The 70,949-nt window shown below is 34.1% G+C and overlaps 3 protein-coding genes across 3 annotated transcripts; all 3 read left to right on the top strand.

Moving 5' to 3' along the window:
• The first annotated feature begins 22,491 nt into the window (after positions 1-22,491).
• Positions 22,492-24,270, top strand: LOC126703871 (uncharacterized). The gene is made up of 3 exons (XM_050402933.1): positions 22,492-23,570; positions 23,643-23,860; positions 24,071-24,270. The coding sequence occupies exons 1-3, from the start codon at positions 22,492-22,494 to the stop codon at positions 24,268-24,270; spliced, it is 1,497 nt and encodes a 498-aa protein (XP_050258890.1).
• A 17,419-nt stretch (positions 24,271-41,689) lies between these two features.
• On the top strand, positions 41,690-42,090 carry LOC126703870 (basic endochitinase-like). The gene has a single exon (XM_050402932.1). The coding sequence runs from the start codon at positions 41,698-41,700 to the stop codon at positions 42,088-42,090; it is 393 nt and encodes a 130-aa protein (XP_050258889.1). The 5' UTR covers positions 41,690-41,697.
• A 116-nt stretch (positions 42,091-42,206) lies between these two features.
• Positions 42,207-43,693, top strand: LOC126702084 (chitinase 1-like). Its single transcript, XM_050400699.1, has 2 exons — positions 42,207-42,342; positions 43,044-43,693. The coding sequence occupies exon 2, from the start codon at positions 43,126-43,128 to the stop codon at positions 43,462-43,464; it is 339 nt and encodes a 112-aa protein (XP_050256656.1). The 5' UTR covers positions 42,207-42,342; positions 43,044-43,125; the 3' UTR covers positions 43,465-43,693.
• Positions 43,694-70,949: the final 27,256 nt, after the last annotated feature.

Raw genomic sequence — 70,949 nt, 5'->3', positions numbered from 1 at the left:
TTCTCTGTCATCTTTTTGATATTTTTAACATCAACCCACAGCCCCTGGCCCGCTAGGATCTGCTCAACAACTTTAGGGGCTTTAATCAAAAATTTTAAATAGAGCATTTTTATATATAAATATTAATTAAATAATATATATATATATATATTGAATTTTTTTTATTTAATGAGAAAGTATTTATAGATAAATAAAACACAATTAATAATTAAAAATGATAATTTAACTAAAAATAAAATTTAAAGTATAGAATAATAGAATCTGGTTATTGTAATTTTTTTAAAACTGTGATCACTTTAAAGTTTAAACCTGCACAAATAAAAATTAATTTAATATATGATTCAATAAATTAGTACCATTATAATACAAATGAATTGATATGATACACGCACATTATTAATTGGTATAATAATTGATAAAGTGAGAAACCGTATAAAAAAAAAAAAAAAAAAAAAAGGTGAGAAATCGTGTTGTATAACTATGGGCTCACTGCACAGTTGAGCACTGTGCAGCCCGTGCTGCTGTGCGCCTGTGCAGCAGTGCAGATCAGCAGCCAACAGATGGGATTTCTGCTGGGATTCATATCCACCTAAATTCTCAATCATAGATTTGATCTAAAGGCTTAAATCTTTGACACCTCACCAAATGACAAAAAGACTATTTTGCCCTTAAAAATTTCACCCGCCCACTGTTTCAGTTTCAGCAGCCCGGTGCCAGTCCACACAAGGCCAAGCCTCTCTCTTTGCCATCACTGTTGCTTCGATGAACCAATTCTCTGAACCTCCATAGCTTCAAGAACCCAGTAGAGTTACTATTCTTCCAAAGCTCCAGCGAAGCTTCAAGCTCGTCCGATTTCGACGCCGATGAAGAAGACCCATCTCGCTCTTCAACAAAAAAACCTCCTCCCTCAGTCTCATGTGTAAAGCTGTCCCAAGTCCCAACTCTCATGGAGTGAAGGTCTCTCTGAAGCAACGAAGCCACTGGCCGGATCAGTGGTTCCGATGGTACTTGGCCATTGTATCGTCGGAAAATCCCCAAAATCCCCTTTGTCCTCCTCTTTCTGGTACCCCTTTTCCCTCTTTCACTTCCTATATATTTGTGTGCGTGTTTGTTATGTATAAGATTTTTTTTTTTTTTTTTTTTTTTTGAGAATCGTTATGTATAAGATAATTTAATGGTAGTGAAGAAGAATTTCAAATAGGCAATGAAGTTTTTGGAGTCTAATTAAGTGGAATCGTTAATTTTTGAAGTGTCCCATATGATAAAAATTACTCTATTTTCATTTTCTTTGTCCTACCTAACAAAACAGAGTATCAGTAGTGGTTGGCCATTTGGGTTTTATGCTAAAATTTCAATTTTTGCTTCAAGAAAACTAAACATAGAAAAATCTGGGCTTTTGTTGTAAATTTGATAACTTTTCGTAGAATGAAGCTTAATTGCTTTAAAGTTGAAGGTTAATTTCTTTAATCTTAATTGCTTAATTGCTGTGATGTAGGAATGGAGGATTTTCTGGCGAGCTATGTGTTTGGGAAGAAGAAGACAACAGAAGTTGCTCACTTGTAAGTACTTAAAGACTGGAATCCTTGAAATATTGATTTTATATAGTTGTATATTTGGTTTGCTATTTTGATTCTTTACAAAGATTTTAAACCTTGCTAATTCGGATTAAGATGTAGTTGATTAGAAGGAAATAGAAAAAATCGCTTCACCACCTCTTTTGGCTGAGTGCAAAACTGCTAAATTGATAAATATATTATTAGCATTATAGTGGGAACTACAGAAGTAAACAAAGTGAAATATATAAGTGCACTCTAAATACAGCAGAGAATAAGTTCTTACAAAAATAGTTTTTGGGGTTGTGTGTGCTTACATGTGCATGTGTGGATAAATTTTCTATGAATCTTTGTTTGATATAAGCATAAGTTGGAACATTAGGCAGGTTGGATCACTCTACAATTTTCTTATCTTTTTTATCAATCTAACAATTAACGGAAGCCACTTTTAAGGTCCCAGGATATCTTTTATTGACACTTCAATGGCATACTCAATGATAAGATGTTTGCCATACATATTCCATGCTTACTTTACTTCCTATCTTGCAAGTGATCTGCTCATCCTTAAAATGAGAATGAATTGCACCAGATCATGCTGCCATATATTATTAATTGATCCTTCCTAGGTTCTAGGTGGTGAACTATAGAATGCCATTTTATACACTGGTGCAGATGATTGCAGAACTCTTTTGTGATTAACCATAAACACACACGCACCCTTTTTGATACTTAAGTTTATGAGCTGTTTGCTACTTGATACTAGCCTTTTTCTCATTGGTTGTTATTGTTATCAGAAGTGTATTTAAATACAGCAAGGAATGAATAAGAGGCAAGCAGAAATTTCAATCAAATTCTGTCTCTCTCACATTTAGGAAATTAGTCATCTCAAATTAAATGCATCTCATGAACATTTGGACTACATGATCTGCTGTGTATTTCACTTTTAATTTTGGTTCCTTAGTTGAGTTCTTAAGATGGAAGTTCCTAAGCTAAACTCTCAACAAACTTACATAATTAGTAATGATAATGATCTTATGGCTTTACCCAAGCTAAACCCTCAACAGACTTCATTTGTTTATTAGATATTCATATTTCTGTTGGATATGTGCATACTTGTTTATTTTCTTTTATAGAGTTCTATTATCTTCTATTGGTCTTTCTGTTTGAATTCCCCTGTTATTAGCTAGTATATTTTTTTGTTGGTAATGTGCACAAATATTTTGTCTTTACATTCTTGCATTTGGGTTTCCTTTAGTTGTAGAGAAAAGTTAAAGATGACTAGCACCTTATGCACGGTCAAATGTTAGACACTTTTTTACCTCTCAATGATTCATTAGCTCATAAAAATTAATTTAATTTAATTTTCATGTGTTTGAGATTTTCTCTATTTTTTCTGTATTGTGCAACAGTGAGAGCAACAAGAACATTTTACTAATACCTCTGTCTTATTGCTGTTTCCTTTGTTTTCTTTGGATTTTACACTTTTCATGACCTGCATAGCCTAGGAAATGAAATACAAACTTCTTTTCAGTTAGCTAACTGCTACGTATATGGCCATTTTTTTTCTCTCTTGAACATGGAGTAGTATAGGTCAAAGAGTTTCTAGATAATTTGTGCGAAATGCACCCACAAAGAGATGGAAATCAAAATTTTGGTTTTTGTGTTAAAGGATTTTCCAATGGTTAAAATAAAGTTGTTGGCCACATTGTGATTTTTGTTTCCCTAGATTCTTGTATATAGACATGAACAACATGCTTGTTGAAATTCCATTTTGACTACATGGGTGGAAGTAAAAGGGGCTCTCTGTCAATAGTAGAACAACAAATCTCTTTAAGAACTAGAAATATTTATGCTAGCAAAACCCAAAAAATAATCAAGGGAAGAAAAATAAATGAAAGAAAATGATCTTTGGTAAAGAAATCAAGGGAAGAAAAATAAAATTCATAAATCTAATATCAAAATGTTTTAATGGCAAAGCCAAGAGACCCATACATATAGCAACCTTCAAGCATGCCACTTTCCATTTTATCATATGCCACTTTCCATTAAATCACAGTACATTCTGCCATACCCAAAAAACCCAACCCAAGAAAAATCACCAGACTTTACACGCATCAAAAAACCCAATATCAAACTAAAAAAAACCGTGGGTTTCAGTCATGTCTTAAATGCAAACATAAAGAGAAATAAAAAATAGAAGAGAAAATAAATCAAGGAAAAAGAGAGGACCCAACGGCCACCACCGCCAGTGATGTCGCTGAAAAGCACTGCCAGATAAGGGGCAAGCAGAAGCTTGGCCATAGCTGGACTTGAGAGAACGAGAAAACAGAGAGACGTTGTGAGAGGAGAAGTCAAGTCGGCAAGCATCACTGGTGGTGGTTGTGTGGGCCTCAAAGGCTTCCATCTTGGAGATTCGACGATGGTGTCCCACGTACGGCAAGGTTTGGTGGAAGAGAAATTTTTTGAAATTTGGTGAATCTGAACGAGAAAGGGAAGAGAAGTAGGAGAAAGTGGAGAAAAAAATTAGTGAGACACGGATCGATGACGTGGCAATCCTTTAAAACCATTGGATTAAATCAATGGCTGATATTAGAACTATTGCAGATGTGAGATGTCTAAGAGCATTCACATTAGATTGTGAATAGTTTTGCAAAATAGAAAAAGTGACTCTTTTTACACATTTTGGTCTAAAAAAACACCACATCAGCTTGTCTAAAATTGTGCATTTATGCACAATTGCTACAGTAACTGTGCATATATGCACAGCTACCGTAGCTTTTGCATAAATTATTTTATAGTTTTTTCTCTCTCCTTCACCTCACTCTCTCATTTCAGCTTCTCACTCTCACCTCTCTCTCTTTTATCTCCGATCCTTCAGTCCAGCCTTACCAACGCCGATCAGTCCAGCCTCGCCGATCAGCCTCACCAATCAGCTTCTCAATCTCACATCTCTGTTTTTTTATCTCTGGTCACTTAGTCCAGTCTCATCGACATGATCAGTCCAGCCTCACCGATCAGCCTCACTGATTAGCCTCGCCAATCAATCCAGCCTCACCAATAAACACCAGACTTTGATCCTTTTTAAATTTTTTTTTTTTGATCAGTTTTGTTTGATGGGTATTGATCCGTGGGTATTGATCTGTGAGTTGATGGTGGCTGGGTTTTGATGATTTTGATGAGCATTGATCAAGTTGATGGGTATTGATCGGGTTGATGGAAGTTGGGGATTAATCATTGATGGTGGTTGGGTTTAGAATATTTTATTTGAATAAACGTGTATAATAGACAAATTGATGTGGATGTTTTATAAAAATGAGAGTGTAAAATAGAAAAAGTAGGTTTTAGATGTGTAAAATGGAAAAATTTATGCACAAGCTGATGGGGATGCTCTAAGGCCAAGTTTTAAAGCAAAAAAACGTGTCCTATCATAGCAGAAAGGGGTCCAATTAAGAGAGGGGCAGAAAAGGGTCCTATCATAGTAAAAAACATGTCCCATGATGGGACTCCCATCAAACAATTGTGCAGTGAAATAAACTAAAAATATATATATATATATATATATATATATATATATATATATATATATATATATATAACTTAAGTTAAATAAATAGAAGAGTCATCATCTTCATTTTCGGAAAGGCAGAGAAGGGAAGAATATTAGCTACGGGAAGAAGATTAGCTGTGGTAGCTGTGAATTGAAGGGAGTAAACAAAAAAAAAAAAAAAATTCAAGCTAGACTGATTGACTGAGTTTATGGAAAAATATCAAGAATGAAGATGAAGATGAAGAAAAGAAAGGTAAGAAGATAGATGGAGAGGCAAAGAGTTGGAGAGATGAGAGATTTTTATTTTTTTTGTTTTTTAAATTTATAATATCTATTTTAACATATTTCAAGATAATTATGTCGTATTATTAATAAATTTGTCTGGTATTAATTTTGATTTTAGCATATTTCAAGAATGAGTTAATAAATTTGTCTCCTAAAATTTTATTTTGTTAGCTAAAGTTTGACTATTTTTGTTTTTTTGGTTTTTAATTTTTTACATTTTAGGATACAATGGGGTCTTTTTAATGCATTTTATTGACCAATAAAAGTGCTTAAATTTTTTTTAATTAAAATATATAGATAAATATATATATATATATATATATATATATATATTTTTTTTTTTTTTTTCAAGTGGGGTCTTTCTTTTATTTGAGGGTCTTAGACGATTGCATTAATTATTGAGCTGGTCCTGGCCACAAGATGGTAAGAATAGTACCTTATAATGTGGTCCTAAGTCTAAACAGTACCATTATTTTCTTTTTTTGCTAAATCAGTACCATCATTTTCTAAAGATTCTCTGTCATCTTTTTAAATATTTTTAACATCAACCCACAAGATGGTAAGAATAGCACCTTATAATGTGGTGGCTATTATAATAACAAGATATTGTGGTACGATCAGGCCCGGTTCAATTAATTGGTATGATAATTTATAATAATTGATAAAGTAAGAAAACATGTTGTCTGTGGGCCAGTTGGTTGTGCAGACTTTGCAGCCTGTGCAGTGTGCAACTGTATAGCTTATGCTGCTGTGAATGCGCAACTGTGCAGAAAATATGCAGAAAACGTGTTGTCCTACCTAAATTTAATTTGTTAGCTAAAGTTTGATTATTTTTGTTTTTTCCTTTTTTAATTTTCTACATTTTAGGATACAATGGAGTCTTTTTAATGCATGTTATTGACCAATAAAAGTGTTTAAAATTTTTAATTAAAATATATAGATAAATATATTATATATAATTTTTTTTTCAAGTGGGGTCCTTTTATTTAAGGGTCTTAGGCGATTGTATCAATTATTGAGCTAGCCACACAAGATGGTAAGAATAGTACCTTAGAGCATCTACAACAGATGTGGCAAAAAAAATGTCATTTTGCCTCATCAAATACTTACTTTATTATTTTACCACATCATTTTACAACATCCCATTTATCAGATGTTTTATAATTCAATTATATACATTAAAATAATATTTACTACCCATTAAAATAATATATTATCCCCTCCCCCATTATCATCATCAATAGCAACGGCACAACCACCTATCCAACCCAGTCACAGCCTCGCCGAACTAGCCACAGTCACAGCTTCGCCGAATTAGCCAAAGCCACCACCCACTGCACATCCCAGAAAAACTGAAGTCCACCCACTACACAAACCAAAACCCACACACAACGCAAATTGAAACCCACAAAAGCCACACAAACTGAAACGCAAGCCACCACACACGACACAAACCGAAATGCAAGCCACCACACACGACACAAACCAAAACCCACCTACTGCATAAACCGAAACACAAGCCACCATACACGACACAAATCGAAACCCACCCATCGCACAAACCGAAACCCAAATCAACCAATAACCAAACACAATAAGAAAGAGTGAGATCAGAAATCAAGCTAATTAGCCGTTCACGCTTCTGATTTCAACAGCCACCACAAGCTCACGAACTGCCACCACCACAATCTTAGCCGTTCACCAGCATGGCAAACCAAACAAATCAAGCTAATTAGTCACCATCATCATACAACTGTGAACCCACAACCCAACAAATCAAGCTAAAGAGAGAGATTAGAAATCAGAAATCAAATCCGCTCCGTTCTGCGGATCTGACGCCGCCGCCGCTGCCGATTTTGACAAAGTTGCGACTGCCTTTCCTCCTCTCTTGGCCGTCGCCGCCGCCGCCGCCTTCTTCTGCTCCGCCTTCTTCTTGCTCGCGTCCGATTGTGAGAAGAGGAAGAACGGGTTTGGAACTTAGGAGAGACAGAAAGATAGATTCTGAGAAGGGAGAGAGAAAATCAAATAAAAAAATGAGAGGAGAGAGAAAAGTCAAATAAAATACTAATTTTTGGTTTACAACATCTGTCCTTACCGTTGCAAATTTGCAACGGTATGGACACAAATGGAATAATTTTACAACATTTACAATATCTAATGGGGAGCTTTTTTTGTGTTTGGCGTGTGATATGTGCCAAATATTTAGCATTTGGCACATATCCCACATCTACTGTGGGTGCTCTTATAATGTGGTTCTAAGTCTAAACAGTACCATTATTTTCTTTTTTGCTGAATCAGTACCATCATTTTCTAAAGATTCTGTCATCTTTTTAAATATTTTTAACATCAACCCACAGCTACAGGATGGTAAGAATAGCACCTTCTAATGTGGTGGCTATTATAATAACAAGATATTGTGGTACGATCAGGCCCAGTTCAATTAATTGGTATGATAATTTATAATAATTGATAAAGTAAGAAAACGTGTTGTCTGTGGGCCATTTGGCTGTGCAGTCTTTGTAGCCTGTGTAGTGTGCAACTGTATAGCTTATGCTGCTGTGTAATGCGCAACTGTGCAGAAAACGTGTTGTCCAGCTTAAATTTAATTTTGTTAGTTGAAGCTTGACTATTTTTTTCCCCTTTTTAATCTTCTGCATTTTAGGATACAATTGGATCCTTTTAATTCATTTTATTGACTAATAAAAGTACTTAAAATTTTTTTAATTAAAATATATAGATAAATATATTTTATATATAATTTTTTTTTTACAAGTTGGGCCTTCTTTTATTTGAAGGCCTTAGGCGATTGTATCAATTGCATCATCTATTGAGCGGTCCTAGCTATGTAATGCTAATCAGCAACAATAATAAGAATAATATAGAGGTGCCTAAATGTTGCCCAAGAAGTGATTTGAACTGAATCTAATAATTTTAAATAGTTTATTTAATGTCATTTTGAATATGGGCCAAACTGGAAATCACCACGTTAAAATATGTTTTCAAGCTTTTTTAATATTCTAATTGGACAAGCTTAAGTTATAATTTTCTATCTAATTTTTTTAACTTCATATACTAAAATTTTGTAAGAAAAATGACTAATTTTTTATGTAATTAATTAAATTTTATATACTTAATTAATTTATTCTTGCCTCATATATATTACAAAAACAATGAATAAATAACATTATCCCTTCACAGATCTATGCTAAGAATTAATAACTAAATTATAATTAAAATTATATTATTTGAGTTAATTAGAGAGATCAAGATCAAGTTACATTTGGTGTAATTTTAAGCAATGTAATTATATCACTTAATAAGTTTAGATAAAATTATGTTATTTATAAACTTACAAAAATTAAATTCATCAGCACTATTGTTAAAAATTGTTTATGATTTTTGCTATAAAATTGATTATTTATATTATAAAGTTACATAATCATATATATTCCAAAATCTCTATAAGTATATCCTTATGCATGTGTATATATATACTCATGTCTCTACTTTAGGAAGGATAAATTTATACTGCTTGGTCAAAAAGGTTGATAATCCTAGACACAAATTATTATCACAATTCAATAGTTTAAGTTGTATAAGAAGTCAATAATAATCTGAATATAAAGAATTTTTTACTTTTCAGATTATGAGAATAAATAACGATATTTTTTACACCTTTTAAAAGCAAAACATATGAAAATTGAAATTCTATAAATAAAAAATAAAAAATTAAGTACTCCATTCTTAAACCATTACTACCACATTCAACTAATATTGTAGATAGTTTAGCAAAAAAAAAAAAAAAAACTAATATTGTAGATAACTTAGCATAACTACAATATTAGATAACTTAGCATCTCGTTAGTTACAATATTAGATAACTTAGCATCTCCTTATTCACGTGAATAGGAAAATAGATGTAGGAACCAATTTTTTCTGTTTTTTGAAATTTTAGGGACCAACATTGATGATTTAAAATTAATGGATAAAAATTGAATAAACCCCAAATTGGTTTTTAACTATTCTTCCTCATGCATCACCTTAAGGTCCTTACCAAAGATAAATTAAATATAATTAATATTTAATTGTCATATCTTCTTGCCAAATATTACAATATTTGATTCTCTAAATGGAAATTGGTCTCTAGTTTGGTTAGTATTAATTATTCAAGTTATGTGTTGAATTGATCTTTTTTTTTTGCAAGTTGAGGTCAATAGGCAATTATATTATTAAGTTAAGTTGCAATAATGATTTAGATAAGATTCAACACAAAAAGTTAGAAGTTAATGAAAAATTACAATAAAATGATTGATCGATTGAAAAATGATAATTATGTTCAAAACTGTAATATGATAGCTCGTAATTATACTAAAGCCTATATTAGTTTTCAAATAGATATATTGCATACAGAATTTACAAAAATGAACAAAAGACTATTATTTTTCAAATGGATATATGGCATACAAAATTAACTAAATTAGTCATATTACTGATAAAGTGATATTAGAAACTAAAAATTTATTTAGTAATTCTATATCTCAAGAATTAAGAAGAATGGATTTTAAATATATGAAGAATACAATAATATTGAAATTTAAATAAATAATATTTAAATATAAAAAAGTTACTTTTAAAGTTACTATTTTAGGCCTCAAATTATGTCGAATCACCCACAAACTAATATATATATTTGAGCAGTATTAAAATCAATCTATGCCAACTTGATTGATCAGGACCGGGTTTGGATTTGATTCGATTGGGTACTTGACAAAATAAGGCATGGCTCAAAAAAATTTTGGACTAAAATAGATTTCTATTCCTGCGAGCAACTACTGCCACCACTCCATTGACACCATTTTGAAACCTCTCTATCACCCTTATTATTGTTGTTTGCATTAAAGCACCATCTTCTTGTTATAATATTCACCACATATTGACCTACCACTACAAAAAAAGAGGTTTTCCGTGCGTTTTCAAAACTGTTGGGATATCTCTAGAAAGTGCTAAAATAAGGTCAAAATTCTTATCCTAGTGTTTTTTTTCCCAGCGTTTCAAATTGTTGTGCAATGATAGTCGGTATAGGGTCGTCGGACCTGTACCAGTGCTTTTCAAAAGTGCCGGGATAGGTCCCGACACTTTTTAGACCCTATTCCGGCGTTTTTACTTGTGTCGGGACAGCCTTTACGGAAATATGAATATAACCTATACCAGCACTTTTGAAAGTGCTGGAATCGATACTACCTATGCCAGCGCGTTCCAACCGTCCAGTTGGTTATCCAAAAGGCAAAGATCAAACTTTGAGAATACTTTGGCATTGGAAAGATATTGAAAAAGAGCACTCTTGTTTGGCAAAGGGAATTTATCATCTACAAGGAAGTGATCAAGATCCTGGTAATTGATTACCAATCTGAGTTTTCCTCGTACTTGCTTTAGCATGTTTCTTGTTCTTTTTTTTTTTTTTTTTGGATAAAATTTATAATGTACATTATCTTTAAGCCCTCAGAAATCACTGATACTACTAGTCCTGCCTTTGACCTTTCTCTTCGTAAACCCACTATCATGGTTATGATAGTAAGGGTCATCATGTCTTATAAGAGGCTATTTTTTTTTTTTTTTAGGGCCTAACAACTTTTTTATGGATTTTCTAAAGATTATTCACGAAGAAGGAAAAAATCTTCCCAACAAAAACTCAAAAGTTTTGATCATCCCCATTTGCTTTCTAGTTCTAGGATAGACGACATAATAATCAAACCTACCAGCACTTGAAAGCGCTGGCATAGGCAGTACCTATTCCAGCGCTCTAAAAAGCGCTGGTATAGGGCATATGCCCATACCCTATGCCAAACCCTATTCCAGCGGTTTTCAAAGCGTCGGGATAGGTCATTTTTTTTTTTAATTTATTTTTTTAGCACAATTCATATTTTTCAATAGCAAATACAATACCACATTAAACCAAGAAACTAAATATATTTAATTACACCATATCAATAATTACATCACAAATGTCTAGAATGTTATATATATACAAAATAATACATCCCAAGTGCCTAGAATGTTATGAGGCACACCTACACTACGATTTCACCATTGCACATTTGAGTTTCAAAAATGTAAGTCACAAAACAAACAACACTCCTAATAGAAAATACTCCACCTTTTCTCTCCATGCAAGCCACCCGCTTGCTCCAAAACAACCCACCACAGTAATAATGTAGACGCATTATTTTACAATTTAAGGGAATTAAGAAGCAGATCTTACTCACCCTTTAGCAATCCCAATGTTTGCCCACGGAAAGAAGAAGGTAAACTTCAAACAAGCTGCCACTCCTGCAAAAGCGAACTGACCATTACTCACTACTACGATAACTTAAATGACGTAAATTAGGTCAATTTCTGTCCAAAACCATGTAATAAGTGAATCATGGTATAGGCTTGTTTTAGTTTTGATATGCTATTGAAAATTAGCCTTGAAACTATCGGTAGTCGTATTTGATGCCATGATGTCGGGACTCCCTACACGAAAGGAAAATTTTGTTGGGTACTACTATAATCCTTAGCTATAGTTATGACTTTCTTTAATTGCATGATATTCCTGTACAATTTTAAGTTCGTTTGTTTGTTGGAATTAAAGTAAAAAGAAAATCTGTTTGTTTATGGTTATATGTGTGTCTATATAGTATATATGGTAATCTATGTCCCTCCTTAAATTTTTTGTATTCCTATGTAAGATGATTCCTAGTCTTCATGAACAAGCAATGACATTTTGATAAGTAATAGTTTTACTTAAGTAACCCCAAAGCGTAACAGAAAATTACAATAGCAGTAAATGATAATAAACCAAAACACAAAACTCAAACAATATGATCCATAAAAACAAAGAACTACACTCATTGTTTTGATAATTCACACACCAGCAATAGTAAAGTTACAACAACAAAACACATTGTTTTCAATTGTCTACCATTAAAACAAAAGTTTAAAGTACCCTGATAAAATAAAACAAAAAATACCATACAATAACTTGCAGATCACTTATAACAACTTAACTACATTGACTTACTAAATAGAATTACAAAAAACCATACAACTGTAATTTTCTTTTGGTCTTCATATAATAACTTTGAAATATTGTGTCATACATTACAACAGAAAAAGGCATTGAATGAGGTAAGTAAAATAATGAAATATATAAATAGTACCTAAAAGATGCACTAAAGACGAATAAATTACTTTATAATTGTGCGCTATCTGATCTCTTCAGCAGTTCCATCTCCTCATTGGAAACTTTAGGATCAATATAGCACAACTAGAAGTATGAAACAAAAACAGAATATCATGCCCACCATCAAATTGTAGTTAGACCAAGTACCAAAGTTTACCATAGACATATAACCCCTCTATTTATGATAATTTTCAATACATAACAATTAAGATACCAAATTCACTATCAAAAAGAGAGAGTATTAGAACTTACTCTAAGTTCCCAGGTACAGATATTTGTTACTACAAACTCTTCCAATTCTTGCTTCCCAACGCCCATTATGGTGATGTCTATCAAAATGCAACAATAATTCCAAGATGAACATATATTATTTGAGAAAAACAGATTTCATAAATCAATTTTTCCTACAAAAATTCTTCGGAAACCATACAAGGTGTTATCACTTTGGACAAATATAAGACTCAGATTCTTATGTCTTATCAATCAATGTTGCTTGGTAAAAAATATTAACAATTAAATAATTAAAAATCCACAACTCAATTATAATTTCTCACCAACCAGACACAATTAAATCCAAGCCTCTAAACTCGCACTCCGAAATATCAGCTTTATTCACCACCAATCCCGATTGCATTTTACACAAGAAGAGCCTCAAAACCCTAGAATCAAATTGATACCATCTAAAAGAAACCCAAATCTATACAGAAACAAATTGATACCCATATTAATATTTATTAAAAAAGCATAGAAGAATTATAGAAATTAAAATAAATTGACCCATAAAAAAATTAATTACCTAAACATCACAGGGAACACATAAAATACAGTGCATCACACTTCAATTGAAATATTTAAAAGATGTGACCAATATCAATTATTACAGCTATAACACCCATCCAAAAGTCTAATAAGTGGATAACTTTGTATGTGTATGTACAAGAATGAGTATGTTTTTTTTTTTTTTTTTGGGGAGCTTGGTGCATGATTTTAACCTAGTGCACGTCACAAAATAAGAACAAGGAATAAAGAACACAAAAGGAACAAGATAGGATGAGAACAGGAAACAAAAGATAAAGGGATAGAAAACTGATTTTAGAACCTGTGCTCTGATACCAAATGATGCGAATCTCAATCGACACGCTTTAAGATCCAACAAAAATATTGGAATACTTGCCCAAGAAAACTAAAATTCAGATTTTTGATAGAAACCTTGACCCAACGTTTATAATCGAAACGCGAATCAAAGGTATAAGTGTAACACCTTGACCCAATGATTATAATTGAATCACGAACCAAAGGTATAAAGTTTGAACGCCACAAGGAAGAATCCCTGATAAGTTCACAGTTCTTGAAGAACCAAAAGAAGAGCAAAGCCTCACATTTTTTCTGATTTTTATTCAATAAATCTCCTCTATTACAATGAATGCATGCTATTTATAAGACATGACTGAAAATAGAAAATCTAAAAACGTACTAAATAATAAAACCCTCAATAAAAGTTGATTTGATCTGAAATTAGCAAATCCAAAATAGGAAAATAGCTAAAAAAACGTTCTAAATAATAAAAGTCTAAAATTAAGGTAGATCTGGTCCGAAATTAGAAACTCCAGAATAGGAAAAATATCTATTGACTGATATGGAGCTGGAAAATCAATCAGCCATTAATCCACGCTATAAATCAAGCCCAATTAAGCCAAATTAGCCCTCAATAGCTTGAATTAAATTTATTACGTCTTCATCTTTCTTTGGGCCTAGCTTGGAATGTCCTACGTTTGAATTAGCCCAAATCTCTTGAATCAGCCCAAATCTCTTGAATCAGCCCATTAAGTGCTTGTTTGATCTTCTTGGATCTTGCTTTAGTAATAAGCCCAACTGGAACATGCAATGGATCCTTGAATGTTTGTTGATTCTCATCACAAGTGTTGAGCAAAGTTTGTTCAAGCAATTTGTAACCGAAGACACAGTTTTGCCCGAGTTCATCTTTCTTGTGAAGAAGTTGCTGTGTTTGTGCACCATAGAGTTTTGTGACCAAGCATTTTCTTGATCTTCATCGTTGGGATGAATTGAAGAACTTTGCAACCAACAAACTTATCTAGTTGGTGATTGAAGTCGCATACTGGGATCCGTGCAATTGGTTAGTTACGTACTGGGAGCTGTGCATCGAAAAGAGAAATTGTCACTACAAAACAAGTCCAATTGAGTATTGGGGTAAGAGTTTAACTGTAGGTTGGTATAAGGTACTGGAATTCCTTTACTTGTAACCGTTTGTTGTGATAATAGTAGAATTTTGGGAATGGTAACCTGAAAATCACCCAGTGGGGTTTTTGCCGTATAGGTTTTCCCCATTCGTAAACAAATCATCGTGTCAAATTTATTTTCCGCTGCATACTTAGTTTATTGGTGATTTGTTTGTGCTACCACGCATTTGCATGTTAATTAACTTAATTAATTCACTTGCCTAAATTAATTGGTTAATTTATCACAAGGGGTCAATTCGTTTTTGGCCTATCACTTTTGAATATTAATTTCTTTAATTACTGATTTTTTTTTTCCTTTGTATGATTGTAAGTACAACCTCTTGGCTTCTTGCAAACTTTTTTTTTACGATAAAACCATGGTTGTCAAAATTGCGATCCAGATTGTAAAATCGCACAATTTTACGATCCCACCTTACCAAAAAGTTTAAAATCGTAGCAGGATCGCAAAAATGGCAGGATCGTATGTAGGATCGTGTAGGATCGCATAGGATCATAGGATCGTATGGGATCCTACCGATCTTACCATTTGGTTTGATTTTATTTTTTATTTTTTATTTTTTATTTTTTATTTTTTTTTATTTTTTATTATTTTTTTTTTTAAGTGGGATTCATTTGGGTAAGATAATTTACCTAAACCCACAAGCCTCATAAGCCCAATACTGAATTAAAGTCCCAAATTTACCCCTATGTCTACATAAAATCTCAAAAAAAAACCTATAGTACTTAAGTTTAACGTTTTCAAAAACAAAACCTAAAATATTTAGATGATGAAATGAGATATGACAATGACAATGATTAGATTAGAAAAATCTTAGAATGTGAATTCTCTTTTGAATTTCATATTTGTAATTAGTTAGTTTACCTTAGATTGAAAATTCTCTTTTGGATTACATATTGTAAATTTGTAGTTAGCTAGTTTTTATATGCTAACTAGCCTAACTTATTTTGGATTTGGAACTTAGAATTTGGAAAACATTTTCCATATGCGTAGATAATATTTTGGTACTTAGTTGTTAATTAAACATGTACTGAACTTTTTAGATACATTATGTCAAAAGTTAAATATATTTTGTTTCGTTAGAATGATATAAGAACGATGTAGTACGTGCAAATTACATTTTATGATGCAAATTTTTTTTTTTTAATGGATGAATTTATATTTTAAGTGATTATATAACATACAAAGTCACTATCAATAGGTTTTTTGCTTACAAAGTCACTATCAATAGGTTTTTTGCTTAAATTTTAAAAATAGGTAGGATCTTACAATCCACGATCCAATCCTACAATCTACGATCCTACGTAGGATTCCGATTTTGACAACCTTGGATAAAACCCATTTTTGAGCTTCGAAGTGAGATGTAATACTGCAAAAATCATGCCTTCTATAATTTTTTCCCTTTCTGGGAAGCAAAGAGTTGGATGATATACATTGGAAAAGAGGATTTCTGAATCAATATTTCTTACCACATGGAGGACCACTCTTTTGTTGCTAGAAGTTTCCGCCAGAAGAGGAGAGAAAAACGAAGACTAAGAGCACCCAGAACTTCATTTTGCTTATTTGTGTTGGGTTTGCGTAGATGTGAGGCTGTTGAGCCTAGTATAAATAGCCAAATAGGAGATTCGGAAGACAAAAAAACAAAATAAATAAATAAATAAATAAAAAGTTCAAAACAAAAGGAGGCAGCATCTCTAATATGCGGAGTAGGTTTGGTTGCAATGCTTTCAACGCACTGAATCTGTTGGGATAGAAACATGTGTCAAACACCTGCCCTGCTTCCACATTTCAACTGGTATAATGCACCAGTGCACTGAACACAATCCTTGCCTAGGTACAATAAACATCAAAGAAATATGTTAACGAGTAATTAAATCAAGTGAATCCTACTGTATTGAAAAGTAATAATAGCTAATAAACAAATTCCTCGTTAATTAACTGAATGTTGTGTACTCTACCAAAAATAGTTGATCGATTATAATAAAATATTCATCCCTAACCAATGCACTTCAATACTACTCATTAATTGAACCCAACATTAAAAGAACAATTGCATGAATGTACTTGTTGATCCTTTGTTTCACTTTACATTCCATCAATTGATATATGTCATTCCGTCAATTGATATATGTCGTGTATTTTTTTCTTATATGTCATATAATATTTTTTTTTTATTAGAACTTTGATTATTTTATAAGGAAATTAAAAAAAAAATGTATGGTAAACAATGATTGATGAAGTATAAAATGAAGAGTATTGATTATCACACACTCATTAGTGCGTTCATCGTTCATACATATTGTCATTATTCTTAATTTATTGTAGATATTTGACTATATGTACAAATATTGTAGATATCATGCACATAATTTTGAATATGATGTGTACAGAGTGTATACTATTGAGTGTAGAACGAGATTTTTCCTAAAATGAAACACTCAAAAAATAGGATAAAAAATTTATATTCATCTGCCAAACTACTTGATGGAATCATTAATTAATAATGAGCCAAAGCTACTCGCAAGTTTTTATTTTTTGGTTAGGTTTCTTAATACATTTCCCCCCCTTTTTGGATAAACTCAAATTTCATTAAGAACTAAAAGATGTCGCAACAAGGTCTGTCTTCCAAATTTGCTACGCGTTGGACTCTGTTCCAACCATTCTCTTCAAGTTTGAGATTTTCCTTGAAAAATTCTTTCAGATCTTTGTTTGCTACTTTGCTTTTAACTTGTTTATTTGTTTTTGCCTATACTAGTGCTGGCATGTTGCCATTTATTTATGTCTTTATGTGAGGGAGAGTGAAATATGTTGTCCACACCTGCCCAAAAAAAGGTCATCATATCTTGAACCCCCACCCCTTTTTTTTTTCAAGTGAGAAATATGTGGCTAGCGGTTTACTTCAACAGAAAGAAAATTTTCAAAATTAAAATTGATAAAATCTTATTTAAGATCAACAATTTCACCCAAAAAAAAAAAAAATGGTTTAGCCATATTATTTATTGAAAAAAAAAATGTTACATCATCTAAATTAAAGAGAAGAACAGATTTTATTATTTTAAGTAAAAAAATTTATTTAAGTATTATTTGAAATATTTAAATATATAAATGACTTTATTTTTATTCTTGTCTTAGGTCCTAAAATACATAGAACAATCCTGATCATGACAATGAAGGGGAAAAAGAAAAAGTTGTTGCGTACATAGTACATTATTTAAAACGTGCCAATTTAAATAATAATATCTTTTGGAGAAATGTTATGTTCATAATATTTTCACAACAAATTTTAAGTGGAAGCTTATTATCAATTGTTATTAATGGATAAAAAAGTAATTTTAGTGATTAATTTAAATTAAAACTAGTAATAACTGACCATATAAAATTTATTGAAAAAATATTGTAAAAAGTAAACTTTTTTGTGTATCTTTTGACTTTAGCAAAAGAAAAAGCTAAAGTGTATTACATCTTAAAATCAGGCTGTCTTTCTTTTCTTTTTTGGGCTGAAGTTTAAAACGAGGCTGTCAATTTAAGCGATTGGCCCCATTTCATAATTGCCTTCTTCCCTAAATCCAAACAGTGCCATTATTTTGTAAAGATTCTCTGTTATCTTTTTGATAACAAGCCCAAAGGATGGTAAGGATAGTACCTTATAATAACAAGATATTGTGGTACGAGAATGCTAATTAGCAACAATAATAAGAATAATATAGAGGTGTGATAAAATGGTGTCCATGAAGTGATTTGAACTGAATCTAAAAATTTTAAATAATTTATTTAATGTCATTTCAAATATGGGCCAAACTCATAATCACAAAGTTAAAATATGTTTTCAAGCTTTATTAATTTTTTAATTGGACAAACTCGAGTTAGAATTTTCTGTCTAATTTTTTTAAAACACCATATACTAAAATTTTGTAAGGAAAATGACTATTTTTTACGTAATCAATTAAATTTTATATACTTAATTAATTTATTCTTGTCTCATATATATTATAAACACAATGAATTAAAAAAAAAAAAAACTATCACTTTACAAATCTATCCTAATAATTAATAATTGAATTATAATTGAAATTATATTATATGAGTTAATTAAATAGATCAAGATCAAATTATATTTGGTGAAACTTTAAGTAATGTTATATCACCTAAAAAAGTTTAGATAAAATTATGTCATTTATGAACTTACAAAAATTTAATTCATCAGCATATATTGTTAAAAATTATTAATTGATTTTTGCTATGAAATTGATTGTTTATATTGTAAAGTTACTAATTATATATTGTAGGGACACGATTCGCAACGAACCACAACAGTGTTGGGTTCGCACGTGAAAAGGCCCAGACAATATCATTTGTAGAGCGTGGGTTTGAAAGGCTAGGCCTTGGTTACCCGGCGGTGGGTTTTTTGTGGTGTGCATACATCGTTAAGGTGTTTTCACCCCTGGAGTCTTTCTCCTGGAGGTGGGATGGGAGGCCCTGATTTTTTGGCCAATTTTCCAGCCCCTAGCAGAAGTTTATGTCGGAACAACAACTGCATGTCACCGGAGATGGGAGAAAACCCGCGAATCTCTGCTTGCTAGAGAGTTGACTCAAATGCCACCTACGCCAACGCGCAAGCCTTCCCACAGACGGCGCCAATTATAGGGACACGATTCGCAACGAACCACAACACTGTTGTGGTTCGTTGCGAATCGTGTCCCTACATATATATTCTCAAGTCTATATTAGTATATTTTTATGCATGTATAAATATAAATTTATAGTGTTACATTTACTTATATTGGGTCTTATACTTATGAGCTTATTCATAACTCATAAATATATTATTATATTTAAAATTAGTTTATTCAATAGTTAAATCTAAACTTGGACTTAATATTGACTTATTTGCTAAATAAACAAACTTAAACATTTTTTTTTTTTAGCTCGATCCAAGAATAAATTTATGCTGCTTGGTCAAAAAGGTTGGTAATCCTAGACACAAATTATTATTACAATTCGACAGTTTAAGTTGTATTAGAAGTCAATAAAATTCTGAAATTAAATAATTTTTTACTATTCGGATTATGAGAATAAATAACGAGATTTATACACCTTTAAAAGCAAAACATATGAAAATTGGAATCCATTCTATTTTTTTTTTTTTTTTTTTAAACAGAAGTACTCCATTCCAAAACCATTACAACTACATTCAACTAGTATTGTTACGTATCACCTTATGTTTATCAATGCACTACTCATGTACCACCTACATAAGGACTGGCTCAATAGATGATGCAATTGATGCAATCGTCTAAGGCCTCTAAATAAAAGAAGGCCCCCACTTGTAGAAAAAAAATTATATATATAATATATTTATCTATATATTTTAATTAAAAAAAATTTAAGCACTTTTATTGGTCAATAAAATGCATTAAAAAGGCTCCATTGTATCCTAAAATAAAAAAGATTAAAAAGGAAAAAAAAAATAGTTAAAATTCAGCTAACAAAATTAAATTTTAGGAGACAAATTATTAACTCATTCTTGAAATATGCTAAAATTAAAATTAATATCAGACAAATTCTTTAACAGCACAACATAATTATCTTGAAATATCCTAAAATAGAGATTATAAATTTCAAAAACAAAATAAAAATCTCTCGTCTCTCTATCCCTCTGCCTCTCCATTTATATTCTTACCTTTCTTTTCTTCATCTTCATCTTGATTTTTGATCTTTTTTCATAAACTAAGTCTAACTTGAAATTTTTCTTTGTTGATTCCCTTCGACTCACAGCAAATTCAAAATTGAAAAGGAGAAGCATACCAAAGCCAGAGATCATCTTCTTCCCCTCTTTATCTTTTCGAGAATGAAGATGATTATTTAACTTAAATTATATATATATTTTTAGTTTATTTCACTGCACAATTGATTGATGGGACACGTTTTTACTATGATAGGTCCCTTTTTTGCGCCTCTCTTATTTCACTGCACAAGCCATTGAAGGGAGTGGTACACGTTTATTTATTTCACTGCACAGTGCTCTCGAGCCTTAGGCCCGTGGAAGCAGGGAACGTCCCACAGTCACTTGTGGGAGTAAAGTGACCTTCTGCCTTTGGGTAGTAAGGTCAGGTGTGAGGTTTGTTTCTCTTAGGAAAAATGGCAGAAGAGTTGGAGATACTATGGCAGAAACTAAAAGTTACGGAGGAAGAGGAGGCAAGCATCTCGCTGGGAGTTGATTGTACTAGAGCAGCAGTGGAGAGAGGGAAGAAATGTGTGTTTATGAAGGTGCTGTCAAGGAAAGGTTTAATGATAGAGGCACTGCGAAAAAACATAAGGATGCTCTGGAAACCAAATAAGAACATCCAGCTCTCTGTAATAGGAGAAGAACTATTCTTGGTAGAGTTTGAAGATGAACGTGACAAAAGACGGGTCATGGATATGAGGCTGTGGCACTATGAGAAACAATTGGTGTTGTTTCAAGAGTTTGAAGGAGATAAAAACCCAAAGGATATCTTGCTGAAATGGTCTCCTTTTTGGGTGCAAATATATAATCTTCCATTAAAGAGCTGAACAAAGGAAACGGGGAAAGCCATTGGAGAAAGCCTTGGGAAGTTTATCGAAGTTGATGTGGAAGACACCAGAGTACAATGGGGTACTTGTCTAAGGGTACGGGTTGAGATAGATGTTACTCAGAAACTGATCAGAGGGCGGAAAATTAATATGGAGAAAGGAGAAACAAGGTGGGTGCATTTCAAATACGAGCGCCTTTCGAATTTTTGCTACAGGTGTGGGCTCTTAGAACATGATTTGAAGGATTTTTTGGAAGAATCCGGGAATGACAAAGAGGTGGGGAAGGGTGATCTCCAATATGGAGCATGGTTGAGAGGAGAACCAATAAGAAAGGGAGGTTGGGAGTTTGGTTTTGCAAAGAAGAAGTCCGCCGGTGAAATGAAAAACAGAGTAAATTCTACAGAGGGTGGGCGGAATGGTATGGCTGAGGCGAGTGAGGGGACGACGCGTGAAAATCAAGGACTAGAAGCCATTTGCCTCGGGGAGGGTAGGCAGGAGCAGCAGGTTGATAAGACTGGTGGGTGTGAGGTGACTACTGGGGAAAACGTGGAGAAGGGTATGGCTGAGAGCATTGGGAGAAGCCACAAAGGAGTGCTAGCTGAGGTAGGGAAGGAAAACTGGGAAAATGGGAAAATGAGTGGCGGGAAAGAGGCTAGTCAACACGGGAGGACTGAGACATTATCTGAGGCTATCCCAAAATTTGAATTTGGGCAGGGCCAGGAGACAGTAAAGCAAGATGACAATGTGGGCTTAGGCTTGGGTTTAGAGGATAGTAAGGAAGGCCCTATGGCCATGCTGTATGATCCAGAGGTGGGCTGGGTGGCAAACAAGTTAGGCCCGACTAGTGGTCACTGGAAAAGAAAAGTGTGGGCTGGGCCGGATGAGGAAATGAAGGAGGTGTTAGGCCCAATTCAGAGGAAAAGGGAAGGGGATTTAATCCTCAGTGAGATTGATCAGAAAGTGAGAGTCTCTAAACGAAGGAAGTGTGAGGGGTTGAGCAAGGAAGAAACAGGGGAAGAGTGCATCAAGGATGGCGGCGGAGTGGCGGTGGCTGCAAGGCAACACCGCCAAGCTAAATGACGGCGCTAGCGTGGAACTGCCGGGGAATGGGATCAGCTCCGGCGGTTCGAGCTCTCACCGACGAGGTGAAGAAAGGTGATCCGGTTTTGGTTTTTCTAGCGGAGACCAAAGCTTCTCAGAGAAGAATTAAGGGGCTCCAACGCAAGCTGGGTCTAACACAGGGCATTACGGTGCTGTCCGATGGCCGGAGTGGGGGCTTGGCAATGCTGTGGAAAGAAGGAGCTGACGTGAGGTTCAAAAGTTGCTCAAATTCGCACATCGACATGGTGGTGTGCGAGGGTAATGGAGCTTTACCATGGCGAGCTACGGGATTTTACGGCCACCCCGATGCAGGTATGAGACCTATCTCATGGAATTTACTTGAATTATTAAATAGACAGTGCAATATGCCTTGGGTTGTGTTTGGTGATTTTAATGAAATTCTGAATTCTGATGAAAAATTAGGATGGTTGGAGAGGGATGCTAGACAGATGGAATGTTTTAGAGAGTGTTTAAGTAATTGTGGTTTGTTTGATTTGGGTTTTGTGGGTCAGAGATTCACCTGGTGTAATGGGAGAATTGGAGATCAACGAACTCTGGTTAGGCTGGATAGAATAGTAGCTAATGAGGCTTGGTTGAATATGTTTCCGGAGGCGAAAGTGGTTCACAGATCAATGGCGGCCTCTGATCATTGTTTGCTGTCGTTATCGATTAGAATGAGAGAGACGAGGAAGGTAGCTAGGAAAAGATTTATGTTTGAAGAGATGTGGACTAGGGAAGAGGGCTGTAGAGAGGTGATTGAAAGGGCCTGGGACCCTCTGGATTGTAATCCGGAGCTGTCGATTCAGAAACGCTTGAAATGCTGCCAGTTTCAGCTCCAGAATTGGAACTGCAGAGTGTTTGGAAATGTTAATAAATCTCTGAAGCAGAAGCAAAGTCGATTACAACACCTGGAAGAGCTGAATTTACTCCACGAGTCGGCAGAGGAAGTTCAAAAGTTGAAAATGGAAATTAATGAAGTTATGCTTAGGGAGGAGATAATGTGGAATCAAAGGTCAAGGGCGCTGTGGATCAAATACGGTGATCGGAACACAAGGTTCTTTCATGCAACAGCGAACAATAGATAGAGAAAGAATAGAATTGAAGGAATAAATGATTCAGAGGGCAGGTGGAGAGAGAACTATGAGGAAGTTGAAGAGGTTATCCTGAAGTATTTCAAGGAGATTTATAGTACGACTTTCCCCACTGAGTTTGGTGCGAGTCTGGGTGCAGTAGACAGGAGGGTGACGGAGGCCATGAATGACGACCTTTTAAAAGAACTTAAGGAAGAAGAAGTTTGGCAAGCTCTCATGCAAATGCATCCAACAAAATCTCCAGGACCGGACGGTATGTCTCCTATATTTTTCCAAAAGTATTGGGATGTGGTTGGGCCTTAGGTAGTTCAAAATGTTATCCATACTCTTAGAACTGGTATTATGCCAAATGGAGTTAATGATACATACATTTGTTTGATCCCCAAAGTAAAATGCCCCCAAAAAATTACAAAATATCGCCCAATTAGTTTATGTAATGTGATATATAAACTTGTATCCAAAGTACTTGCTAATAGGTTGAAGAGGGTCCTCCCGGATGTTGTTGACGAAGCCCAAAGTGCTTTTGTTCCAGGAAGGCAAATCACAGATAACGTTCTAGTAGTGTTCGAAGTTATGCATTGCATTAATCAAAGGAGGAAGGGGAAAGAAGGGCTAACGGCAATTAAACTCGATATGAGCAAGGCGTACGATCGGGTAGAATAAGGGTATTTGGAGGCGATGATGCGAAGAATGGGTTTTCGGGAAAGATGGATATCCTTAATGATGATGTGTGTGACCACTGTTTCTTTCTCGGTGTTAATCAATGGGGAGCCTAAGGGAAGGATTGTCCCTACTAGAGGACTTAGGCAAGGAGATCCTATTTCTCCTTACCTATTTCTTTTATGTGCGGAAGGCCTCTCGGCCATGTTGCAAAGAAATGGGGGTGGGGAGGCCGTGAGTGGTGTTCAAATACGTAGAAGGGCGCCAAGGATCTCTCATCTCTTTTTTGCGGATGATTGCATAGTCTTTTGCAAGGCGTCATTGGAAGAGGGGTTAAAAGTCACCAAAATCCTTGAAGACTATGAAAGAGAGTCTGGGCAAAAGCTAAATAAGGAGAAGACTTCCCTCTTTTTTAGTAAGAACACGTCGGTGGAGGTTAAAGAAGTGGTAAAGGAGATGTTTGGGGCTGAGATAATTCACCAACATGAGAGGTACTTAGGGCTGCCACCGTTGGTAGGAAAGGGCAAAAGAAAAGCTTTTAATCGTATAAAGGATCAAGTGGGGCGGAAAATAGCAAGCTGGAAGGGTAAGTTACTGTCCATTGCAGGCCGGGAAATTCTGATAAAGGCAGTGGCTCAAGCTACACCGACGTATACAATGAACTGTTTTATGCTACCCGATTCCCTTTGCAGCAAGCTAAACTCTCTGGTTCGTAACTTCTGGTGGGGCCAACGGGATAAAGAAAAGAAGCTTACTTGGATCGCTTGGGGGAAAATGTGCAAGCCAAAAGCTGATGGGGGGATGGGTTTCAAAGATTTGAAGGCCTTTAATTTGGCCTTGTTGGCAAAACAAGGGTGGCGGCTCTCCCAAAACCCGTGTTCCCTTGCTCATAGAGTTCTAAAAGCAAGGTACTTCCCAGGTAACAACTTCATGGAGGCACAGCTTGGCAATATGCTGTCATACACATGGAGGAGCTTGTTGGCAGCAAGAGAGGTTCTGGAGAGGGGGATGCGGTGGAGCATAGGAAATGGGCAAAAGGTGCGGATTTGGGCTGATAGATGGCTGCCAACCCCTCACTCTTTCAAGGTGATTAGCCCTAAACCACAAGTAATTGAAGGTGAAATGGTGGAGTCTCTACTTAATCAGTATGAGGGGGGTTGGGACAAAAATCTGGTGAGTAGTGTCTTTATCCCCCACGAAGCGGAAACTATCTTAAGTATTCCGATAAGCCTCTCTCTACCTAAGGACGCTTTGACATGGGCTTGGACTCCAAATGGGAGGTTCACGATAAGCAGTGCCTATAAGGTTGCTTGTAGCTGGCTGTGTGAAAGAAGAAGTAAAGAGGAAGCCTGTGAGGTGTCGGATCCAGAAAAGGGCAGAAAGTTTTGGAAGTTTCTTTGGCAGTTGCACTGCCCTAGTAAGATTAAGCAATTTATGTGGAGGGCGTGCAAGAACATTCTCCCTACGAACTACTGCCTAAAGCTTAGGAAAATTCCCATTGAGGATGCGTGTAGGGTATGTGGACTGGTGGAGTCATCTGGGCATGCTTTATGGGATTGTGAGGCGGCTGGGGCTGTGTGGAGGGAGTCAAATATGTCGCTACCTAAACTCAAAAATTCACACCGTGACTTCATGGATGTTGTGTGGAAGCTTTGGGAAGGGAGAAGGGAGATAAATTGGGAGTGTTTTGCTACTACGGCTTGGTGTATTTGGAAGAATAGAAACTCCCTAAAATTTGAAGGGTGGGGCAAGGCAGGAAAGTTGATTGTCAAGGAGGCTGAGATGCTGGTGGAGGAATTCAGTTAAGGGAATATAAAGGAAAAGCTTCTTGTGGTGCCGAGAACTCAAGCATGGAGGCCGCCTAGGGAGGGGTGGTACAAAGCTAATGTGGATGAGGTGGTGTTTAAGGAGACTAACAGTTGTGGTATTGGAGTTGTGATTAGAAATGACCAAGGCCAAATCATGGGAGCTATGAGTAAAAAGCTGAATCTCCCCTTAGGAGCTGTGGAAGTAGAAGCGAAAGCGTTTGAGGAAGGTTTACTGCTAGCAGGGGACCTTGGTTTGAAGCAAATAATTTTGGAAGGAGATGCTCAGATTGTTACCAATGCTCTGCTGGGTAAGTGCTTGCCGCCAACCTCAATTCAAATGCTTATTACTGGTGCTAGTCGCTGCAGGCAAAGGGTCCAGGAGTGGAAAGTCAGCTACGTCCGTAGAACAGGAAATTGGGCTGCTCATGTAATGGCTCAGAATGCCAAACTTATTACTGATTGTGTAGTGTGGGTAGAAGATACCCCACCAATGATTCAATGCCAAGTGCATAGAGATGTACTCTTGATGAACCAGTATTCAAATTAATGAAAGCTATTTGTGTTGACTATCAAAAAAAAAAAAAAAAAAATTTCACTGCACAAGCCGGCCCTGGTTTTTAGTCATAGGACAGGCTGGGAAAATATTAATACAAAATATTGATACAAAATTCTGCCCCTCTCTTCATTGGACCCTTTTTCGTCATATGCTAGGACACGTTTTTTGCTTTTACACTTAGCCATAGGAGTACAGGTTGGACATCTCACATCTGCACTACACAGGCGCACCACACGGCAACATAGGCTACACTGTACAGTTGCGCACTACACAGTGCAGCCACAATTATAAGACAACACGTTTTGCTCACTTTATCAACTATTATAAATTATTATACTAATTAATAACTTGATGTGTATCATATCGACTCATTTGTATTATAGTGATACTAATTTATTGAATCATGTAATAAATTAATTTTTATTTGTATAAGTTTAGACTTTAAAGTAGTCACGGCTTTAAAAAAATTATAATAACCAAGTTCTATTATTTTATACTTCAAATTTTATTTTTAGTTAAATTATCATTTTTAATTATAAATTGTGTTTTATTTATCTATAAATATTTTCTCATTATAAATGTCTACTAGAAAATATTTATTCGGATATGAAAAACTTCTAAAAAAGAGAAAAATTGAAAAACAAATTGAATCTCAATTTGCTGAGGAATATTTTAGAATTAATTATTTTTTATATATAGTAGATCAAGCTATTTCATCAATTGAAAGTAGGTTTGAACAATTTCAAATATATGAGAATATTTTTGGTTTTTTAATTAATTTTGAAAAACTAAAGACACTAGATGATAATAGTTTGAAAAAATATTGTCTTAATTTCGAAAGTTTTCTCAAACATGATGTTTATTATGATATTGATGGCTTAGATTTATTTTCAGAACTAATAGTTTTAAAAGAAGTTATGCAAATAGATGAAAATATTCCAATTAATGTACTTAATTATTTAAAAAGATTAGATTCTTTTCCAAATGCATATATTGCTTATAGAATATTACTAACAATACCTGTTATGGTTGCATTTGCAGAAAAAAAAATTTTAAAATTAAAATTAATAAAATCTTATTTAAGGTCTTCTATGTCACAAAAAAATTAAATGGATTAGATTTATTATCAATTGAAAAATAAATATTAGAGAAACTTAAATACAAAAACTTAATTAATAATTTTACATCTCAAAAAGTTAAAAAAAAATAGATTTTAAATAAATAAATTTAATATATATTATTTAATTAATATTTAAATATAAAAAAATTCCACTTAAAATTTTCGCCCCATGCCCTCAAAATTGTTGAGCCGCCGCCCTGCCTACATTACATTCTTATTATCACTGGATGTGAAATTAATAGCAATTTTAGTATTATCGCCAACTTAAAATTCAGAAGGATAAACTCCAAGCAGACAAAACACAGCCGCGGCTTGACATGGATAAGCCAAATCATGTGTGAATTGGCTAACGACAAAAATATGAAAAGGATAATAACAGAGAATCATTACAAAAAGATAAAAGAATAATTAGTTGGAAGAAGATATATTATGAAGATTTGCGTACAGACCATGCATGATTGTCGACCATGTTTTAAATGAAGTAATACTCTTTACGCATTCAGTATGTACGTACAGACCATGCATGGTTTTCCTTCCCGAAAAATTAGACTCTTTGTATTTTTTTTTTTTTTTTTTGGGTTTTGCTAACGATTTAGGACACTCATTAATAATTTATTTTAGAAAAATTTTAGTACCACTTTTATGGGGATGAAAAAAGTTGTCAAAATATTAATTAATTTTTTTTCATTTCCCATAAAAACTTTCTTTATATAAATTATTAACTAGAGCATTCGTTAGCATTTTTTTTTTTTTTTTTTTTTAAGAAACTGACTCTTTGTAATTGATTATTCAAATCCGTGCAACACTTTATACCTATTTTAATATAAGAACTTACTTTTTTATTTTATATATTCATTTTTCAAAATTTTTTACATCAAATTACCTATTTTATACTATCATTCATTAAAATATCCCATTTTCTTAATTTTTTAATTACTTCTCTTTAACTACCATTCCTCTCTACTTTTATCCAAAGTTACTATAACAACTACCAACTAAGTAAACATAGCAGTTGAATTGATGTTGCGTTCGTGAGGTTTGGATTCTGGAGATTTGAGCCCATATTTGAAATGACATTGAATAAATTATTTTAAATTTTTAGATTAAGTTCAAATCATTTCATGAACACCATTTTGTAAGAGTATTCACATCAAACATGTTAAAAAATATAATATTTAGCATCTTAAAATATCTATTTTTACACTGTACTTTATAATCCACCAACATCAAAAATTTTATCTTTTTAACCATTTCATTTAAATATTATTTATTTATTTATTATTTTTAAATCATTTTTATTCTCCATATCTCTTTCTCTCTCTTTCTCTGGGTGTCTCTCTTCTCCAAGTTAAAACAACCAACCCACCCTTACCACCGTCAGCCACCACCCACTCAATGTCACCACCCTCACCACCCTTGAATTGAAAACATTGAAAGTGGACCCACTGTTAAAATTTTTTAAAAAAAAACATATATTGGTTTTGTTATTATATTTTAGAAGAAGAATTATCTTGTTGAACTAATTTTAGATCCAAATTAATCAAACACACACCACAAGCAAAATTGATAAACTAAAAGCAAAGCAAAAAAATGGTATTTCCCAAAACCCAAATTTTTAAAATAATATTTTGAGTAAAATATAAAGGGCAAGCAAAATATAAAAACTATTTGCTTCATAATCTCAAAAAAAAAAAAAAAAAAAAAACAAAAACAAAAACAAAAACAAAACAAAAATCACACACCACAATCTGGTGAAGCCTTGTGAGCCACGGTTTCGCTTGATGACGATATTTCATAAAATAAAATTCAATCATTATCATTTTCGTTGTGAATTCTTACAATTTTCATTTGCAATAAAAATTACTATGTTGTCTATCAAAATGAATAAAAAACCTCCAATGAAACCAACGAAATCTTCAAAATTGTGAATGATCCAAAGCCTTAAAAGTATCGTTGAGAAACAAATGAAATTACAAAAAATGAAATTAAGAAAATTATACATTATCTCCATAATTATTGGGTCTATTAGTCTATTCTTTTTTTTTTTTTAGAGCATTGTTTGAGAACTTGAATTTTTTTTTTTTTTTTTTTTTGGTGGGGGAGGGGGGTGATCCTAATTTTTCAATGAAACCTTTAAAAATTTTCACTAATATATATATACTAGGAAAAGATATTTTAGATTTTTGGAAGAGCCATGGCCCCCAAGGGGCAAAGTAGTTCCGCTCCTGAATTGAACGATTGTAATATTATTATAAATAATCAGCTTTTACAAGAAATAAACTTTTTTTTCTTCCAATCATTGCTCCCTTTGCATCAATTTTACTATTTGCCACGTTGAAGTGAAAATTTCTAGACAAGTAATCATTCAAATTATTCAATGTCCAAAAAACTATCAATCATAATACAATGTCTAGTGGTAGGATCCTTTAGTTGATTATTTAATTAAGAACATTTTTAGTTCTTAATGAAAGCAATGGTCATTCAAGGGAACCAACCTCGTTAGAAATATGGAATAGAGTGTAAGAAGAGGGAAAGGTATTGTAGAACAACAAAAACTTGACTTGTTTTCTTGATATTTTTAATTTATAGTACAAGACCTTTTATAAATTTCTTTACTAACAAATAACTAACTGCTTGAAACTACTAACATTATATGTATAAGAAATTTTAAATAATTTAAATTTTATAATATGATATAAATTTCAATGTTACGTGTATTCGTGAAACATAAATGTCAAGGTCTCAAGAGTTTAAGTTTATGTCTTTAAACTTTCAAAAAATTAATATTGATTTGAAATTCTCAATTGATAGATATATTGTGCCTTTTCCAATCAAAGTGAAGACAATTCTTGAATTGAAGATTTTTCCAAGGAGATCGAATCAAAGAATTATTCTATTGTAATAGAATTTAATTGTAGAAAATTGCACTAAAATATTCATCTATATAAAAAATACATTTGTGAAACTTTTCAATTGTTTGATTTCCAAACATGAAAATTAGTGTTTACAAGTGTAATACACATGGTTTTGAAAACCGGATCTAACCGATCAGTCCAACCAATTCAACTAGGAACCAGTTACCAGTCCGATCTGGTAAAAACCCCCAAAACTAGTCAAAAACCTGGTTGAACTGGGAACCAAAGGCAAAAACAATTTTTGCCTCAGTCCAGTTTTTAAAACCATGATAATACATGACTTGAAAAATGCCTAACAAATAAAAAATTTCGCAGATATTTTTCTTATTTTCACCATACCTTATTATGTGATAAATATTATAACAACAAGATGGCAGTAAAATGCTAATTGGCAACAATAATAAGAGTGATATAGCGGTAACAAAATTTTCTTTAACACGTCTGCAAAATTTTTTAAAGATAAAAAACATGAAAAATGTTATCCATCAAAAGTTTAAATTTCAAATTTTTATATTTTCAAATTACATTGAAAATGTGAGTTTATATATTGAATGGCAATAACATACAATTAGCACTTAAAATTTAACTTGCATGTTAGGAAAGAGTAGATTGAGTGCGGTAGAATTTTTAAAACAAAAAAAATTCAATAAAATAATGAGAGTTTTACACCTTATATATATATATATATATATATATATATATATATATATAATATGAGAGTTTCACACCTTTTATAGCAAAAACATATGAAAGTTTTAAGTCTTAAAATTTTTTAGGACTCCATATTTAAACCATTAATACTATATAGTCTACATTCAACTAATATTCTTGCGAGTCTTTTTATGGACTACTATATCACCACTCAATTGTTGACTTCATTTTGTCACCTTTCAATCAATCTTATTATATTGTACAGCTTGCTTGTTCACTTGAAACATACTGAAGCTATGTACAAGACCATGCGTCTTGCTTTTTCTTCACATCAAATGCTACATGGCAGACTGTTCATTTCTTATCACTTTCATGTGAATCCAATATGCGAAAAAGTATGTGTACTAGAAAAAAAAAATTTTTTTCCTTCCCGTGGAATTAGACTCTGAGAATTTGTCCAAGTAAAGTAGCTATCCCTATCCTATGCACCCAATTTGCGCGCGGGATAGAAAAAATTGATTTAAAACGTGCCTAACAAGTGCATCAAAATTTCAACAATAACTTTAAATTTCCTACTACTTCTTCTTGTTAACACTATGTTCATACAATCACACTTTTATCATTTGCGCCATCACATAATTGTAAGAAGACAAACAAACAAACAGTCTATGGACAGACTCTTGGTCCATACGTAAATTCGCTATGTTTAGAATTATTGGAAAAAAAATCCCTCGAAAGAAACAAAAAACGAAAATGTTCATGTGTAATCCGTAGTTTAAATCGTTCCTAAGAGCTGTGTGTATTTGCTTTTAAAACATAAAAAACGTGTTAGAAATACTAAATGTAATAGTATTGTATTTCTCAAATCAAAGAATATACATCAGTGCCTTTATATAGGAGACATATGTGTGCGGTACAAGTAAAGTGTAGTACAAGTACAAGTGTGCTATACAAGTAACCTAGTTAGGCCTAAAGCTCATAACATAATATACGTTAACAGCCCCCCTCAAACTCAAGGTGGATGTGAGACCAACTTGAGATTGTCAACTAAATCACGAGTGCGTCCCTTAGGAAGTGACTTGGTGAAGATATCTGCAAGTTGATCTTTGGAGGAGATGGAGAAAAGCTAGAGAGCACCATGGACAAGATGATAACGGATAAAATGACAATCAATCTCGATGTGTTTAGTCCGTTCATGGAAGACATCATTGTGAGCAATATGAATGGCACTCTAGTTGTCACAATAAAGGGGAGTAGCAGAGGATGTGGACACACCTAAATCCTTAAGAAGCCATCGTAGCCAAAGGAGCTCAGATGTGGTATCAGCAAGAGCACGATATTCTGCTTCAGTACTGGAGCGGGCCACAAAAGTTTGTTTCTTACTTCGCCAAGAAATCAAAGAAGAACCAAGGAGAAAGCAATAACCTGCAGTGGACCTGCGATCAGTGGGATCTCCTACCCAATCAGCATCAGAGAATGCACGGAGTACAAGAGGAGACTGAGCTGAGTAGAAAAGGCCATGGAAGAGGGTGCCTTTCAGGTACCGAAGAATGCGCAGAACAGCAGCATAGTGAGTTGATCGTGGAGCAGACAGATACTGGCTCACCTGATGAACAGCATAGGAGATGTCTGGACGAGTAACTGTGAGATAAACTAAGCTGCCAACCAATCGTCTGTAAAGAGAGGGATTAGACAATGGTTTCCCCCCTGAGGGAGTCAGATGCGCATTAAGCTCAACTGGAGTGTCAACAGTCTTACTATCAATGAGTCCGGCTCGAGACAAGAGTTCAGAAGCATACTTGGCTTGAGTAATATAAAGTCCATCTGTAGAATGAGTGATTTCAAGACCCAAGAAGTAGCTGAGATGTCCAAGATCTTTCATCTCAAATTGCTGACTGAGAAAATCCTTGAGCTCTTGAATGCCACTGAGGTCATCACCAGTTATGATCATATCATCCACGTACAGGGGAAGTAAAATAGTGCCTTTGTCAGTGCGACGAAGAAATAAGGCAGAATCATAATGACTGGCCATGTAACCCAAGCGAGAGATGGTAGAGCTGAATTTGGCGAACCAAGCCCGTGAAGCTTGTTTAAGGCCATAAAGTGCACGGCGAAGGTAACAAACCTTGTTTGAGTCAACAGAGAGACCAGGAGGAGGTTGCATATAAACTTCTTCACTTAAATCCCCATTAAGGAATGCATTTTTGACATCCATCTGAAAAAGATCCCATTTACTGGCAGCAGCAACAGCTAAGAGGGCACGGACAGATGAGATACGAGCAACTGGAGCAAAGGTCTCTTCATAATCAATCCCATACTCCTGTGTAAAACCTTTTGCAACAAGACGAGCTTTGTAGCGCTCAATGGACCCATCAGAGCGAGTCTTAATCTTGTAGATCCACTTACAACCAACCACAGATTTCCCGGGGGGGGGGGGGAGTGTCACCAAGTCCCAAATATGGTTTTTAGATAATGCATCAAGTTCCTCTTTCATTGCAATCTGCCATAAATGGTCAGTAGAAGCCTCACGATAGGTGTGAGGCTCGTGTAGTGTAGCAAGAGCAGTGTAACAATGATAGTCAAGTAAATATGCAGGAATAGATCTTACCCGAGTTGAGTGACGAGGTGGAATGTCTTGTGCAAGATCTTCAGCCGGAGCAGGAGCAGGGGACCCAAGCTCAAGGTTGGGGTTGGGTAACTCGTCTTCAACCTGTTCATCTTCCACCTGTTCATTAAAGGGTGAACTAGGAAAGGGATCAGTGATATTTGGTGGTTGGACAGAGAAGTCTACAAGAGAATCAGGAGCAACCACAGGAGGATCAGGAGCAGCTATAGAAGGAACATGTGCCTCATCTGGAAAAAGATCTAAAACAGAGGAGGAAGATAGGGAGGCACGGAAGTGAGAGAGCTCGACAAAAAGGCGATGTTCCCAAAAGACAACATTACAGGAAATACGAAGACGATGAGAGACAGGATCATAACACCGATACCCCTTTTGAGTTTCGCCATAGCCAAGAAAACAACAAAGCCTTGACCGAGGCTCAAGTTTGTTATGCTCATGTGGCTGAAGAAGAACGAAACAAGCAGAGCCGAAGGAGCGAAGGTGGTGATAGTCTGGAGGTGACCCAAAAAGGCGCTCATATGGAGTTTGATTTTGGATAACAGGACTTGGAATGCGATTAATAATATGAACAGCATGAAGAGCAGCTTCACCCCAAAAAGGAGCAGGAACTTTGGCAGAGAGAAGGAAAGCACGAACAGTGTCAAGAATATGACGAAATTTTCGTTCGGCTCTACCATTTTGCTGAGAGGTACCTGGACAAGTTAGTTGATGAACAGTGCCATAGGAATGCAAAACAGTTTGGAAAGCATATTGAGTGTACTCAAGAGCATTATTAGATCGAAAAATTTTGATGCGTTTAGAAAACTGAGTTTCAACCATTTTTGCAAAATTAGAATATACTTGCAATAATTCAGAACGATGTTTCATATTAAAAATCCAGCTATAGTGAGAGTAATCATCAACAAAGACAACAAAATATCGAGACCCACCAATACTAGAGACAGAGGAAGGCCCCCAAACATCAGAATGAATAAGGTCAAAGATATCAGTTGATATTGATTCACTAGTATTGAAAGGCAAAGCTGGTTGTTTTCCTAACTGACATGAGACACAATCAAAATTTTCGGTAGGCACTGAACCTAACAAACCTCTAGAAGCCAATTGTTGTACCCGAGAGGAAGATGCGTGACCAAGTCGAGCATGCCAAAGTGTAAGAGAAGGAACAGAAGAAACTACAGTAGCTACAGCAACAGAAACAGGAGCAACAAGTGGAAAACGAAGGTTGTCCACAGGAAACATACGCCCAACTCTGGGACCGGCCCCAAGCTCCTGTCCCGTCCTTGGATCCTGCACAATACACCCAGAATAATAAAAGATAATGCGATAACCCAACTCAGCTAATTGTCCCACAGAAAATAAATTGTAAGAAAGGTCAGGAATATTAAAGACTCCAGGAACCGAAAGGTTAGAGGTCGAAACAGAGCCTATATTATGACCAGACATTGTGGAACCATTTGCTATGCGAATATTAAGAGGGTGTGGTGCAGGTTTAAGTTCAGAAAATAAAGACGAATGAGGTGTCATGTGATTGCAACAAGCAGAATCCATAAGCCAAGAGGTAGGAGACATACCAGACAAAGCTGAGAGAGAAGAGGAATAAGATGCATTACCAACCATACGAATGACATTAGCGATGATGCTTATAAGGTCATCTCTGGAAATGGTGAAAGTGGATCCAGAAGACTGAGACTGTGCAAAGACGGGAGCCATTGGTTGGTCACTCTCAGTGTTAGCAACAGTAGCAGCAGAAATTGAAACAGCTGATTTGTTGCGATGATAGCAAGTCTCAATACTGTGGCCAAATCGTTTAGATAAATTGCAAAAACGATTGTTGGATTGTCGAGGACGATTGTTGCAAAAGGAAGAAGACTTGTCCTTATTCTTCATTTAGAAGCAAAATATGCAAAAATGGACTGCAAAAATGAAATCTACGCGAAAAACTGGGTAAGGAGCACCTGAACCGCAAAAGTCAACTCTGGCAAAAAAGTCAACCTTCAGTCAAAGTCAACGGTCAAAGTCAACAGACAGTCAACGAAAAGTCAACGCTGACGTGGTGGGTGACGTCAGCAGATGTGGACGATGATGTCAGCAGTGGCAGTGATGACGTCACCTAGGGCTGACGTCAGCAGGTGCAGATCTGGCGCGTGTAGGCGCGTGAAGAATGATGCCGGCGCGTGCGGAAGGCAATCGGCGCGTGGAACGCGTGAGCTTTTGCGCAGAATCTTTAGGTAGCGCGTGACGGCGCGTGTAAGCTCCGATGGTGGTCAGGTTCCACGAGGTAGTAGATCGGCAAAGGACGATCTTAGTGGTACCTGCAAAAACACAATCGGGGCAAGGATCACGGCGGTGATGATATGGCAGTGGTCTTGAGACTTAGAACGACGGCAGCTGCAGGTCCGGAACCAGAGACGATGACTGAAATGCGTCAGAGGTTTAACGGCGAATGGCTGCAGCGGCAGTTGTAACAGCGGAAGCAATTGTGAGTCTGGAATAACACCAATGAGAGACAAGACTGCAAAGAAAAAGTTAGAGCGATGGCTCTCATACCATGTTAGAAATACTAAATGCAATAGTATTGTATTTCTCAAATCAAAGAATATACATCAGTGCCTTTATATAGGAGGCATATGTGTGCGGTACAAGTAAAGTGTAGTACAAGTACAAGTGTGCTATACAAGTAACCTAGTTGGGCCTAAAGCCCATAACATAATATACGTTAACATCAAAAATTTAGACAGTAATCCATAACATCCTCCATAAGACAATCCACAACATCAAAAAGCAATCCAAACAAGATAAGATAAAGTTCTGTTACTTTCATGGCATTTATGTCAGTCACCTATCTTAGGTCTGATGCTTTTAGAGAGAGCTCAATGAATTTTTCTGACTATCTTAGGTTCATTTATGGTCTCACATAAGTTGAAAGTAGAGCACACTATGCCATTGAGTTTAGCATAAAACTCATAAAATGTCTCAACTTCAATCATGATTTCCTCAAACATAGAGGTGAGCATCTGTAGTTTTGCAGCTTTTCTAGGTTTCTTTCTTAAAACAAATTACTATTGTTCAATTTTATTTTTCCATTTAAAAATCAATAATGGGCATTTAAATTCAACTTTTCATTATTTTTTTTTCTTAAAAATAATTTTAAAATTTATTTTAGCACAATTATTGTTCAAATTTATTTTTCCAATTAAAAAAATTGTGCATAAGGATCAAATTATTAATTATTTAGTTATTGAAGAATGTGTATAAGAAAATTTTAAATAATTTAAATTTATATAGGGCATTTATATGTTTATATACTTGAGGTTGGATTGTGTAAATTTATAGATAAGATCAGAAAATATCAAATTATCCACTTCATAGTAACAATATATAATTTTTTTTAAGACTATAAGATTAGTGAATCCAAATTTTATAAGTTCATTAAAAAAAAAATTCTATCTAATTAACTCAAAGAATAAAATTTCAATTATATTTTAATTATTAATTACTAGTATAGATTTGTGATGGGGTTAAAATTTTTTGTCATTGTATTTATTATTTATGAGAAAAAAAAGTTAATTGAACAACTTGCGTACAAGCTTGGGTTTGATTGAAAAGAAAATGAAATATGCTTAAACATGTAATCTAACTTAACGATGAGCACAAACTCAACTCATGTTTTAATATTAAATGAACAAATTTAAAAATTTTGATACTCAGCTCAACTCGGGATGTTTAATTAGAAAACTACAAAAGGTCAATAAAATCCTTCAAAAAGTAGAGAGGCAACTTATCTTGATATACATTGTTTTTTTGATAATTCAATAGTTGAGAGATTAAGATTTAAACATTTAATATGTCTATTAGAAATACCAGGAAATGCCAATAAACTCAACTAACAAGACTCTTGTCAACTTAACAAGATATTATTATTTTTTCCGGTGTAGGGGTCTAGTTGTCAAGCATCTTGTCCACCTAGCCATAGCGCTTGGGTTCAAGTAGTGTGGGACACATTAGCACTTAGGCCGTGGGTCAATGAGGGAATCCTATTGTATATCCTACCTGGTAGGATATGATTTACCTTGATAATCATACATTTATTCAACAACACATATATTTAGAACTAGAACACATGCTCAGACTCTAATTTGGCCGGAAGAAAAATCACACTTTTTTACAAGAACTCTAGCTAGTAGGTTACTATGCGATGAATATTATAACAAAAAGATGGTAAGATAATGCTAACAACAATAGTAAGATTGATAGTGAGGTGACAAAATGGTGTCAATGGAGTAGTGGGAGCAGGACTTAAGGAAGCGGTAATACTAATATTGGGATTATTTCACATCCAATGATAATGGGAATGTCATGGAGATGATATACAGTATAGTAGTACATTGATAATTAAGACAAGATGGTAATGATATTAATTGAATAATGTGGTAGTAATGGATTGAGGATGGAGTCATAAAAAATTTCTAGGATTAAAATTACTATTGAAGGGGTACAACTCTCATTATTTATTCTCATAAAAAATAAAAAATAAAATACCTTTCCGATTGTAGTTGCATATACTTTTATAGTTTTTATTGCAATTATGAAACTATCATCTATAGTCATGAATAATGTCAAAAGTCAAAATTAGGCTACACAACAAAATAAAAATGATTTTTTTTTTTTTTTTTTATAGATTCTATTATTTTGTACATTAAAAAGAAATTTTTTACATCACTTTGTACAGAATCAATCATAGATAATTGTGAGATTTAAAAAACTATCGAGTTACATTTTGATAGATCACAAAATGATTGAGCAAAAATTTAGAACAATTTAATATATTTTATTTTATTTTTATTTTGTTATTATTGAATAGTTATTAGTTTTTTTTTAATATATTAATTTAGTTAGAGTTTTAGTACATTTTTTATTTTTGAAATGTTATATTATTTATGCTTTTCCCTTAGGAAACTAATGCAGCAGAATACCTACAAGAAACAAAAAATGTTTGTTTTAGGAAAATAACCTTGAATTCACAATGGGTTCCTTAAATCCGCAAGATTTGGAATCAATCATAGAAAATTGAGAAGAAACTTTGAATTTTTATAAATCTAATTTGTCTTAGAGGCAACAATTTTTTTTTAAATACTCAAAAGAAATCCTAGGGCAACTAGGAAAACGTATAACAAACCATAATTTACGGTAATCAGGAAATTAGGTGTCAAAAATAATAAATTTTACCGAAAACAACCAAATTAGGATAATTACAGAATTGAAAACTATTGTCTCTAACACATGTCCCAAAATAGATGAGACTTTATTTTGAATTTTAAATAAAAAATTATTAAGGAAACAAAAATTACTAAAAATGACAAAAACGAGGACTATGGGGCCAAATTGAAAACATATTTTAACTTTGTGATTTCGAGTTTGGCCATATTTGAAATGACATTAAATAAATTAGTTTAAATTTTTAGATTCAGTTCAAATCACTTCATGGACACCATTTTATCACACCTCTATATTATTCTTATTATTGTTACTAATTAGCATTATCGTACCAAAATATCTTTGTTTTTATTTTTTGTGTGGTAAAAGTACCACAATATCTTGTTATTATAAGGTACTATCCTTACCATCCTTTGGGCTTGTTATCAAAAAGATAACAGAGAATCTTTACAAAATAATGGCACTATTTGGACTTAGGGAAGAAGGCAATTATGCAATGGGGCCAATTGCTTAAATTGACAGCCTCGTTTTAAACTTCAGCCTAAAAAAAAAGACAGCCTCGTTTTTAAGATGTAATACACTTCAACTTTTTCTTTGCTAAAGTCAAAAGATATGGAGAAAAGTGAACTTTAAAATCTTCTTTTGCTAAAGTCAAAAGATATAGAGAATATATAGTGATCATCCATAATTCTTTTACAATAATTTTTTAATAAATTTTAGATGGTAAGTTATTACTAGTTTTATTTTGAATTAATCATTGAAACTACTTTTTTACCTACTAATAACAACCGACAACAAGCTTCCACTTAAAATTTGTTGTGTAAGTATTGTAAAAATATTATAAACATAACATTTTTTCAAAAGATATTATTATTTAAATTGGCACGTTTTAAATAATGTACTGTATATACAACAACTTTTTCTTCTTCCCCTTCATTGTCATGATCAGGTTCTATGCATTTTAGGACCTAAGAAAAGAATTAAAATAAAGTCATTTATATATTTCATATAATACTTAAATAAATTTTTTTACTTAAAATAATAAAATCTATTCTTCTCTTTATTTTAGATGATGTAACATTTTTTTTTCAATAAATAATATGGCTAAACCATTATTATTATTATTATTATTATTATTATTTGGGTGAAATTGTTGATCTTAAATAAGATTTTATCAATTTTAATTTTGAAAATTTTCTTTCTGTCGAAGTAAACGGCCAGCCACATATTTCTCGCTTGAAAAAAACTGGGGGGGGGGGGGGGAGGACGGGTGGTGTGGGTGGGTGGTGTTGTTCAAGATATATATGACGACCTTTTATTCGGCAGGTGTGGACAACATATTTCACTCTCCCTCACATAAAGACATAAATTAATGGCAACATGCCAGCACTAGTATAGGCAAAAACAAACAAACAAGTTAAAAGCAAAGTAGCCAACAAAGATCTGAAAGAATTTTTCAAGGAAAATCTCAAACTTGAAGAGAATGGTTGGAACAGAGTCAAACGCGTAGCAAATTTAGCATGAAATTTGAGAGTCTGCTAAGGAAATTTGGAAGACAGACCTTGTTGCTACATCTTTTAGTTCTTAATGAACTTGAGTTTATCCAAAAAGGGGGGAAAATGTATAAAGAAACCTAACCAAAAAATAAAAACTTGCGAGTAGCTTTGGTTTATTATTAATTAATGATTCCGTCAAGTAGTTTGGCAGATGAATATATATTTTTTGTCCTATTTTTTGAGTGTTTCATTTTAGGAAAAATCTTGTTTTACACTCAATAGTATATACTCTGTACACATCGTATTCAAAATTATGTGCACGATATCTACAATATTTGTACATATATTTAGATATCTACAATAAATTGAGAACAATGACAATATGTATGAACGATGAACGCACTAATGAGTGTGTGATAATCAATACTCTTCATTTTATACTTCATCAATCATAGTTTACCATACATTCTTTTTTATTTCCTTATAAAATAATCAAAGTTCTAATAAGAAAAAAACTAGATGACATATAAGAAAAAAATACACGTGACATATATCAATTGACAGAATGACATATATCAATTGATGGAATGTAAAGTGAAACAAATAATCAACAAGTACATTCATGCAATTGTTCTTTTAATGTTGGGTTCAATTAATGAGTAGTACTGCAGTGCATTCAGTTAATTAACGAGGAATTTGTTTATTAGCTATTATTACTTCTCAATACAGTAAGATTCACTTGATTTAATTACTCGTTAACATATTTCTTTGATGTTTATTGTAAGGATTGTGTTCAGTGTACTTGTGCATTATACTTATTGAAATGTGGACGCATGTCAAGTGTTTGACACATGTTTCCATCCCAACAGATTCAGTGCGTTGAAAGCATTGCAACCAAACCTACTCTGCAGATTAGAGATGCTGCCTCCTTTTGTTTTGAACTTTTTATTTATTTATTTATTTTTTTGTCTTTTTGTCTTCCGAATCTCCTACTTATACTAGGCTCACCAGCCTCACATCTACGCAAACACAACACAAATAAGCAAAATGAGGTTCTGGGTACTCTTTGTCTTCGTTTTTCTCTCCTCTTCTGGGGCCCTAGCACAGCAATGTTCAAGCGAAGGCCCTATATGCCCCAATGACGCATGTTGCAGCAAATTTGGCTACTGTGGATTCGATGAGGCTCATTGCGGCAAGGACTGCGTGAGCAATTGCCACCTACCTGGTAATATCAGCAATCTCATTAACCTGACCACGTTTGATGAAATGTTTAAGCACCGCTCTGATGCTTCGTGTAACACGTCCACCTTCTACACCTATGAGGCGTTTATGGAGGCAGCTGTTCATTTTGGAGGTTTTGGAAGAACTGGCGACAATGACACCCGTAAGAGAGAAATTGCAGCCTTTTTGGCTCAAACTGCGTATGCTACTGCAGGTTAATTAATTTTCCAGCTTTCTTTTTTGAAGTTTTATTTTATTTTACTTTATTTGTGCATTTAAGTACCAAATGCAACATATATAACAACAATGGTGATGCACACAGGTGGGCAATTCAGAGGATCCCTATTCATGGGGTTATTGCTACATTAAAGAACAAAACGCCACCTTGGATAATTATTGTGTTGAAAGTACAAATTGGCCATGTGTAGAGGGTGAACAGTATTACGGCCGAGGTCCCATTCAACTGCGATAGTAAGACATCATTTGCTCTATATATACCTTTCAATTCTTTTTTCCTTTATTTATTAAATTAAATCTACTTACTTCAGAAAAAGAGTGCAATCGTTGAAAGCTCTAGTACTTTTTTTTTAACCATCCCTTATGTATGAATCAAGACCTACTTTATTTTAAATATTTCTTCATTACATGTAAGGGATAGAAATAAGCCAACACTGCCTTCCCAAAAAAAAAATAGACGACATTGGACAATATATCTTAGAACGTTATACCATTAGTCATATTGATTACTGTACAAACTCATACGTTTGAAAAAGCTAACTCTTGGACTCAAATATATGACCTATTACTTTTGGTAAAAGACACTTGTTATCACACTAAAACCCAATGTCTAAAAGAGGTGAAAAATTAAGTCAATCATTATTATTATATTTTGATAATTTAATGTTAAAATAAGTGTGGAGTGAAGATTTGATATTTAATTCTCCGATAGAAAAATTAGAATTACTGGAATATTATTATATTATAATGTTCTTGCAAACGAAATCTTATATGGTTAATAATGTGAAAGAATATCAAGGTAAGTGTAATTTACAGCCTCGTCCTATACATTTGGTCTGTACTTTCGGCTTGACTTTGAAATCTCATATTCTATGAGTTTTGCGTAGAACATTAATTGAAGATATTGGCTTTGAATATACATGGTGTAATTGCAGCAACACCTACTATGGTCCAGCTGGATTAGATTTGGATCGTGCACTACTAAACTACCCAGATGTGCTTGCAACGGACTCAGTCATGTCTTTCAAGTCTGCATTGTGGTATTGGATGAATTGCCATTTAGAAAAACCCTCATGCCACAATGTCATGACCAACCAATGGGTGCCAAACTCAGACGACGTGCAAGCAGGGCGAGTGGCAGGCTTTGGTCTCACTACAAATATCATCGACGGTGAAAATGAATGCGGACTTGGATATGATGAACGAGTCGCGAAGCGGATTGGCTTCTACGAGACTTTCTGCGACTTTATTGGGGTGACCTATGGTGAAAACCTTGACTGTTACAACCAGAAGCCTTATGGAAGCTCTCCCGTCTCAAAGATCTACAAAGCTATCTATAAGATCTTCATGGAATAGAGATCTGTGGGATCATATTATAAATAGCCTAAGAAGGCAATCAATGATTATCAACTGTATTAATCATTGACTTATCTATCTAATTAAATAAATGAACCTACCTAGGAGCTTCTGTTTACTAGGTTTTGGTGTTGCAAAATTCAGTGGAAGGACTTCATGTTCTCCTGCATGTAATGTAATCAACGTTTTATGATATGTTATGTTTCAGTACTTATGTTCAAGCTCTTTTTTCTCTTCTTTCTTTTCATAATTATTGCTTCTATAGTTTAGTAATTATGGATTGTAGCCATCAATATAGATTTATTTATCATATATCTCTATATTGTTGAGAATTTCAAATCAATTTTAAATTCTTAAAAGTTTAAAACACAAAAGGAAATAACATTCCCTAGATTTTGACATTTACGTTGCTGGAAAAATAAACTTTGATTGTTTGAAATAAACTTATACATACCTCTTCTCAAAACAAAAACAAAAAAAAAAAAAAAAATTATACATACTTTTTTAGTAAATAAAAAATTAGTAATTTGATCATCATGGATTAGTTTATTGAATTTAAAAAAAAAAATACTTTCAAACATTAATAAGCTCTTAATTTTAGTGAAAATAAAATATTTACGTTCTAATGAATTAGTTTTAAGAAAGAAACGATGAACAATATATTATATTTAAATGTCACTTTAATACAAATATTTAACCATTGAAAAATAACAAATATAATGGTAATAAAAAATCAATTAATAAAGGAAAATGAAAATTAATATCTATACAATAGATTAACATAATATAAATAAAAGAAAAGATGCAAAATAATTATTTCTTAAAGCATGTCAACTTAATCATCTATTAAAATGAAATTCGATGTTCTTTTAAATTCCAAAAATCATTATTGATTTTTGTACTAAATTTTGTAATAATTTCCCTTTAAGTGTATAAAATCAAAGAATGCGTTAAAAATATTTGTTAGGTTCTAAAACTTTAGGAACTAAATGTATTGGAACTTCATTTTGTATATGTTAGCAAACCATGATCAAAACAATGAGTCTAGATTTAGGCTTGCTCAAAGTTTGTTTAAGTATAAGTTTGAATCGAGTGTTTTGCAGGAATTTATTGTGTAAAACTGCAAGGCTCGATTGATCGAAACACACAGTTCCAAAATTCTGCAGAAAAGTTTCAAACGTAGCCCAAGCCCAATAAACGTGTAGGGTTAAGTGTTTTACTCCTAATATAAAAGTAAAAATCCTAACCATGTTTTAGAAGTCTTTGAATAGTTGTGTATTTGCTCTTGTGTGAGATTTAAGAGGTGTTTACCTTAGAACTCATGAAAAGCTCTACCAATATCAAGATTTGCAATCAAGATTTGGTGGTGATTCAATTGCTGCATAAAGAACCTTCAAAGAACAACAAAACCTTTGAGAGTTGTCTCAAAGTCATAAATAGGAGAACTTGTGCTGTAGCAAATTCAAGAAAGTAGTTTGTGGATTCAGAGTTAACACGTGTTTTTGTCGTTTTGATAGTAAGTTTTCTACTCGATGTAGCATTAGAATGTTAGTGATCTAAGCCCTTTTGTAAAACTTCAATTCTTTTATAGTGGATCTGTTTTTAGCTTAAGGATAGTTAAGTGAAATCTTCCTCAGGTTTTTTACTGGTTTAGTTTTCCTAGGTCATCAGTTCTTTGTGTTCTTTATATTTTCCGCTTTATGTTTATTTGTGTTTAACCTAATCCTGAATAACAATCTTGTTAATCAATTTAGTTTAATATTAGGTTAAACATATTGTGACAAGGGGTCTAAAAACCTAACAATATTATTATTATTTTTTATTGTGGAGTCTAGTTTTGATAATATTCAGGCACAGACAAGTCAAATATTACATAGTTGATTTTATCATCATCTACAAATCAAGGAATGTTTTTATTTATTATATCATTATATGTCCAATATTCTTCTAATAAAAATAACTAATAAGCTGTTGAAAGAAATATCTGGCCTCATATAAATATAAAGGAACATGAGATTAAGAAGAACAAAATTTATAGAGATTTTGTGGACAAAGCCAAAATTAAAATGATTTTCATATTGAGAAAAAATCAAATAGTTTTTAGCTGTCAGAAACATCATTTGTTGTCAAATTGATGATATAAGATATATTTTCTTCTCTTTTCTATTTTTCTATTTTCCTCAAAGAGCTCTATCTCTCCTCTCTCTCTCTCTCTCTCTCTTCTTGCAACAACAACAACCTCATTCATGTTAGGAGCTATCTTGCAACAAATTTAATTAATTCATGTTCTTATTTTTCGTTTGTTTCTTTTTTGTATAATTTCATTTATAGTTGTACCACATGGAATAAGTTTTTATGATTCCAAGTTTAGGCCCTAAATTCTATGGGGACTTTGTGGTTGAAGAGTTCGCAAGGTTTTAATTTTTTGAGTGTGGTGGTCGTTTTTATGAGTTTTGATTGGAGGTTGTGACCAAACGATAATAGGATTTTGTTTCATAAAAACTAGCAATGCATTTATTCCTCCGTCGTTCACTAGAGAAAAATTCTGCAAATCAGAAAGGTAGATGAATTCGATTCCATCTTTCCTTTGGTGGAAGGATTGATTGGATTAGTGAAATAATGTTTTGCGAAATCATATAAACTTCAATTTGATTTTCGATTTTTTTTTTTTTTTTTTTTTTTTTTTTTTTTTTTTTTGGGACATGTGAAATTGATATAGGGGGAAAAAACACAAAAGGAGATCCTTGGCCAATGCATTCCAAAGAGGAAGAACGAGGCATAGGTGATGTAGTAAAAGTTCCATAATTCTTCTTTAATATAGGCTTGTGCATAAACACGTGAAACTTGGATTCGTAATCCGGTCTTTGGTTCTCCTATTCTATGTGGTGGTATCTTGAGGAGGATTTCCATCTCTTTTTCAGGTTCAGATAGTTGGGTTTTTTGTGGTGATGTGCTAGGCTAATTGGTTTCTTTATTTTCAAGAGCTATGGCCATGGATTCTTCTTTCAATGGTAACCCTCATTTTCTCTTATATTTTTTGTTTTCTTTTGTTTCAATAATTTGAGTTTTGATTCTTTAATTTTTTTTTGACCATTTGAAAGTTGTAACATCTAAGTATTTGGGTTCATTTTTTGTTGGTTTATTAAGGTGCTAAAGTTCAATCTTTTGAAGGATTTGTAATCTGCATGATTGTCATATTGCAGGACCATTGTGCTTCATGTGATTTTTGATGTTTATGTAGTTGATAAGAGTTTTTGGGTTTCCATGGTTTTCAATAAATTTGGTCATATATGGTTCTTTTTGGCTGTGAATTTTGTGTATGTAGAATCATGGATCACCATTCTTTATGATGTTATCTAGCATTTTGTTTTTTCTTTGCTTTGAAATAGTTTTGTTGTGGTTGAATTTTTTAGTTGGTTAGCTGCATCTTATTTGCTAATATAATTCCAGTGGTGCCTTTTCTTTGCATGTTATGGATGTCATGCGGTATAACCTATTAACCTTTGGTTTGTAATTAAGCCATTCCTCTATAAACTCACAATTTTATCTATAGAAGCCTGATGGTGCCTGTGTTTTGTGCATTTCTCCCAAAGGGCGCATGTGTCCCTACAAGGCGTTTTACTGTCAAGGTAGGAGCATTAGAAAGCTAAACTGCACAGATGAGCCATGGACAACCTCTGTAGCACACCTAGCAAAGTAACTAATTAGGTCGCTTTTTAAGATATGTAGCTCAAAGTGTTACAATTGCAGCTTCTTTAATTGTATTCCAGAAGACTTTGACATCAGGAAACTTCTAGCAACAAAAGAGTGGTCCTCCATGTGGTAAGAAATATTGATTCAGAAATCCTCTTTTCCAATGTATATCATCAACTCTTTGCTTCCCAGAAAGGGAAAAAATTATAGAAGGCATGATTTTTGCAGTATTACATACCTCTCACTAGGAAGCTCAGAAATGGGTTTTATCGTTAAAAAAAATAAAATAAAAATAATTCTGCAAGAAGCCAAGAGGTTGTACTTACAATCATACAAAGGGAAAAAAAATTAATTTCAGTCATTAAAGAAATTAATATTCACAAGGTGATTACTATTAATTAACCACAATGATTATAAGAAGTGTCTATTGATATTATCTTTACTTTTGTCGCAAGGCGTTGGATTCACTAAACAAGCTTGGATTGTAATTTTCAGCCGAAAAAAAAAAAAAAAAGCTAGGATTGTAACAATGATAGGAATAGTATTGAGCAACCAATATTTTAAATTTTTAACTAATGGATTTTTCCTCATCTTCAATAAATAATTCTCTTTTATTTTTTATTATTATGAAAAATGTTTATTGTTTGGCTTTATTGTAGTCAAGACTTATGTACCTCTCCCTAAGAGCATCTGCATTGGTGGTGTCAAAAATTTTAGCTATACATATATAATTATTTGATTTTAATTGTGTGAGGACAGGCAAGCCGAGCACGTTCATTGGGTTATGGGTCACACCCAAGGACAAGAGAACACTCAAGGATGGTTGAAGGGTTTGTATGGGCCCAAGATAGCGGGCCAAGGAGAAAGGGGGAGAGAGACGAAGCAACTAAGGCTCCCGAGGACTCAAGCCACCTCAGAAGGGCTTTAGGGAGTTAACCATTTTGGGAAGATAAACTTCATGGAAAGTAGTAGAGCTAGACCAACAACAAAAGAAGAAATATCTGAGAAGAATGTTGTCACCACCACATTAAATGCACTGCACCAAATGAATTGGCCCCATTTATGGATAAATGACACATGATCAGTGTCATCCCAACTCATATCTCCTCACAAAGTTTCCAGGAGATCTTGATAGGACAAGCATCCAGAGGATTTCTTAAGAAATCAATAGGTGGAGTGCTGAGATAGAGAAGTGAGGGGCTATATAAGGGAATGGCCACCACAAAAATGGGGCATTTAATCTAGGAGGGAAGAAAAAAAGGAGAACACACTGTATTCAGATAAATTTGATTAAATATAAGAACATCTCATTCTCGGACTTAACCAAGGAGCGTCATTTCTAATAATTCGTATTCTTCAGCCTTATTGGCATGAATCCTATTCGTTTTGGCCCCTACTTAACTTGCTAGGAAGTTTTCTTGTAAAACTCATTCTTTAACAAATATATTGTTTTGAGCTTCTTGGGCTATCATCCACTGTTCTTGGTGGGCTTAAGTTTAGATCATAGTCCTTACAATATGTGTTATCAAAGTATCAGATATGTCAAGATATATGTGTTGTCAGAGTATCAGATATATCACCTAAATCATGTTGTTCTTCATAGATTATTTGATTTTATCTAGAGTTAATCTGCATGGTTTCTCCAAATAATTGTTCAGAATTGATTTTCTTTTTGTAATGGCTAAAAAGTTGTATGAAAATGGAAGTCTAGACACCCTTTTCTAGCTGCCTGACATGTTTGCCCTATAATTATTTACTAATTTTCTCTATATTCTTTTGCAATATGTTGATCCTAAAAGAATACAAATAGTATTATGAAAGAATTGGCTTCAGAATGATCATGCACATGTTCTTTTCTTAAATGGAGGATATAATAAGTGGGTTTGATGGTGGGGCTCTTCAAGAGAACATTATAAGTGCGAAAAGAGATTCAGTAGAGCATAATGTTGCCCTAATATTTATGCTGACTATAAAGGATTAAGAATTATGTTTTAATTTTGGAAGTTGATAACCTAATGTTGATGGAAAAATAAAACTACATAAAAAAAAATACTAAAAATTCGATGCATGTGTTCGTCCTTTCTCCCTTTAGGGGTGGTTATATATGAGAGTTTTTTTGGCTAATAAACTCTTCTCAAATACAAATGTGTATTTTGTAAGTTTCATTCAAGTTATAAATGGTTGAAATTCAGAATTTTTGTTTCTTTTGTAGAGAGAGAGAGAGAGAGAGAGAGAAAAGGAGCAAACCACACCAGAGTAGCTAGTTACATATAACTAACTGCAATAGAAACAAAAATTATATATATTCAAAAAAGGCCTATGATGTATGTAATTATAGCTACAAAACAATCTCATTTTGCTTTATAAAATCATTCTCAGCATTTTTCTCATAAAAAAATAAAAAAAAAAAATAAAATCATTCTTAGGACCAATGGATTCAACAATTGCTCCACCATGGTTTTTCACCACAAAATCAAGTGGTTTTCCATATAAATGATTGTGCTCCGTGAATCTCTTTCCTTTCAGCATTTTAACTTGCATACTCAAACATAGTTGTCAATTTCGTATGATGTATAAAAAGTTTTATATTTTAAGGGCGTATCGTAAGTACTCATGAATTATATGATATAGCAGTATGTATCATATCAATGGTATCGTATTGTACAATACATAGACATGTGCTTCAAATTTGTGCTTTTATTTAAATCCAACAAGTTGTTAAACTTTTTTTAATACAAAATTATTAGGTTACTTAATTTAGCCCAATAAAATAACATGTACATAAGTTTTTTTTGCCCACCACTTTATATTTGCAAATTTCTTTTCTATACTATGAATAATGTATTAACTGACAATATAATTATTTTTTTCATTTTTTTCATTATTATTATAAGTCTAAGAGGCTAGAATGCCAAGAAGAAATATTAAAAAAATTATTAAAATAAAAGAACAAGAAGAGATAGTAAATGTCAACGATGATAAAGAAAATTTTAATGAATAAATAAATTTGCAAAATGATGAACGTGATGATCGGGTAGGTAGTTTCCCAACCCAAAACTGACTCGTAACAGTAACGGGGTTGTCGATTTGGGTTGTCGGTTTCGAGTGAAACTGAAAATAGCCAGAATCTGCCGAAACGCAGTGAGATCTCGCCAGATCTTGCCAAATCCATCCAAGATCCAGTGAGATCTCGTTGGATCTGGCTAGAATTTTACCAAATCATGCGGAGAAATTGTTGGATTCGACCTAATCTGGTGTATATCATGCCAAAAATCGTCGAATTTAGCTAAAAATGTGGTCGAAAATTTGGAAAAATTTCCGAAGTTGATGGTCTTCGGGTGGGTCTGTTTTCATGGGTTTTAGAGGAGAAGATCTGAAATCGACCTGCTGGCGTCAGGTTTTTGACGTTGGGACCTGAGTCTGACTGTCAAAGTAGTCGGATCAAGTGGTTATGGATCGATTCGGGCAGGTGGGTTGGACACCCCTATGCAAGATGATGAATATTATTAAAATAAATTATTATTTTGGGTTATTTTTTATTGATTATCATTTTTAGTTTAATTAATTCGAATATGTATATGAACACATGTTATTTTGAATTATTTAGTTAGCTTGTTAAATATTATTACATAAGTGATATTAAATTAGTCATTAGTTGAATACATTATGAATTTATAATAAACATACCCTTTATATATGTATATTTATAATTTATTTTAATAAATTTTATTAATTGTTTGTGTATCTTACGTTACACGATACAAAAATAAATAAATAATCGATTCATGATATAATTCATGTTTTAACAACTATGCTTAGTCCCCTAAGCCAACTATTGACAACCTCTTAAAGGCACTCAAATGTATTGGTATTTTATATATAATTAATTAATTAATTTTAAAATAACTTGTTTTTTCTACCCTAAAAAAATATTGAACACTCTAACAACAAAAATAAGAGGGATCCTAGCTATAGGGACACAATATTTTTAAATTAGCACACCACAGTCTCTAATTTATAGTTTTTGGTATACTAGTTTAGGAATGTTGTGAAATTTTGTTATGTTCCTAGCATTACTCATAAAAATAATATAGGCCTATGAAACATAATCCTTTACCCCTTTTTTAAAAATAAATAAATAAAAAATAACATTAGCCCAAATAACAGTAAAAATAACCTAAACAAGAACAAGATTAGGGCAAACAACAATAAATGAAAAAAATATTTAACAAAAAGCTCATTCAAAAACAAAAAATAAAACTTTAATAATTTAGATTTATAACTCGTTCAATTCATTTCATAAAAGAATTCTTGATTTGATTTTTCCTAAAACTGGGTACTACAAGAGATACTGTAGTCGTGAGTTATCCTCGACGACTTTGCTCTCCTAGTCCACAAAAAGAATTAATCTTTTTTTAAAACATGTTAATATTTTGGGTGTAATTTATTACCTCCTACATTAGGCCTTCTTTCCTAATTTTTTAAAATTTATTTATTGGTTATAATTTGGGGTTTAATTAATACATTTTATAGAACTTTTTTTTTTTTTTTTGAATCAAATAACTAACCTAATTGGTTAAAATTTAGGGATCTTCTTTCACTTGGAGGCCTTAGACAATCACCTAACTCGCCTAAATCTAGAGCCGGCTCTCACGTTCGCTTATCTTTATGGGAAATTTTCATATGCACCAAGTTTATATACCCATAAGCTCGGTGCAGAAAATATTTTCCTCATTTTCTATCCCCCCCAATTTTCATCCCAACCAAATGCATTGTTACTCTAATAAAACATAGCTTTTGGCATAAGACAATATTTTGTGCTTATTATGACAATAATATCACTTTTAACTGAATCTACAAGTATAATATCACTTTTATTATGTATCATTCGCTATAAATCATGTTAACAATTATGAAAAATTATATGATTATACATACATTCATACATACATACATACATATATCTTTGATAATTGTTCTTTATTAGTTGATAACCCATACAATGCATGAATAAATTTAACATATTAAAAAAATTTATCTTTTTCTTTTAAAAAAAAAAAATTGTCTCAATATGAAAATTATTGTAGCTATTAATAGACATTAATTATGATTGTGTTCATATATGAAACTTTATATTTTAGTATTATGAATTTATTATTATTCTGTTGTATATGGAATTATATAGCAATAAAGCTAGCGACACAATCACACAACAAAAATTCAAAATAATTTCACAACATTCCTAATAATTTATTATTAGGTGCTATCTTGCAACAGAATTGATTCATGCTCTTATTTTTCGTTTAGATTCTTTTTGTGTATTTTCATTTATGGCTATACCACATGGAGTAAGTTTTTATGATTCCAAGTATAAGTCTCATATAATTCAGTGGGGACTTCGTGGCAGGGCCAGCTCAATAGATGATGCAATTGATGCAATCGCCTAAGGCCCCCAAATAAAAGAAGGCCTCCACTTGTAAAAAAAATTATATATATAATATATTTATCTATATATTTTAATTAAAAAAATTTAAGCACTTTTATTGGTCAATAAAATGCATTAAAAATGCCCCATTATATCCTAAAATGCATAAGATTAAAAAGGGAAAAAACAAAAATAGTCAAACTTCAGCTAACAAAATTAAATTTTAGGAGACAAATTTATTAACTCGTTCTTGAAATATGCTAAAATCAAAATTAATATCAAACAAATTCATTAATAACACAATGCAATTGTCTTGAAATATGCTAAAATAGAGATTATAAATTTAAAAAACAAAAGAAAAATCTCTCATCTCTCTATCTTTCTGCCTCTCCATCTAATTCTTACCTTTCTCTTCTTCCTCTTCATCTTGATTCTTGATCTTTTTCCATAAACTCAGTCTAAGGGTGAGTTTGGTTCAGCTTTTTGTAAAAGTGCATAATGAAAAAGTGGAGTTTTGTTAAAAGTGCATAATGAAAAAGTGGAGTTTCAAAAAGCTGAGTGTTTGGTAAAAACTGTTAAAAAGTGCATAATGAAAAAGCTGAGTGTTTGGCTAGCACTTATAAAAGTGGCAGTTTGAGGGATAAATTACCAAAAAGGACAATGTATATATAAGGGAATTTATTTCATACTTTTTTTTTTTTTTATGTGAGTTTGTTTCATACTTAAATCAATTACTTCATCATACTTAAATTAATTTTTCTCTTTCTAAAAAAATTATTTTTTTTCTCACCAATATTAGCTAATAATAACTTACCACTTAAGATTTATTATGAAAGTATTACGAAAATATTGTGATAAAAATTGATACTAATTTTAATTTTAACATACTATTAAAATTATTTTTTTCTCTTTCTAAAAAAATTATTTTTTTCTCACTAATATTAGCTAATAATAACCTACCTTAGAATTTATTGTGAAAATATTATGATATAATTTCTTTTTTTTTTCTCTCTTTTTTTCTCTCCACACACACACGTGGGCTCTCCTTCCTTTTTTTTTTTTTTTCCCCCCTCTTTTTTTCTCCTCCACCCACGTACCCACACTCTTTTCTTTTGTTTTTTCCTTCTTTTGTTTTTTCCTTCTTTCCTCTTTTATTCCTACCATACCAACACAGTCCAGAACATTCCACAGCTCTTTCTTCTTCTTCTTCTTTTTTCCTCTTAGCACTTCAGTCCAGAACAGTCGCTCTCCTTCTTCTTTTTTTTTTTTTTTTTTTTTTTTTCCTCTTAGCACTTCAAAACGAACTAGTGAACCAGCTCTCCTTCTTCTTTTTCTATTTTTTTTCTTGTTCTTGGATGATCGGGAAGATTGGATGGTTGGTAAATCTCTCCCCCCCTTTTTTTTCGTCAGTCTTCTTGATCTGCTGTTGTTCTAATTTTCTTGTTGTTGTTGTTGATCTGCTGTTGATCCGAAAGAGTTGTTGTTCTAATTTTTTTTTTTTTTTCTATTCTTGATCTGTTGTTTCCGAAAGAGTTGTTGTTCTAATTGAATGGGTATTTCCGTAATTCTACCGTAGCAACGGTAACCCATCCAAAACGCGCACTGCGCGTTTTCATTTATGGACCCTCAGAGGTCCATAAAAATTTCCGCGTTTGTCCTCGTTTCTGGTCTATGCCCAAAACGTAACTTTTATCAAAAAGTTACGTTTTGGGCTTAACCAAACGCAAATTTAGATTTGGTTTTTTCAAAAAGCCCTTTTTGAACTCAAAATGTGAAAACAAACGGGTACTAGAAATTTTTCTTTATTGATTCCTTTCGATTCACAGCAAATTCAAAATTGAAAAGGGGGAAGAGTACCAGAGCCAGAGGTAATCTTCTTACCCTCTTTATCTTTCAAAAATGAAGATGACTATTTAACTTAAATTATATATATTTTCAATTTATTTCACTACACAATTGATTGATGGGACACGTTTTTACTATGATAGGACCCTTTTCTGCCCCTCTCTTATTTCACTGCACAAGCCATTGATGGGAGTGGGACACGTTTATTTATTTCAATGCACAAGCCACATGCCTAACTTGTTTTTTTTTTTTTTTTTTTTTTTTTTTTTTTTTTTTGAAGAGAAAATGTGTAATATCATTAACATAAGAAAAGGGGTTACAACAGGGCCTTAGCCTACAACAAACAACAGTCAAACAACATACAGCAATCAGCCTATACCCGAATGAAACAGAGAATCTAAGAAAGGCGGAGAAACACCTTTCCATACACAGCTGACATTTTTACATTTTGCATATTGGGCAAGCTCATGGGCAGCCCTGTTGGAGTCCCTTTTCACATGTCAAAATGAGCAGCTCAAGAAGCGCAATTTCGCGTTCTGTATTCCTTGGATCAAGTGGCCCGATTCACCACCACAGAGGTCTTAAGAAATGGCTTGAACGACAGAGGAAGCATCAGATTCAAAGATTGCCTGCTGAACACCCATTTCCTGAGCCAAGAGGACACCCTGCTCCATAGCAAAGAGTTCAGTCCATTCAGCCGAATAGTGCATAGGCAAGGCTTTACAGAGAGCAGCAAACACACCACCATTAGCATCACGAATGATCACTCCCACTCCCGACACCCCCTGACCATCCAAGGACGACGCACCATCAACATTAATTTTGAAAAAACCTGGGGGAGGCGCTGCCCAGCCACCGTTTGATGGTTGTGTTGAGGACAAATGCAGCAAGTTAGCTTCTTGGAAGTCATCAACAACTCTCTTCGCCATTTCCCAGACTTGCAGAGGGGAAAGACGACGCTCATTATGAACTATCTGATTTCGGTTATACCATATGGACCAGGATATTGCAAAAAAATATTCTAATGAAACTCCATCAGAGTTTGAACAAATTTGGTGCAGCAGACCTGTAAAGTCTTTTGCATTCAGCAGGGATATTAAAGGGCAGTCTTGCCAAAGTGACCACACCGATAGAGCAAAGTCACAGGAAATTAAAACATGAAAAAGGCTTTCAGGCATTTCCCCACAAACAGGACAATCAAAGTCAGATTTAATACCTCTCTCCACCATCTTTACCTTCACTGGAAGCCCATCCACGCAAGCTCTCCAAGAGAATATTTTGACTTTTGCAGGAAGTTTCAGCTTCCACAAATTTTTCCAAAGATGAGCATTTGAGTCTCCAGAAGAACATTCCCCCACATCAATACCGTCTTGGAGATTGGCAGCTATGTGGTAAGCACTCTTGACAGTGAAAACACCTCTTTTGTTTCCAATCCAAATAAGATTGTCCTCCGGTAAATTCTGACTTAGAGGAATTTTCAGAATAATGTCTGCTTCAAAAGGCAAAAAGAGCGCCTGGATAACACTAGTTTTCCACCATTTAGTCTCTTGATCAATGAGAGAGGAGACCATGGGAAAGCCCTCAAAATCCCTAGGAGGGGTGATGACTTTGTAAGTGGAAGGGGTGGGGAGCCATTTATCCTCCCAAATGTGAATTAACCGACCATTTCCCACTCTCCAATGAGTTCCTTTCTTAATGACTTCGAGACTATGAAAAATGCTTCGCCATGTAAAAGAGGGGCTGCTGCCAAGGCTTGCATTAAGGATGTCATCGTAGGGGAAATACTTGGCCTTTAGCACCCGAGCAGCTAGGGAGGAGGGGTTAGTAAGAATCCTCCAAGCCTATTTCGCAAGCAAGGCAAGGTTAAAAGCTTGCAAGTTCCTGAAGCCCATCCCACCAAGAGATTTGGGCTTGCACATTTTCTGCCAACCAACCCAAGCAATCTTGGTCTCTTGATGTTTTTGGCCCCACCAAAAGCTTCTCATCTCTCTTTCGAGGTCATCACAAAGACATTTAGGAAGAAGGAAACAACTCATCGTATAAAAGGGGATGGCTTGAGCCACCGCTTTAATAAGAATTTCCTTACCCCCCAAGGAGAGCAATTTACCCTTCCAACCCGCCAGCTTTTTACAAACCTTCTCTTTTATCTCCGCAAAAATAAGCTTTTTTGACCGACCAATGATTGAGGGGAGGCCAAGGTACTTTGTGTGACGGGAATCGGTCATAGGCCCAAGTATGTTTATGATTTCATCTTTGAGCTCCTAAGAGGTGTTTGGGCTGAAAAAGATTGAAGACTTTTCAGTATTTATCTTTTGTCCCAATGCATCTTCATAAGTTCTGAGGATTTCCTTCAACTTGTTGCATTCAGTACCATTGGCTTTACAAAAGAGAAGACTGTCATCAGCAAAGAACAAGTGATTTATTCTTGGGGAACCTCGACAAATGGATATACCATTTAGTAGCTGACTCCGGGCTGCCTCATTTATGAGAGCTGAAAAACCTTCAGCACATAGCAGGAATAGATAGGGAGACAAAGGGTCTCCTTGCCTGAGTCCCCTAGTAGGCACAATACTTCCATGAACCGAGCCATTGATGATAACTGAGTAAGTAACCGAAGTTAGACACTTCATCACCAGACCAATCCATGACTCGTTAAAGCCCAATTTCCTCATTACCATTTCAATGAAAGACCATTCAACCCTATCAAAAGCTTTGCTCATATCTAGCTTAGCCGCCATGAAGCTATCATTCCCATTCTTTTTGTGTTTTAGATAGTGCATAATTTCATAAGCTACCAAGACATTGTCAGTGATGAGCCTATTAGCTACAAAAGCACTTTGATTTTCTGAAATGATAAAAGGCAGAATAGCTTTGAGACGGTTAGCCAAAGTTTTTGAAATCAACTTATATATCACATTGCAAAGGCTAATTGGCCTAAAATCAGTCATTCTCTGAGGATTTTTGTTTTTTGGTACAAGGGCTATATTAGTTCTATTAATTTCAGAAATAGACATGCCATGATTAAGAACATTCAAAACTAAATTAGAAACATTAGTGCCTACTATGCTCCAATACTTTTGAAAGAAAAGTGCGGACATACCATCAGGGCCAGGAGATTTTGTAGGGTGCATCTGCTTTAGGGCTGCAACTTCTTCTTCTTTGGTGAAGCCTCTGGTTAGCTCCATGTTCATTTCATCAATCACCTTCATTGGGATGAGATCAGTCACCTTTTCAATCTGACTCGGCGAGGAAGTGGTAAATATTTCCTCAAAATAGGTAATAGCTGCTCTAGCTATACTGTCCTGGTCACCACACCAATTCTCAGATTTATCCCAGATACCTAGAATGGTATTTTGTTTCCTTCTTTCTGAGGCACGGGTATGGAAAAATTTCGTATTCCTGTCTCCCTCTTTGAGCCAGTGAGCCTTAGACCGCTGACACCAGTAAGTTTCCTCACTGTCAAGAAGCTCATTAATTTCTTTTCTAGTCTGATTTATTTCATCCCCCAGCAGACCATCTTTATCAGCTTGAACCAGAGAATTTAGTCGTTTTCTTTTCTCTTGAATTTTTTTCGGGATTTGACCAAAATTAGCAGAACTCCAAGCTTTAAGATCAATTGCACAAGCATTCAAAGCAGCAACCATACCTTCCGATGTATTTGCATTGCCTACACTGCTCCAGGCCGACTCAATAATATCTGTGCATGCTTCATTTTTCGTCTACATGGCCTCAAAGTGAAAACGCCTTGCGCGAGGCTGTTTTGGAATTCTGGAGTCTGCAACGAACATAACACAATGATCTGAAGTGGAATCCACCAGGTGGTTAACTCTTACCTCACCAAACTTATCAATCCAATCACTAGTTGCAAAAGCCCTGTCTAGCCTCAAATACATTCTGTTGTCACCAGACTGCATATTGCACCAAGTAAAGTCTGTCCCCGAGTAACCCAGGTCCTTGAAACCACAAAGATTAACCACGCCCCGAAATTTATCCATCTGACTTTGACATCTTGCCACTCCACCTGATTTTTCTTCCATTGATAGAATTTCATTGAAATCTCCATAGCAAAACCAAGGGAGCTGGGATTGACTCTTTAAATAAGCCAGTAAATCCCAAGATTTTTGCCTCATGTGAGTTTGGGGGTGACCATAAAAACCTGTGAGCCTCCATTTAAAATTTGAGCTCTCCTCTGTAACAACTGCATCGATGTGGTAGCTGCCGTAGCTTTGAATTTCCAGATTTATCTCCCTCAACCATAAAAGAGCCAAGCCACCGCTGCGCCTTTGACACGGAACAAAAAGTCCATTCGCAAGACCGATTCTTTCCTTTATTCTTTCCATTCTCCGCTGCCTGACCTTAGTCTCCAAAAGGAAGACTATTTTGGGATCCAAATATCGCACTAGATCGTGCAATGCACGAACTGACCGGGGGTTCCCAAGCCCCCGGCAGCTCCATCCTAGGGAGTTCATGGCTCCCGGCGGTGCTGCACTGCAGCCACCGCCGATGAAATTGCTTCCTCAGTAACACTTCCATCAACTTCCATACATGTCTTTTTTCTGGCTGTGTTTTCTTCTTCTTCTGCTAAGAGCAGAGCTAACTGACGTTTTAAGCCAATATTTGGACCTTTGGCTTGTTTTTCTTTTCCCTGGGCCGAGCCTTGTTCCCTTGCTATTGTCTTCATACGGCATTTCCTCTGTGAGCTTTTTGTAACTACTTGGGCTGTTGCTTAGACCTTATTTTTTCCATGAGTTTTGGCCCAATTTTTGGGCTTAAGTGGGCTGCTTACCTCAGCGTAGCACTCCCCTGTTGAAGTGGGGTAACTTTTACTGAGTATACCACTGCATTCCTCAAGCCTAGTCATTGATTCAAACTTTTCCATTGGGATTGGATCAGATTTCACTCCACATGATCCTTCAGCTTGTCCCAAAATCATGTCTCCAATTGCCTTTATGTCCCATCCAAGTCTAACATCAGCCATCTGACTTATGTGAGTGTCTAGCACGCCACTGCCCTGCCTCTGAGTGGACTTGCTATGTAATTTTGAATTTTGAAAACTTTCACTTTCCCTGTTTTCTTCCATGTGACACGCCGGAGAGACAGAGGACCGGCCCATAGCAGCAGTACCTTCTTCATTTGCTCTGTTTTCAGTCTCAGCATTTTGATTGTTACTTGAGAAAGTTCTTTGCCTTGCATTCCCTCCCTTGAAACTTGGATTTCCTCCTTTGAAGTTTCCATTTGCTCTTAACCATTCTCCATATTGCTTTGGAGTGCCCTGCTGGTTTGTAGAAGTCTGGCAGTGCTTATCGTCATGACCGAGCATTCCACAAAGGAAGCAAAATGTTGGAAGTCTTTCATACTTGAAATGAATCCAGAACTTCTCACCATCTTTGCTTACAACATTTCCGCCTCTACGGAGAGGCTTATCTATTGGAACATCTACTCTGATGCGCATGAACTTTGCCTGGTCCAGTTGGCATGCCCGTTTATCTACTTCAATAAGGCGTCCCAAACTTCTTCCAATATCTTGCCCAACCTCCTCTGACATAAGCTCAAATGGGAATCCCCACAGCTAGACCCAAAAAGGGGAGTGAGTGAAGACTATATTTTTTACAGTGAGGCCTTTTTTCCATCTACACAAGAGAAGCAGATTATTCTCAAAGTTCCATGGCCCACTATTTTCTACCCAATCTCTTTGATAACTGGAGCTAAATTTGAATTGTAAAATGTTGCTTCCTACCTCAACTATTCTCAGCTCTGACCCCATTTTCCATGCAGCTCTTAGAGTGCTTTTCAGAGCTCTTACATTTTGCTGCCTCTCTGAAAGAAGCCTACCAAACAAACTTAATGAACACTCTTCTAAAAGATCATCCCGGCTTTGTATTGTTATTTGTATTTCCTCTTCTTCCTCTTTGTTGAGGTAGAGGTTTTGTAGTTCTTCAATCACTGCTTGCTCCATTGGGAAAGAAGTGTGTTTATGGGGCGGAAAACCCCACTGAGGGGAGCTAAGATCTCTTCCAAACGGGAGAGGAGTGAAAGGCTCTTACAGAGTGAGAGAGAGAGGTGCTCCTACGAGGGAGAGAGAAAACTTCGCTTTTTTGCCGACCCTGGGTTTTTAGACATAGGACAAGCTGGGAGAATATTAATACAAAATATTGATATAAAATTCTGCCCCTCTCTTAATTGGACCCTTTTCTGCTATGGTAGGACACATTTTTTTTTTCTTTTACACTTAGCCATAGGAGTACAGGCTGGACATCTCACATCTGCACTGCACAGGCACACCGCACAACAGCACAGGCTGCACTATGCACAGCAGCCCACAGTTATAAGACAACACGTTTTGCTCACTTTAGCAACTATTATAAATTATTATACCAATTAATAATTTGATGTGTATCATATAGACTCATTTGTATTATAATGACACTAATTTTATTAAACTATGTAATAATTTTTTATTTTTTTTTTTTGTGCAGGTTTAAACTTTAAAGTGGTCACGGCTTTAGAAAAATTGCAATAATCAGGTTCTATTATTCTATACTTTAAATTTTATTTTTAGTTAAATTATCATTTTTAATTATAAATTGTGTGTTGGGGTTGATAGAATTAACAAGTTTTAAACCCAAGTTGTTAATTAGATTTATTGTGAATAAAATTTGTTAACACAAACAAATATCAATATCATGTCAAAATCATGCAGCGGAAACAAGATATAATAACCTAGGAAAACCAATAAAACAAACTAGTTTCACAATAAAAAACATGAGGGGAAACCTTCCCAAAAAGCAATCTACTATAGTAAAAAGAAGTTTCAGATCTAGTATAAAACCTCTATCTCTAGACTCTACAATCCCCGTAGATGAACTTACAGCAGAAACCTTCTACCGCTTCAGAACCTCTAAACTCTTCAATATATGAACGCCACCCTTTTGATGCACAGATCCCAATACGTGACTAACCAAAGATGCACGGCTCCCAGTACGTGACTAACACACCAACTAGAAGAAGATGTTGGCTACAAAGTTCTTCACTTCATCAATAATGAAGATCAAGAAGCACTTGGTTACAAAACCCTAAGGCGCAAAGACGCAGTAGCTTCCTTCAGAGAGAATAAGGCATCGGTCACTTTTTGCATGGGTTCTCCTTGTATTCTCTTATGTGACGGCCTCTAAAATAAGCCTTATATATGTCTAGGGTTGTGAGAAAAGAAAGCCTACACAAATACATAAACATAGGCCGAAAATCAGATCTGGAAATATGAATTCCCATAACCTCGATAGATACCTTGATAAATAGTATTTGTCTAAACCTCGATAGATAGCTATCTGTCCATAGATGTTGAGCTATCTGTCCAGCTTTAGTAAACAACTTTTCTTCACTTGTTTCTTGATCCAATCTTTTATGGCTTTAATACTAGACTTGAACAACATGTTTCTTGAAATATTAAACACATCCTAGATCTACCCAAATACAAATAAAGTGAGTTTTGTCAAAAGATTAGCCAATTATACAAAATATGTCCTTAACATTGTGTTTTATTTATCTATAAATATTTTCTCATTATAAATATCTACTAGAAAATATTTATCTAAATATGAAATACTTCAAAAAAAGAGAAAAATTGAAAAACAAATTGAATCTCAATCTGCTGAAGAATCTTTTAGAATTAATTATTTTGTATATACAGTAGATCAAGCTATTTCATCAATTGAAAGTAGGTTTGAACAATTTCAAATATATGAGGATATTTTTGGTTTTTTACTTAATTTTGAAAAACTAAAAGCACTAGATGATAAAAGTTTGAAAACATAGTCTTAATCCCGAAAGTTTTCTCAGACATGATGTTTATTATGATATTGATGGTTTAGATTTATTTTCAGAACTAATAGTTTTAAAAGAAGTTATGCAAATAGATGAAAATATTCCAATTAATGTACTTAATTATTTAAAAAGACTAGATTCTTTTCCAAATGCATATATTGCTTATAGAATATTACTAACAATACCTATTGCGGTTGTATGTGCAGAAAGAAGTTTTTCAAAATTAAAATTAATAAAATCTTATTTAAGGTCTACTATATTACAAGAAAGATTAAGTGGATTAACTATAATATCAATTGAAAAAGAAATGTTATAGGAACTTAAATACAAAAACTTAATTAGAAATTTTGCATCTCAAAAAGAAAAAAAAAATAGATTTTAAATAAAAAAAATCAATACATATTATTTAATTAATATTTAAATATAAAAAAGCTCTATTTAAAATTTTCGCCCCAAAATTGTTGAGCCGCCCAGCCTACGTTACATTCTTATTATCACTGGATGTGAAATTAATAGCAATTTTAGGATTATCGCCACCCTAAAATTCGGAAGGATAAAACTCCAAGCAGACAAAACACAGCCGCGGCTTCACATAGATAAGCCAAATCATGTGTGAATTGGCTAACGACAAAAATATGAAAAGAATAATAACAGAGAATCATTACAAAAAGATTAAAGAATAATTATTTGGAAGAAGATATATTATGAAGATGTGCGAAAGAGAGCTATTATTTAAATTGGCGGCCATGTTTTAAATGAAGTAATACACTCTTTAATTACGCATTCAGGATGTACGTACAGACCATGCATGATTTTTCTTCCCGAAAAATTAGACTCTTTGTAATTTTTTTTTTTTTTTTAGAAACTGACTCTATGTAATTGATTATTCACATTTGTGCAAAACTTTATGTTTATTTTAATATAAGAACTTACTTTTTTTAATTTTATATATTCATTTTTCAAAATTTTGTACATCAAATTATCTATTTTATACTATCATTTATTAAAATATCAAATTTTCTTAATTTTTTTAATTACTTCTCTTTAACTACCCTTCACTCGCTTCTTTTGTCCACAATTACTATAACAACTAGCAACTAAGCAAACATAGCAGTTGAATTGATGTTGTGTTCGTGGGGTTTGGATTCTGGAGATTTGAGCCCATATTTGAAATGACATTAAATAAATTATTTTAAATTTTTAGATTATGTTCAAATCACTTCATGAACACCATTTTGTTAGAGCATTCACATCAAACATGCTAAAAAATATAGCATTTAGTATCTTAAAGTATCTATTTTAACACTCCATTTTATAATCCACCAACATCTGTGAGAGACCACGCCCACAGCCCGTTTTTATAGGATGTTGAGCCAAACTCATATGAATGGGTGAAGTCGTATTATTGCCTCTCAAAATAGAGGTTCGACTAGTTATATTTTCCCCTTTAGATTAAGGGTTTTACAATGAAGTCGATACTTATTTAATTATTAGAAAAATAATAAAACCATAATTAAAAAAATTCCTAAGTTTATTAATTTGAAATTGAATTTACATTGATCATAGGAAAATTACATGTCTTTGGTCCTAAATACAATCTAAGATAAAGTACATGGCTTTGTTTTCTAGATACAATCTAGAAATTAAAAATTACATGGATAAGCATTTGATCTACTAACCCTTGATCTAAGCTCGAAAGCTATATTACAAGATGGGAAGGTGTTAGGCACCCACTTTGCCCGGTGAAACCGGTCTTCTAGACTATGGTGGCCAACATTCATATCATATCATCCAATATGTCAATCAGTTTGCATGTTGAATTTCATGTGTGTGCATGTGATAAACCCTAATTCAATTTATTAAGCATTGCATTTGGATTGAAAAATAAATTCTAGTGAATGTGTGTGGATGGTTATAACCTAGATTCAAGGATTTGAAAGAATTATTAAACAAATATGTTTTTCATATTTTTGATGTAGATCTAAGATTAAATCTAGTGATATGCATAAACATGTGATGAACAATCAAGAACATATGAAAAACACATAAGAACAATTAAGAACATTCAAACATATTCAAGGGAATTATCATACTTTAATCTTAAATTCTCATCATGACAACATAAACAAATAGTTAGGGAAGGGGATTATACATTCATGCAAGATTCATATAGTGGAGGAGGGGACTTTTGATGGAGGTCCTAAGGGTGGAGGAAAAGAAGAGCTAGAAGAGGGAGAGTGAGTCTCACTCAATACCTTGAGTCTCAGGAAAACCAAGATATGACAAAACTACTCAACTTCACTAGAACTCAAGAGAAGAGAAGAGAGGGAGATTTTTTGTGTCTTTTGAAATGAAGGAGAGAAGAGGTTTATATAGTAGTGGTGGAGGAAATATGAATGAAAGACCATTTAATGAGGGTTGATAAAGAATCATGAATTTAGACCTCATTTTAGCCTTTGGGGAAATTTTGTGCATTAAATGTGGAGATTGATGAGAGTGAGGAGCAAGCAAAGTTTGGTTTTCCCGTAGCTGTTGTAACAGCCTGTAGAGCCCATTTCGAAAAATCATATCTGACTCAATTCTGATCGGAACTGTCTCATTCTTGTGCTCAAATTGAAGCCCCGGATGTCTAGTTTCTGGGAAAATTAATCTCATTCACAGATTCAAAATATTCTGAGAGATATTGATGAAATAGTGAGCAAAGATCATTTGTTAGAAAATGGTTTCAGCACAATTAACATTAATAGGTACCAAATTAGCTCTCAATTAACATTAAATGGCTCTAATCACTCCCATTTCAGGCTTAACTAGTTCCAAATTTACTCTAATTAAAAGACAATTGCACAAATTACTCATTGAATAATTAATGTTTAACTATCTAGTTAATTAGGTATGTACAACCCTACCATATAATGTAGTCCTAACCAATCAAATTATGACACATCATTGATCTCAAATTGATTATACTTATAACTAATTGAAATCAATTATTCATAATCACATATAGTTGGACTCAATTTGTGATGGTGCATCTCAGCCATTAAAACTTGATTTGATGATAACTTTCAATCTGGTGGTCCAATTCGGGTTTATGACCAGTTGACTTAATCGTTACAACATCAAGATCATTTTGGTGAAATGAAATTAAGGATCTAATGAACAGAATCAACATACATATTTCCAAGGTAAAATTACCATTTTACCCATCATGTGAGGTTAAATGCGGGTTGTAAAATTAGGTGTCAACAAAATGCCCCTTATTGGCAGAGCTTGAAAAACGAATGTCAATGTATGAAAGAGACAACTTTGCAATTAGTATTTAATCGTGGTGAATGTATGATGCATGTAGATAAAAATGCAGACGGTCATATAATGGATCAAAATGTGGACCGAATCTCAGGGGAGATTGCCTACGTACCTCTTGGTGGGGGGATCATGTCCAAACGTAGTTCATACATGCAATTTTTTTTTTTTTTTTTTTTTTTGAATGAGTACAAGACATGCTTACCTGAGGTCAAGAATATATGGAGATTCTAGTCATGTGTTTTTAAGGACCAAAGGTTCGGGATCCTAGCTCACGTTTTCAGAGGACCTAGGATTTTTGGATCTTGGCTCATGTTTTTCAGAGGACCAAGGGTTTTTTTGGCTTTGGCTCATATTTTCAGAGGACCTAGGACTTTTGGATCTTGGCTCATGTTTTTCAAAGGACCAAGGGTTTTTTGGGCTTTGGCTCATGTTTTTAGAGGACCAAAGGTTTTGGATCCTAGCTCATGTTTTCAGAGGACCTAGGATTTTTGGATCTTGGCTCATGTTTTTCAGAGGACCAAGGGTTTTTTGGGCTTTGGCTCATGTTTTTAAAGGACCAAAGGTTCTGGATCCTGGCTCATGTTTTCAGAGGACCTAGGATTTCTGGATCTTGGCTCATGTTTTTCAGAGGACCAAGGGTTTTTTTTTGGCTTTGGCTCATGTTTTCAGAGGACCAAAGGTTCTGGATTTTGGCTCATGTTTTCAGAAGACCTAGGATTTTTGGATCTTGGCTCATGTTTTCAGAGGACCAAGGGTTTTTTGGGCTTTGGCTCATGTTTTCAGAGGACCAAAGGTTCTGGATCCTGGCTCATGTTTTCAGAGGACCTAGGATTTTTAGATCTTGGCTCATGTTTTCAGAGGACCAAGGTTTTTTGGGCTTTGGCTCATGTTTTCAGAGGACCAAAGGTTCTGGATCCTGGCTCATGTTTTCAGAGGACCTAGGATTTTTTTATCTTGACTCATGTTTTTAAAGGACCAAGGGTTTTTTGGGCTTTGGTTCATGTTTTCAGAGGACCAAAGGTTCTGGATCCTGGCTCATGTTTTCAGAGGACCTAGGATTTTTGGATCTTGGCTCATGTTTTTCAGAGGACCAAGGGTTTTTTGGGCTTTGGCTCATGTTTTCAAAGGACCAAAGGTTTTGGATCTTGGCTCATGTTTTCAGAGGACCTAGGATTTTTGGATCTTGGCTTATGTTTTCAGAGGACCAAGGGTTTTTTGGGTTTTGACTCATGTTTTCAGAGGACCAAAGGTTCTGGATCCTGGCTCATGTTTTCAAAGGACCTAGGATTGTTGGATCTTGGCTCATGTTTTTCAGAGAACCAAGGTTTTTGAGGCTTTGGCTCATGTTTTCAGAGGACCAAAGGTTCTGGATCCTGGCTCATGTTTTCAGAGGACCTAGGATTTCTGGATCTTGGCTCATGCCGATGTGTGTGGCCTTTTATACTAGTACCTGCAAAATAAACATTTTCAATTAGGAACGGAGTTATTCATTGAAAAGAAGTTGGCATACCTGGCGAATACCCCTAGTTTGGGACATATTCCATGCTTTGATGAATACTGAGGGTGGACAGTTGACTTGATGTTGCAACACTGGAAAATATGGAAGAGGATTATTGCTTTTTGTTCCCGAAGAAGAATTTAATGAAGATTTTTTTCTTGGGACTTTTGAATTTTTTTTTTTTTTTGAAAAACTTGGAAAACCTGAATTTTTTGAAGGAATTGAAAATTTTGATTGATGAATTTTTTTTTTTTTTTTTTTGAAAAATTTGGAAATCTTGAATTTTTTTCAAGGAATTGAAAATTTTGATTGATGCAATTGATTTATTCATTGAAATGAATTGGAAGTACTTAGCCAATGCCCCTAGTTTGGGGCATATTTCATGCTTAGATTGAAGTTGAATTCATTTGATGTTGTGACCATTGGGGAACATGAAAGAAGATCATGGTCCGCCATTCTTGGTTCCTACAAAAATGCTTTCTTTCTCTAGCTTGTTAGAAACCAATTATCGTGAAAACTTGCACACAATATAAATAGGCTAACGCACCAAGTTTAAACATGCTTAATGCAAACAAATGGGCTTAACCTAACATGAACCCAAACAATTTTGTCACATTATTTTGACTTTGTTCTCCAAGCTTGTTTGGGTGAATGGGACCGGGCCTTTACAAGGCTGCCTACGTACCTCTGTCATAGAGGATCAGGTCAAGACGTAGTTCAAGAGAACTGGATTTTGAAAAAGAAAGATTTTTTTTTTTTTTTGTGGAAATGAGATTTCTCTTTCTTTCTTCTTTTTATTATTATTATTATTTTTTTATGAACAAGAGGTGATCCTTTGAACAGCCATTTTGGCAAATCAAAGTGTTTAAGAATCAAACAAATCTCTTTGATTAAGAAGGATCAAGATCATTAAAATCATGTAATCAAATTTGCTTCATCCTTTTGAACATCATCAAATTAAGCCTCCAAAGGCAATCAAGAAATGAAATGTGATAATATTTATGAATCACATTGTTGGGTGCAAACAAAGAGAGTGCTCCAAGTTTGGAAGTTCTTTTGAATCATTTTGAGGATTTGATAATTTGAGAAAATTTGTCCTCGGACATATCATCATGTGGGGTTTGACAATTTTAAGTATTTTTCCTTTTTAATTCAAGAGAAAAATATTATTAGAGTTTAAGATGCACCTACAACTAGCAAGACTTCAAGGAGATCTTTACTCATGGGTTGTAATGTAGGCTGGGTTTGGGTTATGAAATGAAAGATATAAAAGGCTCAAAATTCCCTATGATGTTTCCCCCAAGTATGCATTACTCAAAAATCAAGTATTGGAGGAGTTGTCCCATTTCTTCTTTGTCATCTTCTCACTAGTCTTCATTGGTCACTTGTATCAACTTTTGTTTTTATGCTCATTCATCTTGAATCATACCTCTAGACTTTCATCTTGTAAAATCCTTTTCTTTTTAGATTACATCTTCAAATTTCCAATTTGCTAGGATTTTATCCTTTTTTTTTTCTTTTCTTTGGCCCTAACTTTTGCCTAGGCCGCCCTTTTGGGTTTTCAGCCTAGCGGGCTTTCTTTTCTTTTCTTTCCTTTTTGGTCCTGACTTTTGCCTAGACTGTCCTTTTGGGTTTTCAGCCTAGCAGGCTTCTTTTCTTTTCTTTTCTTTTCTTTTTTTTCTTTCTTTTTTTTTTTTTTTTTTTTTTTTTTTGGTCTTTCATCTCTTGATTGAATGAACTTTTGGGGACCTTTTTCCCTCCTTGTATTTCTCAGCTTAATGATTTTTGGTCATTTTGATGCACTCTCTAGACTTCTTTCGTGCCTCAATGCACTTGCACCTTTCTATGCTTGATGAATCTTTTCCTTTTTTGATGAACTCTTTTTTGGATGAACCTTCTACTCTTCTTGGCATGATGAATTTTAGATTTTTCAAACTTGATGCACATTTTGTTTTCTCTCACATTGATGGAATTTCATTTCTCTTTCCTTGATTGAGTGAAAACTCCTTTTACTTTGATGATCTCTTATCCTTAGCTTAATGAATTCTCTACTTGTCTTTCATGTCTTCTAGGAGAGCTTCATCAATTAGCTTCAAAGTTATAAGGTCGACTCCTCTTCAACATGAGATTTAAGCATGCATACTTTGAATTTTCCCACCCTAAGTTTAGATTTTAGTGGGTTCATGCGAAAAAGAGGCTAAGTGTTTAAAGGCTCAAATGGGCTAGCAATGGATAATGATCATTCTAGGTATTAAGGTATAATCTTGTTTTACCAAAGACGGCCTTCTATCCCTAGTAATGCTTGCTTGCAGGCACAGTGACTTGAGTTCTTTTAATAAATTCCTCTTAAAAGAAAAAGTATGAATGCTCTATTGGGGACACAAAAGTTTTCAAAATTTTGGAATGAATGCATGAGCGTTTTGAATTTTCTGATGGATAGATTTTCTTTGATTGCCTTGTAAGACCATTTCTTCTTTTATTCAAAGTAATTTAGCAAAAGTGTTTACACGGATCAAATGAAATTAATCCTTTCTCAGTACAAGTTGATTATTCAAACCTTAAAACATCACAATTTAGAAAAAGTTTTGTCCAAGGGATCCTCATGTACCATTTTAAAAAAAGACTTTAAAGAATCTTGAAATCTTTGAAAAAAAAAAGGTTCTTTTTGAAAAAGTCACTAGGAAGACCAATGCCCCTAGTTCAAAGAAATTTTTTAAATGATTCAAAGGCCCAATGCCCCTAGTCCAAACACTTTCTCATTTGATTTTTTTTTTTTTTTTTTGGAAGATTTGGGAATCTTGACTTTTTTTTTGGATTTTTTTTTTAAAATATATACATGAACAAAGTACATCAAATGCTACATGGATTTTTAGAATTCAAAGAAACATAGAAACATAGAATAAACAAACAAATTTTAAGCTTAACCATAATGTTATAAACCAAATGTGGAGTGAAGCAAAGTTGGGCCGCTTGCTTCTTCTTGGTCCATTGAGGATGCTTAAGACTTGTTGGGCTTGAACCTTGATTATGATCTTTTGGTATTTGCTTGAAATGGCTTGGGTTTGGACTTGGAAAGCTTGAGCCTTGATTATGATCTTTCAGTATTAGCTTGAAATGGCTTGAACCTTGATTATGATCTTTTGGAAGGCTTGAACCTTACACTTGGAAGGCATACATCTTGTGAGCTTTTGGCCTTTGATGTTGATCATGCGTATAAACCTTTGATAGGCTCAAGTGGTGGGCTTAGAATGATTCAAGAAACGATTTTAGGTTTCCATACCAATTAGAGTTCAATCATAGGCTTTTGGGCTTGAGTTCATTCACAACATACAAGGTTCAAACAATTATGATGGGCTCAAGCGTTGGACTTGAGACATCATGGTTCAAACAATGTCCATACACGTGTAATACAATACAATTTACATGGACCGACCTAAAGGTAGGTTCTATGGGTTATTACAACATGGGTAGAAGGTAGGTTAAAGGTCCCCACAAGCTAAGACGTCGTACCTCCCAACTTGTGACGCCAGGAGCGCCGCGTTGGTCCGAACGGTACAGTTTGTCCTTATGAACCACCATGGCATAACCATGATGATCCTTGTCGCGGTGGGTGGTAGGTTCACTGCTGGGTATGTGAGTCTCAGGAAGACCACAATCCACGGCTAATACTACTGGGCTTCCAGGCTAGCACACAAATAAAATAAATTTCGTTCAAGCAAATGATGCATGACATGCAAAATAATGACATATTAGACATATTATATACAAAAAAAAAAAAGCAATAAACAAACAATGACATGGTTGGCCACCATAATCTAATTGAAGCTTAGCCCTCAATATCCTCAATGGAGTTGCCACTGTAAGAGACCGCACCCCTGGCCCATTTTTATAGGATGT

Source organism: Quercus robur, chromosome 10 (genome assembly GCF_932294415.1).
Source record: "Quercus robur chromosome 10, dhQueRobu3.1, whole genome shotgun sequence".
NCBI lineage: Eukaryota > Viridiplantae > Streptophyta > Magnoliopsida > Fagales > Fagaceae > Quercus > Quercus robur.
Note: the sequence above shows the minus strand (reverse complement) of the source record. Positions and strands in the feature narration are given on the sequence as shown.

Excerpts from the sequence above, each read along its gene's own strand:
- LOC126702084 (XM_050400699.1), top strand. The coding sequence starts at position 43,126 with ATGTCTTTCAAGTCTGCATTGTGGTATTGGATGAATTGCCATTTAGAA.
- LOC126703870 (XM_050402932.1), top strand. The coding sequence starts at position 41,698 with ATGAGGTTCTGGGTACTCTTTGTCTTCGTTTTTCTCTCCTCTTCTGGG.
- LOC126703871 (XM_050402933.1), top strand. The coding sequence starts at position 22,492 with ATGACGGCGCTAGCGTGGAACTGCCGGGGAATGGGATCAGCTCCGGCG. Across the intron at positions 23,571-23,642 it reads TACGGTGATCGGAACACAAG|GTGGAGAGAGAACTATGAGG; the intron begins GTTCTTTCATGC and ends TTCAGAGGGCAG. Across the intron at positions 23,861-24,070 it reads AAAATCTCCAGGACCGGACG|TACTTGCTAATAGGTTGAAG; the intron begins GTATGTCTCCTA and ends TTGTATCCAAAG.